Raw genomic sequence first — 71,835 nt, forward strand, 5'->3', positions numbered from 1 at the left:
TCTCTCTCTCTCTCTCTCTCTCTGTGTGTGTGTGTGTGTGAGAGAGAGAGAGATGATTATGGACAAAGTCATGTGCGCTCAGGGGTTCCTTTACTCTGCCATCATGAAACCATAAACCAAATTAAACACTTTCTTTTATAAGTTGCCTTGGTCATAGTGTGTTATCACAGCAATTTGGGCTGATGAGAAGGGGGACTTGATCGGGGGAGGGGGACTTAATGGGGGGAGGGGGAGGGAAATGGGAGGCAGTGGCGGGGAGGAGGCAGAAATCTTTAATAAATAAATAAATTTAAAAAAATCACAAAGAAAAAATACTAACTGGACAGTCTTGTCACAAACTGCATGACAGTGTTTCAAGCAAAAAAAATATTAAATTTCACTATATAATTTATTCCCTAACAAAAAAGAAATTACACTTACAACTTACAAAGAGTTATATAATAAACAACTGTATTCTTATCCTTAAAAAAAAAAAAAGAAAAGAAAAGTAACCAAGATGCTGGCTAAGACTATGTCCCAGGCTGGAAGCTGAATCTCCAGCTCTCTCTACCTGCACTTGATCTTACTGTCCAGGACCATGCAGAGTACAAAGGTACATAGTTCTCTGCTGAGCCTAGCAACCAGGGACTGCCAGGGTGAAAGATAACCCAACTCTTCAGAAAGAGGAAACGGTGTGAGGGTCTCAGTTGAACCTTCCATAGCGGTAGCCACCTTTAAAGCCATCTATCCCTTACTCAGATAGATCCACAACCACCTGGCAAACAATCCCTGCACTCTTTGGACACATTCTCACCTGCCTGTCATCTTCCTTTGCTTGAGCTCCAGGTCATATGCACAGCACCCATTGACATCTGCACGATAGCAGATGGTAAATATAAACCTTGTGCTTGTACCTTAGTTTTGTATGGAGATGTATGTATATTAAGATCTAATTATCAGTTCCTCATTCAAAACTGTTGGGTACTCAGCTCTAAACAGGATGTTCTAGCACACCTTTCCATAAGTCTCAGTGATTGTTTTGGAAGAGGTGACAGAGACAGTAAGAGCCAGGGATAGTGGAGAGTCGCAGAGAAACTACGCTTTCTGGACACGACAAGGCCATTCCACTCACTAACTAGCGACAGCAGTGGCTACATGCATGAGATTAAGCTAGCCGAAATCCAACACAGATCAGGGAGGAACTCGTTACGTATTACCCTTGGCTGAGGAGTGCCTAGCAGCTGATGGTTGCTGTGGAGGGAGAGTCGGTTTCTTTCAGGGTAGAGCCCCCAAAAGGCTCCACACGTTCCACAAGATGGGCCTACACCCCTGCGCATACTGTAGTACTTAGTAGAACTCAGAGAGTATTTTTAAAAATGAAGTTGGTATATGGTACTTCAAAAGTTGGTGGTGAGGGAATGAGGTGGATTTAGTCAGAATACATGTCCATATATGAAATTCTTAGACAATAAATACATAAATATGTTGAGCACTGTGTCCTTGGAACACACATGACTCAAAAGACAAGGGTTCCCAGGAGTTTCCATCCCAGAGGATCCTAACACAGCAGAATTTAATTGAAAAGCCCTCAGTACTGCGGGGCATTTAAACAGTTCCTTTTGTGTGGACCCCTGTACCAGAACCCTAACATAATGAGCAAGCACAGATTAAAGCTATATTGTCTCCTGATCAACATGTTATAAAATGGACCCAGCCCCTAGAGCACAGGGAGTTTCAGGTGCCACCTGGCTCCTCCTGGCCAAGAACTGGCCACAGTGGGAATATTTTTTGTGATGGTCTGCAAGAATACATAGTAGATGACAACTGATATGGTCAACCCATCAGACAAGATATTGTCTGATGGAGGATGAATTCATAAACAAGTGAATCCATTGCCTATGGATACAAATTGATTCTGCCTGTAGTTTCCTCGTGTGACACCATGATCTCACCCATAAAATAGCCATAGGATTCGTCCCACTGCTGTTGACAACACGCTCCTCATTTATTGGGCACCTTTGTTCCAGTGATCGGCAGAGGGATGACTTCTGTGTGCTTCTGGTTAGTAAAATATGCCTTTATAGTCTAGCCATTGTTCCATAAAATGGTGAGAAACTTAGAAGCCTGTTTTCCATCTTTAGCTAGCTGACAAGGCAATAAAGTACAATAAATCTGAGTCATCAACCAGCGTGTCCTGGGATGACTCATAGGGAGAACTGTGACAATAGCAGCCCCTGTGGTTCTGTTCTAGTGTGTTGAGTGACCAAGATGCCCGGGACTAATGCCCACCTACCAGGCCCTTCCCAGCTTCCATATTATTTTTCATTATCACCCATAGCAGCATTTTATACTTTTGTAAACACTTCTTTGTTACTGCCTTTGAAATTTCCTGCTTCATGGAAATGTCTACTGGAAACTATGGGCCTGTAGGCCGAAGATGGATGCCCCAATGGTACAGAGGAACTTTGGGTGACTGTCCAGGCAGTGAGATGTCTCTGTCATTTCTAGAGTTTGAAAGTTGCTTATTTCTTGTTTGCTTAGGTAATATTGTATCTTTCTGGAGTCCTGATGGAGTTAAAGAATAGTTAGTTATAGTTATAGTTTTCCTTAGTTATGATAAAGATTATTGTAATTTTTACTTGATAACTGTTTTGTTATATGTAATTTTGCTATGTTAAGTTAAAGCCTTCCCTTTTTTTTGTTTAAACAGAAAAAGGGGAAATGATGGAGGAAGGTCATTGGTTAAAAAATAAAGAAACTGCCTTGGCCCATTTTATTGGTTAGAACATAGGTGGGTGGAGTAAACAGAACAGAATGCTGGGAGGAAGAGGAAGTGAGCTCAGAGAGGCTATGCTCCCTTCTCCCAGGCAGACACGATTCAGCTCCAACCCAGAATGGACCTAGGCTAGAATCTTCCCGGTAAGCACACCTTGGGGTGCTACACAGATTATTAGAAATGGGCTAGTCCAGGTGTGAGAGTTAGCCAAGAAAAGGCTAGATATAATGGGCCAAGCGGTGTTTAAAAGAATACAGTGTCTGTGTAATTATTTCGGGGCATAAGCTAGCAGGCGGCCGGGGTGCTGGGGACGCAGCCCCGCCGCTCCTATTACAACATGGGGCACTGATGACATTCATCCCAACACATCAGCGGCATTCATCGTCACACAGATGCAGCTGAGAGCAGGGCACCGACTTGATCTAACGTGAGTGCAGCTGCAGTCAATGCTTGTTGAGTTTCCTTCCCTGCAGCGAGGTCTGTAGGGAGTGACGGAGGGCCAGCTAGAGAGAGATGCCATGGAGAGGGATAAAGACCTGGACCCTGCCTGACTAAGAATGCCCCGGGCCTGTCCCCCTTCAATCAGAGGGCATCCGCATGCCGTATCAGGAGAACCAATGGGAATGCATTCTCTCCTTTCTAGCGCAGAAGGAATATGGGTATTGTTATGGTTAACAATGATTGTCAACTTGGTTAGACCACAATCACCTAGAAGACAAACCTCTGAACATGCCTGTGAGGGAGGGTCTAGATTAAGTAAACTGGGGGAGGAAGGCATACCTAGAATATGGCTGAGATACCATTCCCTGGGCTAGTATTCCAGACTGAATGAAAATGAGACAGTGAGAGGCACACTGGTGGTCGCCTCTCTGCTTTCTGACTATGAATGCAATATGGCCAGCTGCCTCAACTCCCAACTGTCTTGACTTCCTTGTCATGAAGGACTGTATTCCTGGACCTGAAATCCAAATTCTTTTTTTTTTTTTGTGAGCTAATAAGTTTATTGGGGTTACTAACGGCATGAGTTGGGGGTTGCAGGGTGTGGGTGACCCCCAAGCACTGCATTATCAAAAAGCCTTAGCTTTCATTGGTGCTGAGTCAGGAAAGCTGTACCCCTGAGCTTCTCACTTACCCTCCCCACCCTAGGCGCTCCCTCCTGAGGGAGTGGGTGGAACCGCAGGAGACACTTGGGGTCCTTCCTGCTCCTTCTACGTCCCTAAAGCCCAGGTACCACTTGTTTGGCTTGTGTCATTATTGTGGCTGTGGACCCAGGTATTCTGTAGCCAGCATAACAACCTCTGCCCCACGATGGCCACGGTCACGTTACTTGGGGAACATATCTGGACCACAGCTGGGAGTTCTCTGCAGGTGGAGGGATACCAGAGAGGAGCGTGGCTTCTTGGCAGGGCAGGGCTGCTGCTCGGTGTGGCTGTGGAGGTAGGGGCAGGGCACAGTGGGTGCCGAAGAGCAGACTGGCAGAGCCTGAGATGTCTGGATCCTCCAGTGCCTAGCATGGGAGTCAGGGACACTGGGTGATCAAAGCAGAGGTCAATGAAGCTCCACTAGGTGGGTAAATTCTTATATTGCTTTTGTTAGTTATTTTGTCATGACAATGAGACAGGTCACTAATACAAGAACCAAGAAGTTTCAAGCCCAAAGGGGTCTGGCCAATTATGCTTGGGGCTTATCTGAGTCCAAGAGATTGATGATCTAACAGTAAAAAGCATCATGCCCAAGACTGAGGGCAGCATAGCTATGCTCTTTGAGATCCTGAGGCTAGAATCAGGCCCAGGGATCCCCCATCTACTGACAATCACTGGCACATATAGGCATCCCCTGCTCGTAGAAGTATCACCCGAATTCTGCCTGTCTTCACATGGTACTCAACATATAGGTCTGTGCCCAAATTGTCCCTGTTTATGAGGTCATCAGCCATGAGGAAAGGGCTGACCCTATTCCAGCAAATCCAAGTTCTAACTAGGTACGTCTATGATAGTCCTGCTTGCAGGAATATCACATTCTGAGGCCCTGGGATTCAAGACTTCAGCCTAGGAATTTGTAGGAAAGCAACTGTGCCTACAGTCAAGCCTAGGTCGGGATCCCTCCTGTGATCTGCAAGGGCCACTGTAGAGATTGCACTTCCTGAGGAGCCTGTCCTCTGAAGCCAGAGGACTTCTTGATGCCCCGTGGTCACTGGGTCATTTATAGTTCCTAAATACTCACTGACCTCTGTACGAACAGAGGCTCATCTCTCTTCCATGGTCATGTGGCTTCCTGTGTCCTACAGAGGAGCTGATGTATCCTCTGTGGAGCTGGCCTGGCATGTCTGGGGGAAGAGTGAATAAGGTGGGGGCAATCCATGCCCAGGCAGGAGCAGGGTAGAAAGCTGAATTTCTGTTGTTCTCCAGTTTCTTTCTGCATTGGATAGGAAGGATGCAGGCTGCTGGGTGTTGGTGTCCCATGCATCCCAGTGAGAATGAATGCACCTGCATGCCAAGACACTGGGGTGGATTGGTATATCAAGGATGCTGGATTTCAGGGTGACAGGTGTTCTCAATTATATTTATTGTTACAGCATTTGTGCATGTGTGGGTGCGCATGTGTGTACGTGAGTGCGTGTGTGTGCACATGCATGTTACATACCGTGGTGAGGCCACAGAGCAAAGTCGGGTATCTTCTTCCAACATTTAACCCAACTGATTCGTGGTTATGATTTTGTGTACATATTGTACTGCGTATGTAGGTATATTCATCTATATGTGCACATATGGAGGGCATTAGTGGCTTCTCTGGTGGCAAGGCACAAAAAGGAGGTCTGAGCAGATTCTGGTTAGTGACAAATTGCCCTAGTGACTTCATTCTTAACCTGTCCACACTTGCCATCTGACTGACTATATCTTAGAAAGGAACCGCTCAGAGACTCGGCTATATGACTGTCCTCCTGAGAGCAGGGTTCATGGCCAAGGCACAGTGCCAGCCTCCCTCCTTGCCAACTGGTGCCTTGCACAGAGGCAGAGTTGGTAGCAAATAAATCCATACCCTATGGGGAAATTTAATAGCGAAATGTGAGGTGACCCGGGGTTGTTGGCTAAGGCCTCATTCAGTCCCCAGAAGATATATGCTGGAAACAAGGGTGTTCTGAGTGACAGCGGAATAAAGGGCCTCTGAAGAGTGCTGGGGTGGTCTCTTAAAGGCCACTGGCCAGAGGAGCTCCCGCAGCAAGTGGCCTGATTTATACACAAGTATAACACTCTCGGTAACCAACACGGAGTTTTGCTTCTTTCAGTGCTACATCCAGTTTCCCCCCATAATGACTCCCTTCTGCTTGCTTTCCCGGCTTGAGAATATGTCAACTATGCAAACAGAAATATGATAGCATCAGCAGCTAAGAATCAGTGTAGCAATGTCTTGTTGGTTTACAACAAACTTCAAATGCACATCAACACTTCCTCTCCAATCTGGACTTCAAGAAACCAGACTCCCGGGACATTCCAGCTGTATGTATCTGTACAAAACACATTTATTGAGGTCCAAGCACTGCTATCCCAGCCCTTTGGGTATGCATCCTTCAATCTGGATCTCTGCTGGCCAGCCCGAGTATCTGTTCTTGGATTGATCCGAGTGGTTGATCTAAGTGAGGGGAAGAAAAGAGTGCCATTTATCCACTAAGCTCATCAAAAACTACTGTGTCTGTGTCTATTCTGAGCAAAGTCATGTGAACAGAAGTCTCATAGTGACATCTTCTCAAACCGAGGTTAAGGTTAGAATTCTTCTCGGTGTCCCCACCCCTTCTTTCTTCCATGCATTCTTTGTCATTTCTTCTTTACTTACTTCCTGGCTTCCCTCCTTCCATCCCTTCCTTTCCTTTTGTCAGTTTCTTGGGATATAAAGGAGTTTTATTCTACAGTCCAGGTTAGCCTGGAACTCACAGTGATCCTCCTGCCTCTGCCTTCTAAGTACTGAGATTATAGGTCTGAACCACAACACCCCAGCCTCAGTGTGTCTCTCAAGTATATTTTTAATGCAGCTCTAGAACTTTCCCAAAGGATGAGGCCCTTCTGCAGTCTACCGCAGGGCTTAGCAGAGTGTCTAAGAGCCTGTAAGAAGCAGCTACTGAAATATGAACTGGGCTGCAGATTCTATTTCATTGTGGATCCACTTAAATGTGCATTTGGAGAGTGTTGCTGTAGGGACAGCACATCGGTATACCTGTCACTGGTGGGACCAGGACTATGGACTCCAGATTTCACACATGCAGTTTTCAGAGTGCATTAGTGCTTGTTGCTCAGCAAGTATGCGTTCGCACTGGAACAGGCTTTATGACTCTATATTTTCAATTCCTCACAGCCTAGCGCCTTTTCTCACACCACATCATTACAGAGATGTAATTCACATACCATGAAACTCACCTGCTGAAGTTGAGTTTCAGCAACTCAAACGTTTTTCAGCACATTCCCAGTGTGCAACTGTCACTATGATCAATAAATCATTCTCATCACTGGAATGAGAGTCACATCTCTGTCGCCGTCCTGCTGTCCTTCCCCACCCCAAGCACCCGCTAACCTACTTCCTGACCCTTTGGATCTGCTTATTCTAGAAATTCTGTATCGCAATGGAATCATACGATACATAATTTTTTATTTTTGTGTTACTCGCCATAACATTTTCAGGAAAATTGCTTATGTCAGAATTTCAGTTCTGCACATGGCTGAAGAGCACTTCCCTCTATGGCTACTCATGTTGACACTGACCTCTTGCTGGGAGGAAGAGCACTGTATGTAAAGCTGTGCCCTAGTTTCTGAGTGAAGGCTTTCACACTTGGAAGTACCCTTCAAGAAGCTTGCTAGGCCGTCTCTTTCATTTGGAAGAAACTGCCGGAATGTTCCTCAAGGAGTTTCCATCATTTTGCATCTTTCCCAGCCTTGTGAGAATTCTAATTTTTCTACACTCCCTTCAACACTCACCTGTCTTGCTGAAAGTTATGATTACAACCGCCACAGTGAGCTTGAGGCTCCATCTCACCATGATCTGATGCCTCGGGTTACTAAGCATCTTTCCTCACGTGTATTACCAGTCCGTGTGCACATACTCTTTGAAGAAGCATCTCTTCCAAGGTTTTGGCCATTTTTCAATTGGGTTATCTTTTTAATGATTAACTTGTAAGAGTTCTTTATATACTTTGGACTCAAGTCTGTTGTTTGCAAACATGTTCTCTTAAAATTGTTCTGTGGGTCTTCTCCTCAATTTATTGTTGTTGTTTGAGAGGACCAGGCTGGCCTTGAACTCACAGGTAGCCAAGGATGGCCTTATACTCCTGACTGTCCTACCTCCACCTCCCACTGACATGACAGGCGTGTGCCACCCTGCCTCGCTTCTTTCTTTCTTCATTTGTCCTTTGGAACAGAAAACTTTGTATTTTGAAACTGAACATTTATCTTTCCTTTTGTGGAACTCTGCACTTCTCCGGAAGTACCTGCTAAGCTCAGGATGACAAGACAGAGATTTCTGTTCATTTTGCTGTCCTGCTGAGAGACCTTGACAGTTTTATCTCTGCCACGTTTAGGTGGTTTCTCAGTCCTGCATTGTTGTATATCGCTGTGCTGGGGATCCAAATCCATTTTCTCCCTATGTGATATTTGGTTTTCCCTGAACACTTTATCGACGAAACTATTTACCCCTGAGGAGCTGGTCTTGGCTCACTAGGTAAAATCATCTGGTCAGGTATGAGGAAACCCTAGCTCTCCTCACCCAATCTACATCTGTCCTCTGAGTGCCATGCTGTTCTGATGACTGCCGCTTTGGAATAGGTTTTGAAATTAGGAGCCTACTTTGGTGTGTCTTTATCCCCTTTAAACTGATGAGGATCAGAGGCACAGAGAGGTGAAGAAGCTTGCCAAAGGCCACACAGCTCAAGGAGATATCTATCTGTGCTATGGGTCATTTGGGGTGAAGGGAATCCTGAGTCCACATTCTCAAAGTGGGCACCAGGTTTCAAGGCAAGCAAGGTGCTTCCCCCCCCCCCCCCCAGCTGCTGTTATCAAAGGATGGACTGACAGGAAAACCACAGCCTGTTCAAAACCATGTGTCCCCAACAAACCTAGCCCTGAGGCCCACCTTGTCCCTCGTCTCATGCCTGTCTCCCCTCAACCCCTGTGGGTCTAGGGAGCTGCCTGGCAGAGTTTTCTCCCTTTTAAGGTGATTGTGAGGCCTCTACTGCCTACAGGACTTCAGACACAGCAGGGTAAGAAGTGTCTTCTCTGCGGGGTAAGAAGCTGTCTTTCTGTGTGCAGGCTAATGGAGTCACAGTGAAAACACACGTTAACCGGCCATGGCCCCTAGGTTCCTCAGTTTCATAGCAGGGGCTATCCAAGAAGTTCCAAGATCTCTGAAGCTAGTAACAGTGGCCTGGATGTCACCCCCTCCTCCCAGGAGAGGCCATGCTCCAAAAGGAGGCCCAGCTGATCCTGGTTGTCACTATCATGATTCCAGGCAGTGGGAGCAAAGCCTCAAGCTGAATCAGATGTGACCTGGTGTGACCATGGAGATAGGTGGAGCTCTGCCTTCTTAGAATCCTAGCCTTATCAGAGCTGTTAGCCTTCGTGGTTCAGTCCATATCCTTCTCTGCAGATGAGATCAGGTGCGTTCAGGGTGGTATGGCCATAGACTTCAGACTCACTTATGTCTATTAAAAACGGTCAGTGTGATGGTTCCCAGAGGCATCGACCTCACAAGCTACAGCTGACTCCTCTAAGGAAGGCAACCAGTCAAAGTCTTCCTGTCCAGGGCCAATACTATTTGCCACCTACTGTATTGCAAGTAGTTCATATATAACACCTCAGGCAATCCCCTCAGCCCCCATCCATTGTGTGATTGCAATCTCCAGAGGAGAGACTAAAGAAGGCTAGCCTCCTGCCCAAACAGAACAGTCACCACCAGTAACTGAAACCAATGTGCAGTCTGTAGTGGAAACCAGAAGATGAGATAGAACTAAAGGGAGTGCTCTGTGTGGGAGTGACCGCTGAAGGGACACCCTTCACGCACCAGAGCCCTGTCTGAGAAGAAATGGGGAAAGACACTCACTTTTTCTCTCTCGATTTCTGGAGGGAGCTCAAAACCCTTTGCTGCAACAAACACCCAGCTTGACCTGAATTTCATGTTCTTGATTTCTTTGCTTCCAAGAGCTTCTATAACATCCTTTGCTTGGGCCTTTAATCTGGGGCAAAAGAGAAAGCATGAGAAGGCCTGCTGTGGAAGGGTTTGTGTGTGTAAGTGTGTAAGTGTTATGTGAGGGAGTGTATATGTAAGTATATGTATGGATATGTAAGTGTAGGTGTGAGTGACTGTGAGTGTGTATGTATGAGTGAGAGTATATGTGTATAAGTATGTGTGAGTGAAAGAGTTGTGGGGGGAGGCTATCTGGCTGTTGTCTGAATGTCCTGGTTGTGTCCCAATGCTTGTCTTGGAAGTGAAACTGGCCTGACTCCCTACAGCCCAGGTTTCACCTCTAGGACAACATGTACCAGTGAACCATGTGACCCTACTAGTGGTCACATGGCCACATCCGGGAGCCTTTTGCACTTCACTTGGAGCCCAGTAACATTACAGTTGTGAAAGATTTACAATGTTTCACTTTTCTGTCATATCCTCCCACTCAGCCAGCATCATTCCCATCCCTGTGGCTCTCCTGCTTCCACACAGTAAGGCCAGAACACGTAGCTGGAAGATGAAAGCAAATAGCAAAAGTTTCCTTTTCCATGCTCCAATAGGTTATCTGAGAGAGCAGGGGAATGGTGCAGAAGGAGAGGGACGAGAGGCCTGGGTGCTCCTAAACAAGTTCACTTCCTAAGCAAGGAGTTCTACATCTATACATGTTCTCTGAACTAGTGGCATGCACTTGGAGAGTGAATGGCTTACATAAGTACTCCTAGTGAAAATTGTGTGTGTGTGTGCACATAGGCACTGAGTGTGAGCATGTGAATGAGAGTGTTTGCACAGCATGTGTATGTGCACACGCATGAATAAAAATGTGTCCTACTGCGGATGTGGGAGTGGTTTCTGGCATTTGTCATGGCCATTGCATCCCTTGGACCCAGGGGCCTTTGCCCTCCTCCTGACTGGCTGTCTTGTCACATGGGAATAACTGCATCCACTCACCGGGAGCTCCCATCATCATGGGTCACCATGAACAGCAGGGACTTTGAAGGGGCGCTCTGAATGAACTTAGCCATTGGCTCAGAGTTATCTGTAGGATCAAAGTCAGACAGTAGTTCAGGATCTTTTCAGAGGATGAGGTTCCCATCCTGGCTGTGGAATTCCTTCCCCCTCTGCAATCACCCACTCTCAATCCCCTGCTTCCAAGACTTGTCTCAGGGGCACAGTCATGTCTGGCTGCTTCCTCAGGAATGATATTAGGGGTTCCATGGGAAGCTAACTTGGAGAAGACCTGGGGACATCAACAACTTGCAACAGATACTCAGGGTATAGCAAACATAAATCCAAAGATAGAAACAAGGCAATCCATACAGAGTGGAAAGGCCTGAGTAAATTAAACCCTGAAGCTGTAGTTAGCCAAACCTCCCACCAACCCCAGCTTTTGCAAGCACCCAGCAACCACCTCTGCTATTAGAGACAAGAGGTCAGTCCCCAAAACTGATGTCCTGGAGCATGGCGCTCAGAAATGCAACAGAATCTACAGTCAATAAAAGCAGGCCAAAAGAAAAAAAAAAAAAAAAAACCCTCTCTGTTTCTGTTTCTCTATGGGGTCTACAAAGTTTAGTCTTAATTTTAATCAGACAAGTTTTCTTACCACCTTCATACATGTCAAAGAACTTTGTTGCTATCACCTTCCCAGTCTCATCTGAAAACAGAAGAAATGGTTTTAGGGGAAAGCTCATGGGACCAGGGTTCACTGGCAGTCCTAGCACCAAGTGACTCTGGGAGAAATAGGACCAGAGTGGTCCTCAGCCTAGAAAGGGGCTGTGTGGTTGCATGATTCTTCTGAATCCTGGCCAGAGTGACTCATCCATGTGCCAACCTGCAGCAAAACAGGCTGTCCTTTCCACGGGCTGCAGGCCACCTTTCCCGTGGTAAGAGCAAGGTCAGAGTACGTACACAGAGATAGCGCCCTTGAGCTTGGCCTGAAATCACCGCCACGAGGTGGCACTCTGAACCAGGTTTGCTTAATTCTGTATCCTGGGAACCTTTATGTCAAATAGATCCTTGGTAGGCAGAGGATTGGGAAGTGGCTGTGGCAAGGCTGTCTGTGAGACATCCAGGCTTTAGTGACCAACCCTCATAAATTCATTTACGTCACCAGACTAGACCTATAGACTCCTTATCCAGCCCATCTGCTCCTTCCTTATTTGGGGTGAATAAAAGTTTCTTTTACTTCTCCCAGGGAAGCTTGCAGCAATAGGCTGGTCTCCAAGGAGTGCCTCCATCAGGGAGGAGGTGCCTGCCCACTTCTCTAGGACTCTGTTCTGTGTCAGTCTCGGGAGCTCAATGCTCCTCTTCTTCCCCATCAGAAGACCCCAGACCTTTCCACTTCCCACTCTGTGTCCTGAGGGGCTATCTGACCAGAGGAGGCTGATGCACCTGCACAGGTTCCTATGGCCCACAGCAATCATATAGTACTGGTCAGTATTGTTACCCTTTACCCGGTCCCCAGGAGCCAAAAGCAAAGGGAACCAGGTCCGGCGTCTGTGTGGATCTAAGCTTCACTGTGTCCTCTCCACCTGCCCTTCCTCAATTGCAAAATCTCTTTTAAATTCGGTTTTTGGTTCTTTTGTTGTTGGACCATAAATGGCTTGTAAAGTAAGAGTTTTAAATAATTATATCATTTTAGAATTCATTACAGTGTAGACATAGATATGAGCAAACATGTTGAAAAACCATGGTATTGACCTGGGGAAATGGCTTAGTGGATAAATGCTTGTCTTGCAAGCATGACTGATGTGGGATTCCCCTCTGTATGCTATAAATACCATTGGTTAATGAAGAAACTGTCTTAGGCCTTGGGATAGAGTGGAGCTAAGTGGGGAAAACTAAACTGAATGCTGGGAGAAAGAAGAGTGAAGTCAGGGAGAAGCCATGTAGTCCCCACTGAAGACAGACGCCGGAACATTACCCAGTAAGCCACAGCCATGTGATGATATAAGATTAATGAAGATGGGTTAGTTTAGGATATGAGTTAGCCAGATATGCCCTAGAGTCACTGGCCAAGCAGTGTTTTAAATAATATAGTTTCTGTGTGATTATTTTGGGGCTGAGCAGTCAGGAACAAACAATTGGCTCACCTACAGCACATGAGGAACTGAGTCCAAATTCCAAGAACTCATGTAAAGCTGTCACAGACCTGTGTATCGTGTGGAGATGGGGTAGAGAATCATGGGCCAGCTAGTTTGGTGTGCACAGTGACAAAACAGAGACCCAAAGAGGAGATCTCAAAGAAAGGGTGAGGTAAGGGTTTAATATCTGAGGTTGTTCTCTAACCTCTACATACACTGTGACACTCATGTGCCCACACTCATATGAGTGTGGATGCATTTATGTCACACACACACTGACTTTTAAAAGAAGAAACATCAGGTCTCTATGGAAATCCTATTACATACACACACACAAACACACACAGACTTTTAAAAGAGAAAGATCAGGTCTTTGTGGAAATCATATTCTCTCTCTCTCTCTCTCTCTCTCTCACACACACACACACACACACACTGACTTTTAAAAGAAGAAACATCAGGTCTCTGTGGAAATCATATTCTCTCTCTCTCTCTCTCTCTCTCTCTCACACACACACACACACACACACACACACACACTGACTTTTAAAAGAAGAAACATCAGGATGGAAATCCTAACACACACACACACACACACAGAGAGAGAGAGAGAGAGAGAGAGAGAGAGAGAGAGAGAGAGAGAGACTTTTAAAAGAAGAAACATCAAGATCTCTATATGGAAATCCTATCACACACATACACACACACTGACTTTTAAAACAAGAAACATCAAGGTCTCTGTGGAAATCCTATTTCAGGCTTTGAGGGAATTTCTGAGAAACATGTGCCACTTACAGTTGACAACAGCAATATTTATCCCTCTTGCCACGTTCCCCGTCTTCTCTCCTAACAGCCTAAAAAGAGAGTGAGAGTCAGTCAAAGAGCTCCTACACAAGCTGGGAGAGAAGTCCTCTCTCAACAGCAGCCCTGGTCAACAGGCCTTCTGTGCTCAGGACATCCGTGACCCTCTCCGGAGTGCTCCCCCAAACTATTCCACCTTTGCTCCACACACCTGCAGGATTCAGATCCAGTTCCTGGGTGCCTTTAAGCTGCACTTTATCTTATAATCCAGACAGGAAGGCTATTCACCACTTCTTCCCTCTTTAGCCCCCGAGAGGTCATGCCTGGTCTCACAGACTTGAGGGAGGATGGCAGCTCCATTCCAAGCTGGGATTCCTCAAGTCTCTGCTTCCTTCTCCCTTGAGAACCACAGGCTTTGCCTGCATCACCCACCAAGTAGAATCCAGAATATCCACCTAAGAAGCACTTTATATTGCATCATTTCATTTTTGCTTTTCTTTTTAAGATATTTTTATTTTAATAGGTGTATAGTACACACATGTGCAGTGGTTGAGGGTGTCAGAAGATGGTCTAGGATACCCTGGAGCTGGAGTTAAAGGTAGTTATGAGCAGCCGGATGCTAGTATGGTATGTCTGCATGTATCCGTATGTATGCACATGTTCATTAGTCTTGTATGTGTGTGGTATATGTACAAGTTGTATTGTGCATATTTCTGCACGTATGCATACATGCATTGTATCTCTTCGCACATGTGCAGGTGTCCACATGTGTTGTGTGTTTACAATCATGTGCATATTCTGGACCTTTGCCGAGATTAGCATCAATGACTCAGTATAATCATAAGAAGAATCTGGAGCTAGCCTTTCATGTCAGAGCTATACGGTGGGCAACAGGCGCTTTAATATTCTGCCTCAGCCATGTTTAACTGAAGGCCTGGAGAAACCACGAGGCCTTGTGCTTTCTCAGTGTTAGATAGAGAACAGTCCACAAGTGCCCAAAAAGAGGCAAGGAAGGACTTCCATTCTCAATAGTAAAATACTAGGTAGCCATAACCCCCACAGGAAACAGGAGATGAGGAGGAAAACATTTCATAAAGATTTGCTGGGAGGTGGTAGTGGCATATGCCTTGAATTCCAGCAGAGGCAGGTGGATCTCTGTGTATTCAAGGCCAGCTTGGTCTACAAAGTGAGTTCAAGGACAACCAGGGCTGGTACCCAGAGAAACCCTGTTTTGTACTGCAGAGGTAAGTCTAACATTGAAGGAGAGCTTTGCCATTGCAGGAACACTCACAGCTCAGCAGAACCTGGAGAAGACAAGAGCACTTTTGACAACCATGAGGGCCTTAGGGACAAAAGTCTGAAGGCAATTTGAGGGCCACATCAAATCTCTCAGAGCTTTACTTCATTCGAGTCACAAAGGGTTGAAGAAAGAAGACAAAAACTAAAATTTGTGGCCATTAGCCAAGATATTGTTGAACTAGGTAACCAAGAAAATGATGATATTTAAAATGTGTTCGAGTCACCCTGATCTGCCAATAGCTCCAGGTCCTGGGAACAGCAAATGAGAAAAGAAGATGGAAATTCCCACCTTGCTGGGCTTCAGCTGTGACTAAGGAATGCCCCTGCCAGTTCCTGTGTTAGGAGTTTGGTCCCAGCATGGTGATGCTGACATGCTGGAGGAGGACCAACTATCCTCAGATGATCAAGCATTCTTCAAGTATATTATTTCCCTCAAATAACAATTTATTGTAAAAGGGCAAACCTGGTTGCTGTCTGCCTCTAGCTTGCTTCTGATAATGCAATCTCTGTGTCTATTCTAGCTATTGTGAAGCCACTGGCTAGGAGGCAGGGCCATGTTCTTGGCCCTCCTGAGTTATGAGACAGAATTCTTTTCTACACAAGTCATCCACCTTCTGGTATTCACTATGTGATGGAAAACTGATTAATGTGTGTCTCTTGCTGCTATTTTTAAAGAAATTCTCAGATGTACTGCCTAGCACACTGTCAGAAGAAGCTTGACACATGAAGAATGAAGTCAACAAAAGTAAGAGCCAAAGGATCCAGCAGAACACAGCAGATAACACTGGCACACTCACAGGCTCCAGTCAGCTAGCCAACTGAACTTCAAGATAACAGCACTTAATACTTGCAAAAAGGGTGGAAAAAAACAGAAATTTTCAATCAGAAGTCAAAAAAAAATTGGCAGGCTCACTTGGGAAAAAGAAAGATCTTAAAAACTAAGACATGATAATGTAAAACCAGTAGTCAGTGGTTGGGTTTTCAGAGAGATTAGACACAGTAAAAGAGACCAGTGGTAAAATGAAACCATTCTGTGCATAGTAAAGCACAGAGAGAGATATGTGACAAACAGAAAGGAGTCTGTGGGCTGCTGTGGGACAATGTTCTTGTACACTGTAAAGATCTGTCACTAGTATTTGGCTTAATAAAACACTGACTGATCAGTAGTCAGGCAGGAAGTATCGGCGGAGCAACCAGAGTAGGAGAATTCTGGGAAGAGGAAAGGCAGAGATGCAGTCACCAGCCAGAAGCAGAGGAAGCAAGATGAGAATGTCTCATTGAGAAAAGGTACCAAGCCACGTGACTAAACATAGATAAGAATTATGGGCTAATTTAAGTTGTAAGAGCTAGTTAATAATAAGCCTGAACAATAGGCCAAACAGTTTATAATTAATATAAAAGCCTCTGTGTGTTTTGGGGACTGGGTGGGACAGAAACTTCCATCTACAGTGGGATATCAGGAATAAAGGAATAAGGTTCAACAAAAAGCAGGAAGCCAGCTGAGCAGCTGCATTCACTGCTCTCTGACTGACAGAATGGGACGTGCTGCTCGGGGACCCTGCTCCTATGACTTCCTGCCATAGTGCACCGTGCCCTCAAACTGTGCACCGTGCCCTCAAACTGTGCACCAACATAAATCCTTTCTTATGTGAGTTGCTTTTGTTCAAGTATTTCATCACAGCAATGGGTGAGAGAAACAGGAAATTTATCCAACACAATGAAGGATTTTGAAGTACACTTATTTAAGAAGCCCCAAAACATCTAAATAAGACAAAGCAGGACACACCAGGGTACAAATGCTGAGGCCAGAGATAAGTAAAAATGTCTTCAAAGCAATCTGGAAAGCACTGAGCACATCAGGTCTGAGGTTCCACCTTGCACCCTACGAAAGGAAGGAACTATCTCTCTAGAGATGTGCAGGCTTCATCTGTGAAGATGAGCTACCTGGCTACTGAGCAGACTCGGACCCTGTCCAGAAGGGCGACTTGTAGAGTCCGGTGCATCCACTAAGTAACTGTATTTGTAGCTAAAGTCTTTTCACAAAGCAAAGTCCAAGCCTGGAGGCTTCCCTGGTGAATTACATGGAACTACCATCAAAAGAGATCATAAAAATCCTACAAAGAACACAAACAGCCCTCAGAGACACCCACTACCCTTCCCGGGGGACACAGTGGGTATCTTTATTCCCACACCTGGTTTTCCGCCTTGTCAGAGGTTAGGAACATCAAGTGCAGCCTCAGAGGGAAGAGAGGGGACACAGCCAAGCAGACACTCTTCCTCTTACGTACGGTACTTACAGCTCATCCTCAAAGCAGATCTTGGCATACTTGTCTCGGCCACCACCACTGAGCAGTCGGTAGGCATAGGTGTCAGGAGGGCACGGGGCCCAGTGGTCACATTTTTGCCTTTTGGGGGCTGGGGCTGTAAAGACAAGAACAGGATAATCTCAGAGGCGATTGCTGAGTGACCACCAGTGCCAACAGCTCTGTTCCAGGACCAACTCCCAGTGTGGTAGGGGAAATTCTAGAAGCAAAGTTGGCAGCTGTGTTTAGGTCCTGAGAATGTGCTTCAGGATGCATGGCTGATGTAACGTGGTTTTGTCTTCTGGTAACAGCCTGGGATAGTGAGCGCGGGTACCCATTTCAGAGGTTTTAGGATTGCAGCCCTTAGCTGCTAACTCACAACACAATTAACACTGAGTGCTAGGATTAAAGGTGTGTGCTACCACACTGGCTAAAACAAATTTTCAATCTGTTAAAAATGTTTAAAATGCTTTTTGAAAACATGATGGTGAAATGAGAAATAAGGAATTTCAGAAGCTGTGGAAACACATAGAAGTTAAACAACAAGGTCATGAGCTATCAGGGGATCAAAGAAAAAAATCTAAAGTGTCTTAGTAGGACATTATGACTCCAGTAACATCAGAACTTGGAAGGCTGAGGCAAGAGAATTGCTGTGAGTTACAAGACGGCCTGTGCTGTGGATTGTGACTTCTTCAATCAATCAATCAATTAATCAATCAATCAATCAAAAGAAAAAGATACTAAAATGTATGGAATCCAGCAAAAGTAATTTAAAAAGAGACGTTTACAGCAATAAACACATCAGAGAATAGGAACACTCTCTGGTAAACACCCTTACACTCACATCAGAGAACCATAAAAAGGAGAAAAAACTAAGCTTGAGGCAGGAGAAGGAGGGAAATAAGACACATCTGAGAAGAAGTGTGTAAGATAGAGAAGACCAGGGAGTGGCAGAAAGATCAATGGAGTAAACACTCATTTTATGAAAGAAAATCAGCAAAATTGGCATGACCAACACTAGATTTAGAGAGAGAGAGAGAGAGAGAGAGAGAGAGAGAGAGAGAGAGAGAGATTCAAATAAGAGCATGTGTGAAGGAAGAGAATTCTAATGCCACAGGACAGAGAGCTGTTCCCCAGATGAACAATCCTCCTACCCAAACTGGGAGGTCCTAGAAGAACACCATACATTCTCACAACCTGCCAAGACAAAATCATGAAGAAACAGAGAACCAAACAGACCAGTTACAAAAAGAGGCTGAATCAATAATTAAAAGTCCATCATCAAACACAAGCCCAGGGCCAGATGGTACCACCCCGATTTCTACCAGACATTTAAAGATGACCCAGTACATCAATCCTCTCAAACTGTTCAAAAACCTGAAAAGGGGGTGCTTCCAAACCCATTATAGGAGGCCAGCATTATCCTGACACCAAAGCCAGACAAGGACACTGCCGGGAAATGAAACTACAAGTCAAATTCTTTGATGACCATAGGCACAAACATACTTCCCAAAATACTGATCTATCAAACACAGCAGGACAATGAAGGGTCACTCATCATAACAAAAAATCTTTCCTCAGTTTGCAAAGACAGTTCAACACATGCAGATCAATCAGCGTGAGACCACGCAGATGGAATGAAGGGCCATGACTTCACTGGGGTATCAGTAGAAAAGGGGAGGGGAAAACAAGATAAAATTTCACCCTTTTTAATGATGAAACTCTCGATGGATTAAATATGGAAGGGCTCAACACAGTGAGGGCTGTATTGGTGCTGAGAGTTGGAACTGGAAGTTTTTCTCTGAAACTAGGAACAAGTGAAGGTACTCTGTCTCACCACATCTATTGAACATAATGCTGGAAGCTCCTGCCAGAGAAGTTATGAAAGGAAAAAACGTTGAGAGGCATCAAAATAAGACAGGAAATTAGGTAGTCTGTGTGCTGTGGGCATGATCCAATAGAGAGTACCTGAAATAGAGAGTACATGAAAAAAAACAGTTAAAACTGACAAATTCAGGCAACCTTCAGGACACAAGACACACACACACACACACACACACACACACACACACCAGAACAAACAATACTACTATTTCTGTGTGCTAACAATAAACTACCCAAAAGAAACTGAGGAAACAATCTATAATGACTACAAAGCAATCAAATAGCTGGGAACAAATGCAACCGAGGAAGTAAATGCCCTGTGTGTTGCAAACTGTAAAACAGAAATAGAAGACAACTGTAAGTAGTATCACATTGTCTATTTGTGAGTTATAATAATGAATAATATGAAAATATTCATACTTCCAAAAGTGATCCACAGATTCAAAATCCCAATGTCACTCTTCACAGAAACATAGTGTGTATGGAGGGCTGGCAAGATGGCTCAGTGGGCATGGGTGCCTACTGTCAAACTCAATGACCTGGGCTCAGTTCCTGGAAACAAATGGTAAACGGTGAGAACTGACTCCCTTGAGTTTTTCTCTGCCCTCCACACAAGGGCTGCTGTGGCACACAGGCTCATACGTGCACAGTCAATCAGTAAAATTTAAGGGGAAAAAAGAAGTTTTATATGGAACCACAGAAGATCCTTAGCAGCCACAGCAATCTAGAAATAGTATGCTACCTGATTTTAAATTGTATTACAAAGCATTGGCAATCAAAACAACAAACATATGAATCAGTGGGACAGAAGGGAGAGCACAGAAACAAACCCCCACATTCAATCTTTCAGATTTTGCCAGGGATGCATTGACACAAAGAGGGCAAATAGCACTGACTGGCCTTATGTCAACTTGGCACACAAACTAGAATTTCCTGAAAGGAGGGACCCTCAGTTGAAACAATGCCTCCATAAGATCTGGCTGCAGGATATTTTATTAAGTAGTGATCGATGGGTGAGGGCCCAGCCCATTGTAGGAGTGATTATCTTTGGGCTGGTGGTCTTGCGTTCTCTAAGAAAGCAGGCTGAGCAAACCCTGAGGAGCAAGCCAGTAAGCAGCACCCCTCCAAGGCCTCTGCATCAGCTCCTGCCTCCAGGATCCTGCCCTGCTTGAGTACCCATTCTGACTCCCTTTAAGGATGAACAGCAATATGTAAGTGCAAGCCAAATAAACGCTTTCCTCCCAAACTTGCTTTTTGGTTTTGGGTTTTTTTTTTTTCCGCAGTAATAGAAACTCTAAGACAGAGACCATTTAATAAACGGTGTTACAAACTAGACCTTTTCATAGAGATGGATAAAGCCAAGTCATCTACACAGATTGAGTCCCAGGACAGCCAGGGCTACACAGAGAAAACTTGTCTCGAAAACAAGCAAGCAATCAAACAAACAAACAAACAAACAAAAAACAGAGCAAAGAAAGAGACAAGCAACAGAACAGAAAATAATTCTGGTTAAAGTCCAAAGTACATTCAGAACTCCAGCAGTTCAGAGACAAATTTTAAACCAAATTTAAAAACAGGCAAAGGGGTAGACAAGATGAGACCCAAATCCCATTCCTGCACCTTCCTGGGAGTTTCTAATGGTGATGATGTCAGTGTATTAATGAGAACCTTCACTTCTGTGTTCACTTGCAGCTTACGTACAGCATGAAATGTGGTGTGTGTATACAGCAAACACTATTCAGTCTTAAAAAGGAAGGCAGTTCGTTCACCTTGGGAAAATTGGGGGACATCCTGCCAAATGAAATAAGCCAAGCATAGAAAGACAATTACCACCAAACCTCACTCATTGTGGAATATAAAGAAGTTAAACTCAAAGACAGAGCCGAATAGTGGGAACCAGAGACTGGGCAGGTTAAAGAGTGTGGGAGGGAGATTGGAACGGCTTTGTTAAGAATATGTGTTAGCAGCCTACAAACCACAATCCCAGAGAACTTAGACAACAATGAGGACACTAAGAGAGGCTCACATAGATCTAATCTACATGGGAAGTAGAAAAAGACAAGATCTCCTGAGTAAATTGGGAGCATGGGGACCTTGGGGAGGGTTGAGCAGGGAGGGGAGAGGCAGGGAGGGAAGCAGAGAAAAATGTAGAGCTCAATAAAAATCCGGAGGGGGAGAGGAGTGGGGGGAGGGGGAGAGGAGAGGGAGGTGGGGGAAAAGGGAGACGGGGAGGGAAATGGGAGGCGGGGAGGAGGCGGAAATTTTTTTTTCAATAAAAAATAAAAAAAATCAATTAAAAAAACAAAGGAGAGAAAAAGAGAGACAAAGAATATGTGTTAGATGAGATCTGGGCTTGTTTGATCGAGAGATTTGCCATGAGACATAGTTAATAACACATTGAATTATATACTTTGAAACTGAAGAAGCCACCTTCAAATGAAAACAACTTGTAGCCAAAAGCCTTGCTGCTGAGTGTCAGTCAGAGTACACACAGATTTGATTCTTCGTTTTAAAGTTAATCAGTCTATTGAAAGGAGCCATTCAGGCCAGCACGAGAGCCCAGCAGGAAAGGCACTGGGTGCCAACTCCCCAGAACCTGTATGATGGAAAGAGGGAACCAATTCTCGTTGTCCGCTGACCCCCACACCTGTGCTATAGCAAGCAGACACACGTGTGTGCATGAGGGTTATAATTCTTTTAAAAATTAGGAACCATGATAGAGTGAATGGCTTTATCCATGGAAGAACCTGCTGAAACAGGTTCAGGGAGCTGTATGATGTCCAGCGTGCTCTTGTGTCCCTGATGGACAAGACCCCCAATTTGGCTTCTTGGAACCACAGTCCTCTGTCCCCAAAAAGAAAAAAATGGCAGAGATGGCTTCCTCTCCTTCAGACTTGTCTGGGCTGCTCTTTGCTTCGCCTGTCTCCTCGGCCCAGTTCAGCCCTACGCCAGCATCCCCTGCGATGTCTTTTTCCTGTATTTTGTTAACTTTAGCGTACGGTTTCCTTTTTACAAAACTTCTCCAGAGAAGAAGAGATTTTGAGCTGGTATCCAGTCATCTCAGCACCCCCACAGTGGGCAGTGCTGGTGGCTGCTCTGTCAACATCTGTTAGAGGCATGAACATCTGGTAGGCTGATCTGTGTGTACATGAGTTCAAAGACAAGAGACTCTGCCTACCCTGGGAACCCTGGGTGGAGGTGGGGTGCAGGTCAGCACACAGGATAAGCTGGGGTGCCCAGCACTGTAAAAGAACAAGGGGAATGACAGGAGATCTTGGGAGCAAGGACAGCACTTTGGTCAGTTTCTAATTCCCTTCCGACAGATTCTGATTATTTAGACCCAAAAAGTCCCATAAATTTTCTTGAGGAGGAATCTTTACTATTCTACCTCTACAACTATTTCCTTCTGGACTTTTCCATGTACGCAAAAGGCATCTGCAAAGTTGGAATATGGATTAAACATAGTGCTCAATGTACTTAGTGTGGTCCTTGCCAAGCTCTAGACAGTCCACTTCAAATCGACTATTCAAACTCTTAATACAAAAGGTTCCGCATATACAATATCTTTCCCACATTTCTAGATAATCTTAACACTCCACAGCATGTTTAACAATTTAAAAACTGTGTGTGCTGCATAGCTGTGGGTGTGGGAGTAAACACACCCACACGTGCACAAGCAGAGGCCGGTGGAGGGTGCCAGGTGTCTCCTGCTCTTTCCCTCATTCCTTGAAGACAGGGTCTCACACAGGACCAGAAGCTTGATGCTATGGCAGAACTAGGTGGCCAATGAGATTCCGAATTCGCCTGTCTGCAATGGTGGGGCTACAGACAGCTCAGCTGTGCTCAGTTTTCAATGTGGGTGAACTCAGTTCCTCATGTTTGCATAGCAAAGTACCTTACCCCTGAGTCATGTTCCCAGTTTCTACTTAACAAAACAAAACAAAAGTTTAATAATGATACTCGTTCCTTGGATATTCGCCTGAAAATATATTGAACAAAACTTCTTTCTTCCTTCCTTTCTATTTATTTGTTTATTTAGTTAGTTAGTTTTCTTCAACACAGGGTTTCTCTGTGTAACAGCTCTGGCTGTCCTGAAACTCACTTTATAGACCAGACTGGCCTTGGACTTTCACAGAGATCTGCCTGCCTCTACCTCCTGAGTGCTGGAATTAAAGGCATGCACTACCACTGCCCAGATACTATCTTTAGATGCAAAAACGCACATTGTTTAAAAGTGGGCGCTTCCCAGTTTCCAGGTCTGCAAACATTTACAGTTATAAAATCAGTTTAGAGAAATGACTCCTCGGATGAGAACATTCTTTCCCTTTAGCACTCTGACTTCAGTAGGTGTGACAGTTTCCCTAGGGACAATGCTGTGCCTAGCATACCTGGCCCGTGGATCAGGAGACAAACCCCTCTCCTTCTCCTGGCCCTCCTGACAGCCTTCAGCCAGAGTGCTGTTTACAGAGTCTCCTCCACCGGCTGTCAAGTGGGCATGAGCTCTATGAACACTACGTATACCCACAAATACTCCGTTGTTACCCTGCAGGGGGAACCTCCGACCTTAATGGTTGTTTAAAGAGAAGTCCTGTGGACATCACACACTGTCAGGTCCCAAACGACAAGCACTTAGGACAATAATAGTGTGACCAATTGGTAGAGAAGGAAGCAAAGGAAAACACAAAAGATAGTTTAAGATGGTTATAAATCCAGCAAATATAAGCAAGCAAATTGAATCTGCTGGCCCTGTAGAGACCTCCCAGAAGTGAGGAAGGCAGCAGCAGCCTGATTGTTGCAGGAGCTTGGCTCTCTAAGCCCCCAAACATTCAGAAAGCAGCGAGAAGTTAAATTAGACAGCAGACCTCGGAGTAACAGGCAGAGAGCAAGAAGGCAAACATTTCTTTCCCCTAAATGTAGGGAAAAAAAATGTGTAAGATAATCAGTACGTTCTGCAATTTAACTATGGCTGCAAGGCTGTCAGCAAACACATTAAATAACAGTTTTCACATATAAAGATACATGTGAGTCATAGGAGTCAAGTCAAGGTTTCTCTGTGTAGCCCTGGTTGGTCTGGAACTTGATATGTAGACCAGGCTGATCTTGAATTCATGAAGATCTATCTGCCCCTCAGTCTCTCTGAGGATTAAAAGCATGGACCCTTCTTCCACACCTTTAAAATTTATCTTTAGAATACATTTTGCATTGTCAACATAGCAGCAAACCCCTCTCAAGTCCATTTACTTCAGATTTATTAAAAATTTTAAAACACATTGTGAGACTGGAAGGCCGGCTGGATGAGCCCCATCCCCCACCCCTATTTTGTGAGTCCACCTTCCATAGTCCTCTGGGGACTCTGGCTCCATAGCACCAACAGCCCAAGTGATGGTCCCGAGAAACATTTGGGCTCTATCCGATCGTGTGACAGTTTCCCAAGCAGGGTGATCGATTCTGAGCTGGCAGGAAACAGCTCCTTTCCCAGATGCTCACTGCCAAAAGCGCATATACCTGTCAAGACAGCCATGGGCTGGGCTCCGGCTGGACTTTTCCTTGTTCCTTGTTCCTCCTCTGCCTGCCAGTCAAAGGGGTTGGGGCTCTGGGACAGGGTGGGATGAGCAGCCTCACAAAGAAACAAGACCCTGCCTGCTCAAAATACCAGTTACAGACTCAGCAGAGCTCCCCAGTGTATAAATCACAGGGTGTCTGTCCCTAGCCTTCTTCTGTGAGACAAAGGGGTGAGAAACAAACAGGCAGACAGTGGCTTGAAGATTGACCACAGCCCTGGAGCTGCTCACTGGCGGCTGACACCCATGACTAGGCGTGCCTTCTACTAAGAGATTTAAAACGCCAGCTTGGGGTGGAGATTCAATGATCTCTTGCTTTCAGATCCATTAATCACTAAAAGTGTATTTTTACCGGTTTATAAACAGACCATTTTCTGAGTTAAGCTTTTGCTTTAACAATTTCATACATGTATAAGATGTATTCTGATTATTCTCTTTTTACAATCTTCGAGTGAAGTTTAATATTTGAAATTTCCCTGATGGTAGGTAGGTCACCATCTATAGGAGACAGGTCCCATGCCTGGGGTAAGAAACTGGAGCAGGATCTCGTGCGTGGCTAGGGGCTGTACTCTTGCCTGGCTTGTATCTCATATTGGTACTGCTTCATATGGATGCATGCAGGTAAACATTCTATAAGGCAGACCTTTGGTTTTCTTCAGAGTCCTTACGCATGCATGCGGCAGAGGTTACCAATGTATCACATAGGTGAGTATTTGTTTTCTCGCAGGGCCTAGGAGTGAGTGGGAAACCAGTATTTTTTTGTTGTTGTTATTGTTTTGTTTTTCATTAGTATATTCAGCATATGAGTGTAGTCTTCCACGCATTTCCTAGGAGCAGAGAAGAGCACTATATGGATGGAGAAGGGTACCTGCTTCTCAGTGCAGGACCCACAGCTCCCTCCCACCTGTTGCTGTCCCACAAGGTCACCAAGGACTTCACATAGCTCAGTGCTCCCAATGAACCCTCCTCCTTCCCAAGACAGCTGAGAGCTGAAGTCCAAAGGGACGAGCGGAGGCTGAGGTCCCTGGCCCACATGACCGCTGCTTATTCTAAGACCCAGTGGCTCCAGCCTGCCTCCCAGAAGGAAATACTACTTCCAAAACTCCAGACAAGCCTATGGAAAAAATTTTTCATTCCACAAATCATCTCTGAGGCCAAGTTAACCACAATAAATACAGGTTCTTGGACTCAACCCTAGATCCATGAACTTTCAGATTTCCTGGTGTGCACTCCAAGAATCTGTCTTTCAAATCCCGGATCTGGGTGCTGTGGTTTCCTTCACCCTGGAATAAGGGTGATAACCCTGAGGGTTTAAGAGGCATACTAGAAAGTCACGGGGTGGTGAGATTCTTTCAGTGTGTGGCAGAGACACCAACATTTGGGCTACATGGTAGCAGCTTTCCTGCAACAGCCATCACTGCACTGCTTCCCAGGAGACTATGCAGTCAGAACTGGACACCAAACATGTTCTGTTACGTCAGCCAGTGGTAAATGTGGACACAGTGGAAGTCAGAGGACGATGTTCTCTGGGGTTGGGAGGAGAATGGGGTTGGGAGCCCATCCATAGGCAGCACCACTGTAGCCTTTAAGGTTTTGTATGGGTCAGAACATGAGGAGGGAGAGATGGGGCGAGGAGCTTCAGCAACAGCAGCCACAGCCAGGAGTCCTAGACGGGACACCACAAGCAGGGTACTCCGGCAAGGAAATAAGGAAAGAAGTCTGGGAAGTGGGGCTCTGTCGTGTCTCTGAGGTCCTCCAGGACTCAGCATCTGAGGTGGTACCCGGATAAAGGCGACAGAACGTGCAGGAAGACCATTAGCTCTGGAGCTGCCTCCCTTGGCATCCGCTGCCCCACCTGTAAGGCCTAGATACAGGTACTTTCACCGAGAATCTGAATACCTACTATATGCATACCTGGAAAGTGCCAACGGGGTAAGAAGTTTTGCTTCCTTGTTTTCACATTCACACAGCACTCAAAGTATCAGTTTATTAATCTAACAAAACACGAAATGTTTTCACATGAGTTTCTTAGCACTAAAGCCTTTATCATCATAAAAGGGGCACAGCAGTATCCAGGCAGGTGCTGGAGCAGTAGCTGAGAGCTACTTCCTGGTTCATAGAAAGAGCCAGGGAGAGGCAGCCTTGATCTCACAGGCTCAGCAAGCTGAGAACCAAGGGACAGAGGAAACTTCCCCAGGTGTGCCTGGTGCGGGGCCTCCCTCAGGGGCACAGAGCAGGGGCTAGAGAGGGATTGGACCAAGGTGGAGCCCCGAACTAAAAAACGCTGGTAAAATGGCGGTGTCGCTTTCTGTGAAGTGCTAGTTGAAATTCTTGTTGAAGATATCCAGACAGGATTCTGTCTGGACAAAAGCAGCTCCAGGAGCAGGCCTGAGCCAGAGACTTCTGCCAGAGCAGGTCCAAGGTAGCGACCTCCATGGGAGCAGGAGCAGGCCCAACACAGTGACCTCTTCATAGGAGCAGGCCTGAGCCATGCCCGTGCATGCAGGCCCAAGGCAGTGAACTCAGTGGAAGAAGCACCAAGCAAACAACCTCTTGTGAGAGGAGGCCCAAACAACCCTAGGATTGTAGAGCAGCCCCTGGGAGTGCTGAGCAACCTCCGGGAATGACCTCTGGGTGATGGAGGAAGGTCATTGGTTAAAAAATAAAGAAACTGCTTGGCCCTCATAGGTTAAAACATAGGTGGGAGGAGTAAACAGAACAGAATGCTGGGAGGAAGACGAAGTGAGCTCAGAGGCCATGCTCTGCTCTCTGAGGCACACGCGATGAAGCTCCAACTCAGGATGGACGTAGGCTAGAATCTTCCCGGTAAGCGCACCTTGGGGTGCTACACACATTATTAGAAATGGGCTAGTCCAGGTGCGAGAGTTAGCCGAGAAGATGCTAGATATAATGGGCCAAGCAGTGTTTAAAAGAATACAGTTTGTGTGTTGTTATTTTGGGCCATAAGCTAGTCAGGCAACTGGGAGCTGGGGTGGCAGGAACACAGCCTGTAGCTCCCACTACATCTGGGGTGACTGGAACCATGGCCCTGACTGCACCTCAAGGACCCTCAGAGTCTTGGATCCACTGGCACCTGGAAGACAGCTCACCAGAGGCACAGCACCAGCTACACCAATCAGAGGAAAAGATGGGAAGACAGGTAAAAAATACATCCAACACCACAAAGAGCAACACGACACCAATAAAAATGAGTGGCCCTACAACAGCAAGACTTGAACAACCAAGTAGAGATGAAGCAAAAGAAAATGACATAAAATAACTTTAGTAGAATGTTTGAGGCCCTTAAAGAAGAAATGAAAAGGTCCCTCAAAGAAAAGGAGGAAAAGACAAACAAAAAAAATGGAAGACATCAACAAATCCCTTAAAGAATATAAAGAAAAAAGCAATCAAACAGATGAAAGAAACTATTCAAGACTTGAATACCAAAACAGACAAAACAGAGACTATAAAGAAAACACAAACCAGGGGACTTATAGAAACAGAAATGATGAGAAAACGCGCAGGAACCACAAATGCAAGCATAAACAGCAGAATACAAGAGATGGAAGAGAAACTCTCAAGTGCTGAAGATATAATAGAGAAAATAGACTCATCAGTCAAAGAAAACATTAAATCTAACAAAAGCTTAACACAAAATATCCAGGAAATATGGGATACCATGAAAAGGTCAAATCTTAGAAAAATAGAAGAAGGAGAAGTTCAACTCAAAGACACAGAATATTTATTTAACAAAATCATATTCAACCTAAAGAAAGATATGCATAGCAAGATATAAGAAGCTTACAGAACGCCAAATAGACTGGATCAAAAAAAGTCCCCTCACCACATGATAATCAAAATACCTAAACATACAGAATAAAGAAAGAATATTAAGATCGGCAAAGAAAAAAAGGCCAAGTAACATATAAAGGTAAAATTACACCAGACTTCTCACTGGAAACAATGAAAGTCAGAGAGTCCTGGTCAAGCATTATGCAGACATTAAGAGACCACAGATGCCAGCCCAAACTACTATTCAATCACCATAGATGGACAAAACAAGATATTCTATGACAGAACCAGATGTAACCAATTCCTAGCCACAAACCCAGCACTACACAAAGTATTAGAAGGAAAACTCCAACCCAAGGAAGTTGACCACATCCACAAAAACACAGACAATAGATGATCTCACAGCAGCAAATCCCAAAGAAGGGAAAACACACACAATAACATCACCACCAACAAAAACTAAATTAACAGGAGATAACAATCACTGGTCATTAATATCCCTTAATATAAATGGACTCAAATCACCTATAAAGAGACACAGACTAACAGATTGAATGTGAAAACAGAATCTATCCTTCTGCTGCATACAAGAAACTAACCTCAACCTCAAAGACAGATATTGCCTCAGAATAAAGGGATGGGAAAAAAATTTTCCAATTAAATGGACCCAAGAAGCAATCTGGTGTAGCTACCAATCAAAAGAGACAGAGAAGGACACTGCGAATTAGTCACAGGAAAAATCCATCAAGAAGAAATCTCAATACTGAACATCTATGCCCCAAATATAAGGGCACCCTCATATGTAAAAGAAACATTTCTAAAGCTTAAATCATAAATTAAACCCTACACATTAATAGTGAGAGACTTCAATACTCTACTCCCACCACTGGACAGGTCAGTCAGACAGAAAAATTAACAGAGAAATAAGAGAACTAACAGACGTTATGACTTAAATGGACTTAAAATATATCTATAGAATATTCCATCCAAACATAAAAAATATACCTTCTTCTCAGCACCTCATGGAGCCTTCTCAAAAACTGACACATACTAAGTAACAAAAAGCCTCATGTATCTTATCGAATCACCATGGCTTAAAACTAGAATGCAACAGCAACACTAATTCCAGAAAGCCCACAAACACATGGAAATTAAACAAGGCTCACCTGAATCATAAATGGGTCAAGGAAGGAATTAAAGACTTCCTAAAATTCGAGGAAAAAATAAAATAGGATAGTGAAAGCAACGTGAACAAATATATCACCACACCCAACATCAAGCTATACCATAGAACCACGCTCTTAAAAACAGCATGGTCCTAGAACAGGGTCAATGGAATCGAACTGAGGACCCAGATATTAGTTTAGACTTACACAGCCACCCAAGTTTCTACAAAGATGCCAAAATATACATTAGAGAAAAGGCAGCATTTTCAACAAATAGTGCTGGGAAATTTGTATTTAACATGCAGAAAAATGAAATTAGACCCTCACCTCTCACCCTGCACAAAACTCAACTCCAAATAATCAAGGACCCCAACATCAGACCTGCTGTGAAACTGCCATACTGAGTAAAATCTCCTCTTTGCCTTTTATTATCACTTTTTTTATTAAAAATTTCCACCTCCCTCCATTTCCCTCCCCCACTCCTCCTCCATCTCCCTCTCCAGTCCAAAGAGCAGTCAGGGTTCCCTGCCCTGTGGGAAGTCCAAGGTCCTCCCCGCTCCATCCTGGTCTAGGAAGGTGAACATCCAAACTGGCTAGGTTCCCACAAAGCCAGTACATGTAGTAGGATAAAAACCCAGTGCCATTGTCCTTGGCTTCTCAGTCAGTCCTCCTTGTCTGCCACATTCAGAGAGTCTGGTTTGATCACATGCTCATTATTCCCAGTCCAGCTGGCCTTGGTGAGCTCCCATTAGATCAGCCCCACCGTCTCAATGGGTGAACTGAACAGAGAATTCTCAACAGAAGAAGTTCAAATGGCCAAAAGACACTTAAGGTCATGCTCAGCCTCCTTAGCAATCAGGGAAATGCAAATCAACAACTTTAAGATACCATCTTACACCTGTCAGAACAGCTAAAATCAAAACACACTAATGATAGCCTTTGCTGGAGAGGATGTGGAGTAAGGGGAACACTCAGCCATTGCTGGTGGGAATGCAAACTTGTGCAACCACTTTGGAAATCAGTGTGGCGGTTTCTTTTATTATCACTTTTATTGTCTCCTTAACTAGTGTCTTGGGGAGAGGCAGTCAAGTCTAGCTCTTGAGGCTGCCAGAACCCAGGTTTCTAATTGTAATAGCCTAGAGTCATAAGAACATCTTACACAATACACTCTCACCATAATGGCTTCATATTGCTAAAGCCTTGCAGCTACTGGCTACCATCAGACTGTGCAATGTGCATTTGGCTTCCACCTCTGCCCTGCAGCATTTTCAACCTTTCACTCAGTGACTTTTGCATTATAACCAGCCCAGGATGGTTGCTTACTGCTTTTCAGAGCAAAAGTATTACCTATGAGCACCCCTGTCCTCAACCAGCCAGAAGCCCTCCTGCGTCGAACGTAGGTGTGTGTAGAAATGTTCCTGGCCGTTCTTTTACACTACAAGTATTTGCAGTGTATCTCACAGAGGTCTGGTGCTGGCCTCAGATGAAAAGTGCAAAGGGTCACCCAAAAGCTCAGTAATAAAATTAGCAACCACTTAAACAAATTCTTTCAAACTAAATTAAAAGCAAAACAAATTGTAATGAATATTTTTAAATATGCAAAAGGGCTAAATGAAGACAAGCAGAGCCCCTATACTGAGCAGGAGTCCCCAGTTTTTAGACCATCTCCTGATGGTATCTGCAAGCTAAGGCTGGGGCTCCAAAGAAATCTCAGCAAGGCATACTTCTGGGGCCTCTGGTCAGGTTTATAAAACAAGTTAGTCTCAGTCTACCTGAAAAGCTATCAGAAGCAGGAAGAGCCAACATTTAAAGACACCCCCAGTGCCCTCAAGTTTTACTTATGGTGGATATTACTCTCTGTGTCCTGTAGATCCCAGCAGGCCTTCTCTGGACCCTGTGTCTTGCATGGTTGCTCTGCCCACCTATGGGTTCCCCTCACTTTCATCCATCCAATTCTGGTCTGAAGTCCTTCTCAGCTCTCTCGAATATCTAGCACATGGTCATATAGTCTCAAGATGGGAATAAGAGGAGGCTGGTCTCCAAAATATATAAAGAACTCAAGAAACTAGACCATAAAAGGCTAATCAACCCAATTATAAAATGGGGCACTGAGCTGAACAGAGAATTCTCATCAGAAGAAGTTCAAATGGCCAAAAGACACCTAAGGTCATGCTCAACTTCCTTAGCGATCAGGGAAATGCAAATCAAGACAACTTTAAGATACCATCTTACACCTGTCAGAATGGCTAAAATCAAAAACACCAATGATAGCCTATGCTGGAGAGGTTGTGGAGAAAGGGGTACACTTATCCATTGCTGGTGGGAATGCAAACTTGTACAACCACTCTGGAAAGCAGTGTGGCGGTTTCTCAGAAAATTTGGGATCAACCTACCCANAAATTTGGGATCAACCTACCCCTCAACCCAGCAATACCACTCTTGGGAATATACCCAAGAGATGCCCTATCATACAACAAAAGTATATGCTTAACTATGTTCATAGCAGCATTGTTTGTAATAGCCAGAACCTGGAAACAACCTAGATGCCCTTCAATGGAAGAATGGATGAAGAAAGTATGGAATATATACAGATTAGAGTACTACTCAGCAGTAAAAAACAAGGACTTCTTGAAGTTTGCATGCAAATGGACGGAAATAGAAAACACTATCCTGAGTGAGGTAAGCCAGACCCAAAAAGAGAAACATGGGATGTACTCATTCATATTTGGTTTCTAACCATAAACAAAGAACATTGAGCCTATAATTCGTGATCCTAGAGAAGCTAAATAAGAAGGTGACCCCCCCGAAAAAAAACATATAGTCATCCTCCTGGATATTAACCTTCATCAGGCGATGAAAAGAGACAGAGACAGAGTCCCACATTGGAGCACCGGACTACAACCCCAAGGTCCAAATCAGGAGCAGAAGGAGAGAGAGCACGAGCAAGGAACTCAGGACCGCGAGGGGTGCACCCTCACACTGAGACAATGGGGATGTTCTTTTGGGAACTCACTAAGGCCAGCTGGACTGGGTCTAAATAAGCATGGGATAAAACCAGACTCGCTGATCATAGTGGACAATGAGGACTGCTGAGAAGTCAAGAACAATGGCACTGGGTTTTGATCCTACTGCACGTACTGGCTTTGTGGGAGCCTAGGCTGTTTGGATGTTCACCTTACTAGACCTGAAAGGAAGTGGGAGGTCCTTGGATTCCCCACAGGGCAGGGAACCCAGTCTGCTCTTCGGCTGATGAGGGAGGGGGAGTTAACTGGGGGAGGGGGAGGGATATGGGAGACGGTTGCGGGGAGGAGGCAGAAATCTTTAGTAAATTAATTAATTAATTAATTAATTAAAAAAAAAGAGGAGGCTGGTTAATAAACACCAAATTCATCTGTCATCAAGAACAAGTACAAGGGACCTTCACCAGGGCCTTCCAAAGATGCTGTTTCTAGCCAGAGTACAGAACTAGTGTTTCTGTGACCTTCTCTTCAATGCCTTGTTTCCATACTTCTCAATTCTGGTCCCACTAGGTGAGGTCATTCCTGCTGGTCATCCCTGTACATGGAGGCTGAGTAACCTGCCTGAGTGATGGGTGAGAACCTACAGAATCCATGCAGGTCCAAAGACCTCAACTCCATCTTTGATCCCTTTCCTGCCTGTACAAGAGGAAAATTAAGGGGCCCTAGGAGGGTCATGGAAACGGTGAGGTCATTTCCTGAAATGTGCCCACGAGGAATGCTGGGAACACTACCACTGACCTAGCTACAAGGCCTGGCAGCATCAGCTATGCTTACCCTATACCAGCTTTGCCTGCGCTAATACCAGCATGATTTACCTCCCAAAATCTGTACCCAGAAGACCCCCATGTATTCAGGTTTCTCTCCCTAGGGGAGGCTCCACAGCAGGAACAGGCCAGCACACAGCCATCGTGACTACAACCATAATATTTGGGTTACTAATGTCTCCAGCACACCCCCATGGGATGGCAGAAGCTAAAATCACTCTGCTAAGAAGCCTTTGGTCAAGGCTTGCTTGCCAGGCCACATCTGCAAGGCAGGCTTGAAAGTACACGTAAAAGCAGAAGGAAATGAAGGAGACAACAAGCTTCTGAGGTTACTCCATGACCTCTGCCTGTGCGGCTCCCTCCACAACATGTACCCGGGAATTAGGTGAGGCACAGGCAAAGGCCATACAAAAATTGTACTGAAAACCAAAATGCCTAGTCAGAGCCAAGGCCAATGAAGGCCCTTTTGCTTTTTTTTTTTGGTTAAAAAAATGTATTTTTTTCCCCTCTGAGTAATATCCAAGGCCTGACTCTGCTTAACTTCTGCAACCAGACAAGACCAGGTATATTCAGAGCAGTACAGCCCTAGACAAAAATAAACCAATTGATCAGAAACAGCACCAACGATTCTTTTTAATCATTATCTAGTTTTGTGCAAATTAATTTTTAGGCTTTCTTTCCATGTTAAAAATACACGGCCTTCCAGATATAACAGCACACACATGTATCTTCCCAAGCCTGGGCACCTTAGAGAGGGCTTGTCTCAAAACAAAACAAAATCCAAACAGCATCTACATCCACTGAAATTTTTAAGGGGGGACACTTAGCTGCCCTGTGTCCCACTGGGTACCCAGAATCATTTTGGATGGCATTCATTCCTCTTAAAGCTTCTTTGTTCTTAAATGCTGTGGTGGTTTAAAAAAAAATGCCCCCAAAGGGAGTGGCACTATTAGAGGATGTGGTCTCACTGGAGGAAGTGTGGCACTATAAGGGTGAAATCGAAGATCTTTTGCTCAAGTTTCACTCAGGTGACAGTAGGTTAACTTCCTGTTGCCTGCTCCAGGACCACGTCATGTTTCCAGTCATGATGGTAATGGACTGAACCTCTGAAACTGTAAGTGAGCCACCCCAATTAAATGTTTTCTTTATAAGTATTGCTGTGGTCATGGTGTCTCTTCACAGCAAGAGAAACCCCCTAAGACAATTGCTGCGGTTTGACTTCCTTCCTCCGCAGACTCTCACAGCCAGAAGTGAAAGGAGAGCCGTGAAGGCCGGTGTGCTCAGAGAGACAGCTTTAATAACTGCCTGCCGAGTTCATGAATGGATTTTGACAACACTCTTTTTTGACGATTTTGATAATTTCCTTCCAAGATAACACACTTTTTTCCTGGCGTGAGTGTTGTAAATAAAACAGACATTGGGAAATAGCACCATGATTCAGTGGGGTGACATCAGCAAACTGGAAAGCAGGCTGCCAGCAGGTGCACCTGGACCGCAGCCTTGCCTCCCACTATGGACCCTGCACGTCTGTCCCAGGCTCCCAGGCTCTGGCATTCTGACCCAGATCATTAATAGACTAGTTATCTATGGTCTGAGCATACCTGCTCACAGCACTCGGTGATATACCTGACTCAGTCTTTACATGGGAGGTGCTTCTCGGCTATCCCTGACCAATTTTCCCAACTGTCATTTGTTTCTTGGCTCAGCCTTGTTCCAGCTTCTTCATCCTGAACTGTGACTTGTAAACAGCCTTGTCTTCCAGAAGAAAGTGTCTTAGAAGCCCACGTGTGTGTGTGTGTGTGTGTGGTGAGCCCGTGTGTGTGTGTGTGTGTGTGTGTGTGTGTGTGGTGAGCCTATGTGTGTGTGTGTGTATGCGCGTGTGTTGAGCCCACACGTGTGTGGGCGTGTGTGTACACATGGTATGAAAAGCTGAAGTTAGTGATGTCTATAATCATCTGCCTTAATCATTCTTCTTTTTTCTTTATTGTGGCAGAGTCACTCAATCAAATTCTGAAGATAGAAATGTGGCTAGTCTCCATAGGCCAATTTGCTCTTGAGATTCTCATCTCTGCAGATGCCACACCCACCCAGCATTTACATGGCTTCTAGGAATTCAAACTCTGACCTGCACTTGTTTGTCAAGTGCTTTAAATGCTGAGCCGTCTCTCTACCCACGCCCTCCCCCCCCACCCCATTTCTTTAGCACTCACCTTTGAGGACAGGTCTCTCTCCAATGCTCCGGATACTGTAGAGGGTGTTGGACAGGGGCACCTCAGGAATGAGCTCTGCAAGCAAGTACCCAGAATACCAGGCGCACAGGGAGGAGAAAATAAACACTAGAGCCTTGAAAATACCTGGAGAGAGATGACAGGAGTTCCAAGAGTGACAACCTATCACCATGGACAGCTGGGCATTCTCTTCCCTCCACAGCCTATCATCCCCACCCATTTCTGGTACCCAGACTTCTGGGAGGCAGTTCTGGTGGGAGAAAGTGAGCACGTGATGGTCCCATGGGCTCTGCAGTAAAAGGCAAGAACCACGGACAAGGAGTGTTTTCTAGAGTAAGTAGGCAGCTATACCGATGTTGCCCTGGATCTGAGTCTCCTCACAGGTCAGTAGAATGTGTGGTGATTAGTCCCGTGTGGGTCTGAGCAACAGACACCACTCAGGGCCTTTGAGAGACAGGCTCAGCCTTGAACTTGCTCCTGGGGTGGGAATAGAACCTCCAGAGGGTGGTCTTCGTTTTGCTGTTGTTTATTTCTCAATCATGGCATTTTTTCTGTTTAAAATTACATCAAGGGACACTGAGCATATGCAGCAGATGACAGGTGACTCTCATAAAGTTCCTCACCTGTCTTAGAGTCTCAGAGAGACCTGAGAGACACCCAAGGATCCTGATGGTAGGAGGTCCCCAAAGACCTTAGTATTCTGGGTTGCTATCAAAATCACCTGACCACAAGGAACTACAGATATGGAAGACATCACCCTCCTCCTTGGTGCCACAAGCCTGGTTCAGCCATGGAAATGAAAAGAGAAAGGGGGTATAGAAGAAGGAACACTGAAGAAAAGACAGAGCTAGGCAGGAAAGGGGCTGTGGAAGCTGGGGGAGACCACAAACTATAGGTTGTCAATTACAAGTACAGAGGAATCCCTGACTTGCCAGAGTATTTCCTCCCTGCTCAAAGCCCCAAAGAGAGGTTCTCTCACTGTGAGCTCGACAGCTAAGGACAGTGGTCAGGACAGCTCTTGGGCCCATGAAGATGAAACACGTGATCTGAGTGAGCCAAGTCTCACACATGTGTTATATGTAGTAACACTGTGTCCCCAGCTACTGGTGCTGTTTGGGAAGGTTATACAAACTTTGGAGGGGAACTTTGCTGGAGGAAGTATGTCAAAAGGGACAGGCTTTGAAATTCTCCTCTCTCTCTCTCCATGTCTCTGTCCCTTACGGAGTTCAGGAGCTTGACTGTGGTTCTGAAATCAGGGCCCAGCCTTTTCTCATATGGTAATAAAGTCATCAACTTGAATAAGCACCTTTAGTTCATTTGCAACACAGAGAAGCCCGGGGGTAAAGGCCAGCACTTGGCACCAGGAGGCTATAAGTTGGTATCAGTGTACTTTGTCCTCAGAGATAAGAGCTCTGTGCAAATGTGAGTGCATGTGCATATGTGTGCACATGTATGTTCCAGCCTCATCCTTACTATGAGACGCTCAGGGCCTCTGAAATCTGGCCATGTCACTGAAGAGTCGCCAGCCAATGCTACACGGAGGATCTTAGGGCTCACCTCTCTTTCATTCTCAGGGGCTGCCAATCACTGATACCCGAAGAACTGAACTGCTGTGGGTGTACCAAGCAGGGAAGCCAAATTTCTGTGCTGACGTTCTGTCAGGACCTCAAAATGAAGCAGGGTGTGATTGATGACTGATGACAGATTTTTTTTTTTTTGAGACAGGGTTTCTCTGTAGCTTTGGAGCCTGTCCTGGAACTAGCATGTGTAGACCAGGCTGGCGTCGAACCCAGAGATCAGCCTGCCTCTGCCTCCCGAGTGCTAGGATTAAAGGCGTGCGCCACCACTGCCACCCAGCCCAATGACAGAATCTTTAAAGAAACAGGTAAATTAAAATGAGGTCATCTGGAAGAACTCTGGCCCAACATGACTGTGTCTTTTGAAAGAAAGTGATTTGAAACAGACACACTTGCAGGGAGCGCTTTGGTCCTGCTAATGGGTTTTCTCCAATCTGAGGAAGGACAAGCTGTTTGTCCCTGGTGCTTGCCCACGTGCATCTAAGTGCCTGGCCACACCCATGCCTCTTAGACCTGGGAAGCTAAGAAGGCTGGGGCTGGAGTCATCTCTCAGTAGTCAGCTGGCTTTGGTGCCCACTGCCTCCCCCGACCCATACATTGAGGCTTTTAGGCAGGAAATGCCGCCACAACCCACCTTGCTAACACCCCAGTTGAGGGAGAAGGCACCCACCAGCAGGCCCCACAGAGACAGTATCATGGCAGCTTCCCAGGCCCAGTGAGAACAAATCTGCCTCTGGACAGATGAGCCCGTGACAAGGGCTACTCCAAGAACACTGCAAATCCTTAGCTCACCAAGATGGGAGTAACACAGCCCCTCCTCCAACATCACATTTCCTGGGGGAAGCCATGGATGGAAGGACCATATATGTCTTTGTGTGGGTCGGACAGAGCGACTGCAAGCTCTCAGCTTCCTCTCTATGTAGCCAGGAAAATGTATTTCCATCCTACTGTATAGAGATAGTGAAACCATTCTTCCCAAAGAACTAGAATAAAAGACAGTGCCCTGCATGAGGGATGGGCTCCATTTGCATTCACTTGTCAAGGACAGGGACGAGTCCTGAGAAACGTCATTGTGAGAAGATCACAGAAATCAGTCACACAGAGTAAGGGGTTGTGCTGTGACCGTACAATGTCACGCTGCCCTTGTTCACATGGGTGCACATAGGCACATGCACCTCCACCCACGGACACTCCAGGACACTGACTCTTCAAGTCAGTGCTGACAGTGAGGCAGAACCAGAAAAGAGGCCCGGTAAGAAGTCAACAAGGACAGTTCCCTTTCCTCAGCTTGCCGTGCGTGCACACACCTGCCGTGACTCCCTAGTGCTCTCCCTAGGGGAGCTGGCTTCTTCACAGGAGAATGAGAAGGGGATGACAGAAAAGGCAGGCTCTGAAAGACTCAGGGACTGAGGAAAACAGCGATCTTCCTCCTCACTTTACTACCTTCCCAAGTCTCTCAGCAACGTCGAGTATTCTTAGAAAAGTAAAAACAGGCCTGTGAGAGCGTGCCTGGGTGCTGTCAAGATCATCTCCCCTAGTAAGCCCTCAGCTTCACTGTGAGCAGACAACCCCTTCCCAGATGTTCTGGTTCTAGGGCCTTCCACTCCAGTAGGCTGGTTCCTAGGGACTAAGCCACTTTGCTGACCACCGCCTGTCCTCACCGGGTGTCTACTCTATAGGTAGGAGAGTACACAGAACCCCTCCCCGCTGGATAATAAGAAGAGATGGAGGAAGAGGTAAGTAAGCCCTCAGAGAAATCTCAGCTCCCATCCTGCACCCCTCTGGATTCTTGTTCCCACCAGGATCCCACAAGAAGTGGCGTAGGCAGAGAGCCTTCACCCTTCTGCCTTAGCTTGGCAGTTAGGAGGAGGAAGGGGTGCCGTCCCTTACCCCTAGGCAGGAACAAGTCTAGCTGCACTGGCACTCACCTGTAGCAACTGGACGCATCTTCCAGGAACTGCTCTCCTCCTACCTAGCGCTTGGCTGCAATTTCCAAAAGCCTGTGGAGGCTGACCTACCTGACTGGGCTGCCTGTAGATGGAACCGCCCTGTAGGCAGACAAGGGCAGGTCAATTTCCAGGAAATGGGAGGACCCGTGGACCAGGCAGGTTGAAGGTGCAGCTGGCAGGCTGTGTAGGTGCTACACAGCTGTCAGCACCCTGGAGCTCCAGGGTCACTTGAGAAGCAGGAGGCACTCCTTGTCCTGCTCGCCTGGGGCCGCAGACAACCGGAGGCCAGAGATGGGGTAATCAGAGAGATCACAGAAGGGTTTACAGCTAAGGGGAGACATGGTGCTCCCTAACCATCCCTGACCTTAAGGTACTATTTTACAAAGGGAAATGAAGTACAGTTTGGCTCAAGCCTTGTGAACACAGAGCTCCAGAGTGAAGCCCCCCCTGCTCTGAATTTCAAGGCTCTATACTGTTTCCAAAGCAGTCACACTGCCCACTTGCTGTGGGTATGGCCCACCATGGTGCCTAACCCCTACCTTCTCCTTTACTAATGGGATGTTTACTTTGGCGAAACGAGGTAAGAGAGAAGGTCCCCTAGGACATGTATATACAAGGACACGGGACTCACAGTGTCGGAGGATGGATAAAGGCTTCCTAGAAGGTTTCCCCACCCATCCACCTGAGTAGGCACAGTGCTTGTTTACTGCCCAGAGTATATGTTCATTCCAAATGCCCATCAGGTTTTCACAGAACTTTGGACTCATTCTAGTAAGGGTGGTCTCAAGTCACTAAGGGAAGGTAAGACTCCAACAGCAGATGGTCACCCCAGTCCAGCTGCTGTGGGAATTCTACGCCACCTCTCTTCTTCCTCTTCCAAGAAGCCCAAAGACTGGAGCCACACAACTCAGGGTGCCCTAGCATATGGGAACATCCCTCTACACTATTCTAGAAGAGAAAGAAGTTGTGTTGGCCATTACAATATGGTTAGTATTGAATGCCAAACTGAGAAGATCTAGATTCACCTAGGAGACAAATCTCTGGACATGTGTTTGAGGGGTTTTCCAGATTGGTTAATCAAAATAAGAGGACCCACCCTGGGAGTGGGTGGCATCATTCCATGGTCTAGAGTCCTGAACTGAAGAAAACAGAGAAAGTGTGCTGGGCACCAGCATTCATCTCCCTCTTAATCCCAACTGCAAATGTAACTGTCCTCACTCTCCTGCCACCAGGACTCCCCACCATGGTCGACTGTGAGCCAGAACAAACGCTTCTCTACTTTGCTCTTACTGCAAAAATGTTCCTGAGACTTTCTGTGTTGTCACACCCAAGGAGACAGAGGACACAGTCTGTTCACACCTGCAGCAGACCTCCCAAATCAGAGAGACCAAATGACAGGGACCTTCAGTCAGGCTTATTCCTGAAGACTCAAGTGTTGTCTCAGTCCCGGGCTGAGTATAATAGCTATATACTGCAGAACACACAGCGCTCTGTAGCACCAAAGCCAGCCTCCACCTCTGCCCATCAGCTTCATATGACAAACCTGCGCCTCTATCATCACCTCGGTTCCATCTACCAAGAATCTCACCTCCACCTTCGCCTCACTTGACTTCAGCGGTGGGACTTTTATCTATGGGATTGTCTTCATGCATTATAATTAAGGCTAAAAACACATAAAGGTAGCCTTCTTAGCCTTTCATTTTATTATTATGTGTACATGCCTACATGAGTTTATGTGTGTAGGAGCCCTCAGAGATCAGAAGAGGACTTGAATCTCTTGGAACTGGAGGTATAGATGGTTGTGAGCTGCCATGTGGGTACTGGGCACTAACCAGAGTCATCTGCAAGAGTAACTAGTGCCCTTACCTATTGAGCCATCTCTCCAACACCCTTATCCTTTACAACAGCTAAGTTTGTATTACTGATCTCCAGAAATTGTCATCTCTCAGAGTTAAAGCTATGCCTAGGAAAAAAAATCATCTCTCACTCTTGTGTCCCACTGTGTTCCTTCTCTCTTCTCGTTCCTCTCTTGCCTTCCTCCTCCTCCTCTTTTTTTCTCTGTCACCAAAGGGTATGTGATCCAAAATTGAGTCTTTGCTCCGTTAAGTTGATTCTCTCAGTGTTTTATTACAGGGATAAATACCCGACAAGCACAGCACTTGGGCCTATCATTACCTGTGTAAGAATCCTTTGCCCTCTAAGACTCTGAAGCTAAGTTGGAGGTGATTTCAATCGTTCTCAGCTGACCAGCTATGAAAAAACAAAAGGCTCTCCATGTCCTTGAATTTGTATTCCAGGAACATGCAGTGTGGTGAAAGGGCTGAGTCTATAGAACTCTTCCGAACTAGAGGGGAGTGCATTCATTTCTGTGGTCAAGAAGGGGGACACAGCCTAGACAGAGAATCCCAGTAAGAGGCAGAAGTAATTGTCTAGTTTCTAACCAGTGGGTTAAATGTCTCTTAGCACCAGGCACTGTTTCAACCCCGGAGACAGAGACATGGCATGTGGTGGTTTAAGACAAATGTCTCCTCTTAGTCTTTGGTTCCTGGTTGATGGTGCTGTTTGCAGAGCCTTAGGAAGTATAGCCTTGCTAGAGGGTGTATGTCCTTGGAGGCAGGTTTTCAGAGTGCCGTTTCCACTTTGCCTTCTTGTTCAAGTTTTCTTGCAGTTCAAGACCCACTTCCCAGCTAGGCCAGTACTGGAGACAAAGGTTAGCTTCTAACAATAGCCTCTATGGGGTTCTCTGCTTGCATTTCCTTAATAATTAACTGTCCCCCTATGTGGCTCTACTCTCTGCCTTGCATTCTTTCAGGGACAGTGAAAAGCAGCTGCATCTATCCCAGGCTTTTGCAAACTCTCTAAGATAACATTCTATTGTCCTATAACCAAAAGTCGTAAATGGAGCTCTCAGCGTCTGCGCCAGCTACCATGCCTACTGTCTGCTTCATCTGCTCTGCCATCATGGACTCTACCCCTCTTAAACTAGTCCAAATACACCCTTCCTTCCATGAGCTACCTTGGTCATAGTGTTTTATCATAGTAACAAAAAGTAACTAATAAAATGTGTGACGTAGAACTGTTTCAGTTCTTGCACTGTGACTGGGGACATTTATGTCCTACAGTTCCAAACAGTTAATGGATCTCTGTGTCATCACCTCCATAGCCAGGAGGAAGGCAAATTCAGTTGAACCGCATCAGCATTCAGAATGGGTATGGAAGGTGCCTGTGTGTGTGGTGACAGTCTTTAGGGAGGAAGGCACCCCCAACAGTGTTTTGTGAGAACACAAAAGCAAAAGCTGTGCTCTAGGAGAAATTTGAGCAGCACAGAAACTTAGAGTCTGCAGGAGGTTTTGTCCACAAGGGCTATGGAGCACAGGATCTCCTACCTTGGGGCACTAGACCTTGGTTACCCCTTCCTTTTGTATTTAGGCAGCTGGAGTACACTGAATCTCCTAGTAGTCCAGGGCTGGTTAGCAGGAAGTTGAGTCTACAAACTCTTGGTCCCTCACAGAGTGTACCAGGGCCCTGTGACACATCCCCTGTGTTCTCTCTGAAGACAAATCCAAGTCAGGGTTCGTCATTAGGTCCTCAGTAGAAAAGGAAAGTTCTACAAGCTTCTATTGACCCTGCTTGAGATGCTGAGTGATGGCCATAATTTCCCTCTCCACTCTTCCTTAAGGACCTCCTGTGAACTGGGACCCTGCACTGCTGAATGCAAACCTGGAATGTGGATTGCATGGTGTGTGAGACACAGAGAACACCCAATGTCAGCACCTGGGCTCAGATCCTCTGCTGCTGGCTCTTACTTAAAAAAAAATTTAAGTGTGTTTGTTTTTATGTGTGTGTGTGTGTATACACGTGTGTGTGTGCGGGCATATGTGTGCCATGGTACATGTACAGAGGTCAGAGGACACTCTTTATATTTTGGTTCTCACTTTCCTCCTTGAGACAGGGTTTCTCTGCAGTAATGTAAGCCAGGCTAACAAGCCTCAGACTTCTGGAGATTCTCCTGTCTCTGCCTGGGATCCAGTCTCAGGTCATTAGGGTTGTGGGGCAAGTACTGTTACCTGCTCAGCCATCTTCCCAACTCTAGGTCATTCTTTGGGCCTCGGGATCTGAAGCCAAGGATAAGTGCAAAACGGATGAACTGGACCTAGATATTTTCAATGTGCAGCCTTAGGTTAGCTGCTGACCACGTAATCCTGGATTCTGGTTACTGAGGACTGAGGAGTCCAAGTCCAGGAATATAGAAATATAAAATTGGAAACCCAAGCACATTTTGGGTGAATAAAAATCAAGCTGGCAGCCAGTGTTAACCTTTAACACTTTCTGCCTTAAGAACAGACATCCTGGAAGTCACTGTGTACAGAGATAAACTTTTCACAATTGTCTCCTCCCTCCCAGCTTCCCAACTAGACAGGTACTGGGGACAAAGGTTGGCTTCTAATCCTCCGCTTGTATTCCCTTAATTTTCAACTGTCCCCCTATAGGACTCTACTTTCTGCCTTGCATTCTTTCAGAGACAGTGAAAAGCAGCTGTGTCCACTGCAGGCTTTCACAAATGCTCTTAAGTTAACATCGTAATGTCCTATAACCAAATGCTGTAAAACTTAAAATGTAATGTGACTTTAAGCCTGACCACAAGGTTGTAAAAGCTCTTTGACCCACACCTGGTGCTTGATTTTATGATAAGAGGAGGCCCAAAACCAGCCACCATGGCCACAGCTGAGGGCACTGTATTAGTTAGGGTTTCCATGACACCATGACCAAAAGTAACTTGAGGAGGAAAGGGTTTATTTCACCTCACAGCTTATAAGCCCATCTCTGAGGGAAGACAGGACAGGGACTCGGGGCAGGAACCTGGAGGCAGGAGCAGATGCAGAGGCCATGGGGGAGTGTTGCTTACTGGTTTTCTCCTCATGGCTCAGAATGTTTCCTTACACAGTCCAGGAACACCTGCCCAGGGGTGGCACTGCCCGTAGTGGCCAGGGCCCTCCCACATCAATCACGAATTAAGAAAATATCCTAAGGCTTGCCTAAAGGAATCTTACAATGGCATTTTCTTAGCTGAGGATCCCTCCTCTCAGATGTCTTTAGCTTACGTCAAATAGACATAAAACCATCCAGCACAGGTACTATTTGGGGAGGAATGGAACCTTTGGGAGGGGCAGCCTTGCTTGGGGAACTCACTGGAAGATAGGAATGAGGGTTTATAGCCACACTCCACTTCTTCTTGCTCTCTGATTCATGTGTGTGAATAAAAATGTCATGAGCCGGCTTCCTGCTCCTACAGGCATGGATTCCTTTCCTGCCATTCTGGACTCAGTCCTCCAGAACCATAAACTGAAACAAACGCTTTCTTCTTCAAGTTGGTTTGAGTCATGGTATTTTATCACAGAAACAGGGAAGTGACCCACACGTTTGGCCCATCCAACAGAAAACATGTTTCTCAAAGGTACAAGAGTCTCAGGAAACAGAAAAATGCTTCTGGGAGCCTATAGGATTCCTAAAGTGCACAGTGATTGAGTCTGACACACAGGTAATCTAGTTGGCATAAGGCTGCTGGAACCTCTTGATGCAAGAAATACAAAGGAGAGAGGCTGACAGACTCAATCTCAATAGGCTGAGACCGCTTGATTGAGATGAAGGTTGAGCTCATTTAGAGGGACTAGAGGGCAAATGTGTGTGTGTGTGTGTGTGTGTGTGTGTGTGTGTGTGTGTGTGTGTAGTTTAACTGGAACCAGGGTGGGATGTTTCTGATACCCTGGCATATTGTTTCTGCAAGTGGAGCTGAATGAAGCATCAGGCTGGAGCCACGCAACTCGTTATGGCTAGGGGACATACCCAGTACAGCCTGACTCAGCTCCTCAGGATTGGGTCACTACAGACTCCAGAATCGCGTCAGCAGGCCAGGCACCTTCAGGTCCATGTCCTAACCTTTCTCCCTGTAGAGAGTGGTGCTCGCCAACAGGGGTTGCTCTGCCTAACGTCAAACCCCAGAAGGCCTCGTGTTAGCAGTTACAGAAGCTGCGACCAAACGCAACTCCCTTCTGAGCTGTAAAAGAATTCAAACCATCATGGGAGGAGAAAAGCAACTGAGAACTCCCCACAGGCCCCGCCCTCCACCCTCTCGGCAATGTCACCCGCGGCCACTCCAGTCCCAGATGTCACTGCCCATCTGTAACTGTCCCCAGTTGCTGCGACTCCACTTTACAGTGTAGGCTGCCTGTCTGCTGTCATTCTTCCCAAACAGCCACCACAGTGGCCTCGAATGAGAGCCTCTCATGCCAAAACGCAGTGCTTTCGAGGAAAGGCAGTTGGACATTGCCTGGAGGCGCTCACTCCCGCTCTGTGAAAGGTTCTGGAATTCTCTCCTGGGAGGTGGCCTTCCCTGGTCTGCCCTTGGGTTTCCAACAGGAGGACAGAGAAGAACCAAGGCCCCCCCCCCCCCCCGTACTTACCTTACCCGCGTTTGGGGCTCCTAAGAGTGAAGAGAGATTAGGGAACCCACAGAGTGAGACCCAGAAGGAGAGTCTGGCCCTGTCATAAGCATTCCCTGTGTGAGAAAGCCCCAGCAGTGCCCGGGGCCTCTGATGTAGCCTTCCCCTGACTCCCACCTTCCTCCTCCCCTGGAACCTTCGGTCCTCTCACCATGTTGATGGCTCCAGCCTCTACTGACCCGGGACAGCCTCGCCCCTGCCATGTGCCCAAGCCAGCCGGCTCCCCTGAGCTCTGCCAAGCTCCGCCCTGTGTTCCTGTTGCCCCACAGCGCCCCCTGTCCTTCCCCACTCTCTGCACCGTGCGCTGCCTCTTCCGCCTTGAGAACTGTGGGGCCTACACTGTGGGGATCCCTTGGTAAGGGGTCCTGCAACCTGCAAGGACCTATCCGGGTGGGCAGCCAGGTTCTCGGACAGGTTACTCAGGCCGGCAAAACTTCACCCTAACGGGGAAGCAGCCCTAGGGTATGAAAAGCCAGAAGAACGATCCTCCCCTGAATCTGGGGGCGTGCATTCTGTCTTCTGGGGGCCTGAAAGGTCCCTTCCAGTACTCTGGGAACCGCCGCCCACTTCTAAACGCTTTGCTACAGTCAGGCTCCACACCTCTTCTGATGTCCTGGGGCCCCTTATGTTTAGGAATCTAGGCTGAAGCACTTTTAAATTAATTTCCACATGCTTATGCTTCAGGGAAAGCACCCAGCATCCTGTCCTCTCACCCAAGCAGGACAGTACTTCGTGTCCTTGTTAAAAAAAGCAGCGCTTAAAAATAAAAAATAAAAAAATTTAAAAAAAAGCAGGGCTTAAAGATAACTTCCTGGCCACACTGGGTTTTGTGTTAGCAAAACTTTACACTGTAAGATTATAAGTAAGATTAAAAATCCTCTGACACTCCCTTTCAGACTCAAATAGTGGTGTGTGTGTTTGTGTGTGTGCGTGTGTGTATGTTCATGCATGCATGTGGAGGCCAGAGGCTGACATCCAATGTCTTCCTCTATTGCTTTTCTGAGACAAGGTGTAGACAGAAGTTTCCATCTTGTCCAGTCCCATAGCCACCCAATCCCAAATAAACACACAGAGGCTTCTATTGGTTATAAACTGTTTGGCCTATTGCTCAGGCTTATAACTAACTAGCTCTTGCAACTTAAAGTAGCCCATAATTTTTATCTATGTTTAACAGCATGGCTTGGTACCTTTTCTCAGTAAAGCATTCTCATCTTGCTTCTTCTGTGTCTGACTGGTGACTGCATCTCTGCCTTTTCTCTTCCTGGAATTCTGGTTGTCCCACCTATACTTCCTGTCTGACTACTGGCCAATCAGTGTTTTATTAAACCAATATGAGTGACAAATCTTTACAGTGTACAAGAGCATTATCCCACAGCAATAAGGTCTCTCTCTCACTGAACCCAGAGCTCACCATTGCTGGTCAGCAAACCTCTGAGATCTGCTTGCTTATCTACCCCCAGCACTGATTTCACAAAAGTGGCTTTAAATAGGTCCTATGGATCCTAACTCAGGAACTCATGGTTGTGCATCAAGGACTTCATTGTGTGAGGATTCAACTCAGGGTGACTCTAAAGTATAGGCAGAATGAGGCCCTGCTCAGTTATCATGCGGTGTTGACACCTTGCACACTGATGGGTCACTCTTTGCTGAGGAGCTTCTCTGTGCGCATGAGGCCGCCAAACAGCAATCCCATCTCTGTGCGCTTGATGGCCAGTGCCACTGCCTTGCTGTGAAACATGGTTCAGGTAGCAAATACTCCAGGTTGAGCACTCCTAAGGTTAACAATGGGAGTGGAAAGGAAAGAGCCTCCCTGAGTCTACAACAGGCAAGGGAAAGGCCTGAGATCAGCTCTGCCTGGCACTCCTAGAACAGTGGGTTGTTCTTTTGCACTTACCCTAGGATCCACTTTAACTAGATCCCTGGGAATGTATGTGCTAAGTGCCTGTTCTCCACCCGCATTCCAATAGTGTGTGTCATATGTCAGGGGAAAGGACCCTAGAAAGGCCTTTTGCTTTGTTTGGACTGGAGGACTCTTGATTCATGGAAGCTGAGCCTGGTAGCACTGGAAGCAGGATAGCCAGGGAGAGGTTTATGGAAACCTAAGTTAGGCATAGTTGGAGAGACTGAGGTAGGCAGGGAGGCTGATTGAGGGACACCTTAGTGTCTGTCCTCATAGGGAGCTAGGGTAATGAGCTAGCTGCTGTCACAGAGACGGCCCATGCTTAGGATATCATGCCCTCTGAACCGTGCAACTGACTTCCATGCCGGCTCTGCAGGGTAAGTGAAAGAAGAAAATCATAGACTGGCCACAGCTCTCAAACTTCAGGTGGGTTGTCTTCTGACACAGGGCAGGTAGGGACAGAGGCCAGGCATGGTGACTGCCTGCCACCTTGTTTTCTGGAGATAACACCAATGGAGTTTCCTCTGAGGTAGCCTTTGAGCAGAAGCTGGGGGAGCGGCGGTGGGAACCCTGTGGGAATAGGCTATAGCAATGTTAAGTGGGGATGGTGGGCATGGAGTATCTGCCTCTGCCCATCCCTTGCCTCCCAGAGCTCTCCTGTTTTCTGCCTTTCACATCTCCTCAGCATCACATAGCATGTCAAACGTTCCCTGGTCCCTTCTCACTGGTCTTAAGTTCCCTTTGGGTCTTTGGTTTAGAATGGCCAGGCCCCAGTCCAGGCTTGGGTCCACAAATATTTGTGGTGTGACTAAATGAGTTGGCAAACAGGCTAAGAATCCGGTTTCTTTTACCAGGAACCCAAGGGCCCGCCTCTTTTTTCTTCCCCTTCCTCTGATAGTTGATTTTGTGCCAACTTACCTGCTTTTCAAAGAGTGACTCTAAATCTACCTGATAAGTAGCCCCAGTGACCCTGTAGCTAGGGCTCCATTCTATTACCGGAATTCATCCTCTGCCAAAATATGCCTGGCTTGTTCTGGTCAGTGCCCCCATGGCACCACCCTCCGCTCTTGAAAATGATGCCTACAGCACCAACAAACACAAAATCTTGTAAAGAGAATAAGCAGATGCCTCCCAAATCACCAGGGGTTTTAACTGATCATTGTAATACAACCAGTGCCCACTGTGGATACCCTGCCTAGAAAAGCATCCAAGAAGGTACTGAACTGATGTCGCCTCCGAGGGATGCGCATGCGAGTGGGCTGAAGCCTCATGGGAAAGGACAGTGAAAGCAAGGGTCAAGCTAACTTATATGCTGAGCAGGTCCCCAATGCTACACTAACAATCTAAACAGAGATCAAGCATTGCACTGGTGCTGGGTGGTGTCTGAGGGGTCTGTTCTCTACCACCTTGTGCAAGTCATTTCCCAGCATGACTTAGAACTGGTTCTGGCTAAATGGTAGTGGTACCCTAATATCTTCCTTCTACACCACATCCACGTCATGCCAGACACTCTTACAACACCGGTGGGGCAATTTAGCAGCCCACAGCAGCTGGGCCAGGATAGTCTCATTCATTCAAGTTGCTCGGACCCTGGCTTGCTGGTGATGATAGGGCAGTAACTCCCAACCCTATGCACAGCACTAGACTCCAGGGAACAGGAAGACAGGAAGGTGGCAAATGTGTAGTGAGAGGTAGAGTCAGGTTAGCCTGTGATGCTTGAATTTGGGTCTTCTGTAGACCGAGGCTATTAAGGCAAGTGTTTATATAAGAGTGACACAGCCAGGGATGGAATCAAAGCAAAGGCAGGGAGAAAGCCAATTCAAGAATTCAAAAGATGGGTTATCAAAACAAGCTGTGTAAGAGTAGAAAGCTTTGAGTTGTTGAGGAAGCAGAAGAAATTAATAACCAATACAGAGCAAGGCATGAAGAGGTCAGAAAGACTCTGGTTCCAGCCTTTTGTGTAAAGGCAGAAGGCCATCCGTCCATCAAGGTAGACAATGAAGCAGACTCCAGGGAAGATGGGGAGAGATGATAGATAGGCTGTCCTGAAGGAAAGAAATATCCACCAAGTACCCAGACCACAGGCCATGTCAACCAGCCTATGCTACAGCAAGAAGATGACCTCCATTTCAATTGCTGCACACAGTAGCCATGATCAAAATCAGAATAAGAGGGAATTACTTCTTGAAAGGATCAGAAACCTGTATAAACGCCTTGGGGTCAAAGGAATTAAACAGGAAAATTAGAAAATGTTTTAAAAATGGTGAGGCATGACATGTCAGAATATATGAAATGCAATTAAATTAATGTTCACAACAACATAAGATAGGAGGGAAATTCCTTCCCATTTATAATAAGAATAAAAACTAGGGATGGGAGAGAAAGTGCTTGCTGCTTTTCCCGAGGACATTGAATTCTGTTCCTAGCACCCACATCAGGCAGCTTATAACTGACTTGAGTTCCAGAGGACCCAGCACTCCTCTTCTGGTGTCCGTGGGCAAAAGGTACACACTCCTCACATCTGGTCAACTGGTGAAATGACTTTTCTATAAACCAACTGGCGCTGTGGGACCATGGTCTGTATCCTGTCAATTATATCTTAAATAAATGCTGATTGGCCAGTAGCCAGGCAGGAAGTATAGGCAGGACAACCAGACAAGAAGTAGAGGTGGGTCAAGGAGAACAGGAGAATTCTGAGAAGAGGAAAGCCCATTCCTCTGCAGTTGTGACTCCGCCACAGAAGAAACAAGATGTGACTGCCTCGCTGAATAAGGTGCTGAGCCATGTGGCTAACATAGACAAGAACAATGGGCTAATATAAGTTATAAGAGTTAATAAGAAGCCTGAGATAATGGGCCAATCAGTTTATAACTAATGTAGACCTCTGTGTAATTTCTTTGGGACTTAACAATTGTGGGAACCAGGCAGGACAGAAAACTTCAGACAACAAACTGGCATATACTTGGCCAGCTGGGTAGCAGCAATGTCTCCAGACTGACAGTTTCAGCTATGCTAAGTCCAGTTGCGGCCCTCAGAATGGCAAGTTCTCATTGTGCATCTGGCCCAGTGGGCTCACTGTTTAAGAGAAAATGGTTCTAACGCTGTACACAATCAAACTTGGGGAGCTGGGTTCCCCCATGATGGCTTTGGTTTACTGGGCTTCAGCAGTTGGCTGAAGTAGGAAGGCCTGTGTTTCTGGGAATTTGTAGAAGTTGGCCAGAAGTAAAATAACAATAGGTTTTTGATGATCACTGATGTGAGACTCCCCTATGTATGCTGTGAGTATGTTCTATTGTCATAGGTTAATAAAGAAGCTGCTTTGGACCTAAACAGAGAACTCTCAACAGAGGAATCTAAAATAGCTGACAGACACTTAAGAAAATGTTCAACACCCTTAGCTATCAGAGAAATACAAATCAAAACAACTCTGAGATTCCATCTTACACTTGTCAGAATGGACAAGATCAAAATCACTGATGACAACTTATGCTGGACAGGATGTGGGTTAAACAGAACACTCCTTAATAGCTGGTGGTAGTGAAAACTGGTACAGCCCCTGTGGATATCAGTATGGCGATTTCTCAGAAGACTCAGCAATACCACTTTTGGGTATATACCCAAAGGACGCTCAATCTTACTACAAGGATGTGCTCAACTATGTTCACAGCAGCATTGTTTGTCACAGCCCAAACCTGGAAACAACATAAATGTCCCTCAGCACAGAACAAAGCAACTGGCAAGCTGCCAATATAAGCAGAACTGTCTTTAAAATTTCTTGCTTCGTAGAAAAGTCTGCCAGAAACTACAGGCCTGTAGACTGATGAGGGATGTCCCAATGTTACAGAAGAACTTTGGGTGAGTGTCCAAACAGCGAGATAACTCTATCAATTCTACAGTTTTGGAAGTTGCTTACAATAAACTTCCTGTTAATTAGGTAATATTATATCCTTCTGGAGTCTTTGATGGAGTTGAAGAAAGATAGACTAGATATAAAACTTAAGACTTACAAAGAGAGGATAGATGATAGAGTATTTTCCTTAATTTGCCGAATGTAAATGGACTAAATATTGTAACTATGATTTTTGGTTGATAACTGTTTTGCTTTATGTAATCTTTCTATGTTAAAGTTAAAACCTTCCTTTTTTTCTTTAGACAGAAAAGGGGAGGTGATATCAGATTTGGCGTGGGACAATGGTCTGTATTCTGTCAATTGTATTTTAAATAAACACTGATTGGCCAGTAGCTAGGCAGGAAGTATAGGTAGGACAACCAGACAGGAAGTAGAGGCAGGTCAAGGAGAACAGGAGAGTTCTGGGAAGAAGTAAGTCCTAGACTATACTGGTGACCCAGGCACAGAAGCAAGATGTGACTGCCTTGCTGAATAAGGTACTGAGACACTTGGCTAACACAGATAAGAATAATGGGTTAATATAAGTTATAAGAGTTAATAAGAAGCCTGAGCTAATGGGCCAATCAGTTTATGATTAATGTAGACCTCTGTGTGATTTCCTTGGGACTTAATGACTGGGGAAACTGGGCAGGACAGAAACCACAGCCAACAGGGATTCCCCACTGTATGCTGTAAATATGTTCTATTAACATTGATTAATAAAGAAGCTACTTTGGCCTGTGACAGGGTAGAATAGAGGTAGGCAGGAAAACTAAACTGAATGCAGGGAGAAAGAAGGCAGAGTCAAGGAGACAGATGCCCCAGAACCTTACCAATAAACCACGAGCCTCTTGGTAAAATATAAGATAATAGAAATGGGTTAATTTAAGATGTAAGAGCTAGCTAGACATACTCTTAAGCTATTGGCCAAGCAGTATTTCAATCAATATAGTTTCTGTGTAATTGTTCATAGTTGGGAGGAAAACAAACCAGCAGTCTTTGCCTACAGATCAGAACACACTTATATCCTCATGTATGTTTCCAGAGGACAGAGTGAGCTGTGTTAGTGGAGAAGAAGTTACATCTGGATATTAAAACATGGGGACCTTCCAACTCCATATTTTTTGGAGAATTTGTAGGGTGGCATCCCAAAAGCAGGGATTATACTTCTTTAGCTTAGTGCCTGTTGATGTGGTAGATGTAATGACCTAAAGTAACTTGAGAAGAAAGGGTTTATTTGGCTTACAGGTCCTGATCACAGTCACTGAGGGAAGGCAGGGCAGGAACTCAAGGCAGGAAAAATCCGTAAACAGGAGCTGAAGCAGAGGCAGTGGAGGAATGCTGCTTACTGGCTTTCTCTTCATGGCTTGCTCAGCTTACCCAATGATCCTGACCAAGATCTTTGTGGTCCTACTGATCACTGATGCATCATTGTGTCAACTCCAAACGTCCACACCAGGTAGTGTGATAAGTCATCAGAACGCTATCAAATTTATCCAGCCCCCCCCCCCCAGGTGACACCAGGCTTCTTTTTTTTCTTCTTCTTCCAGCATGGACTTTCTGGAGAAAATCCAATCTCTTGGAGTCCATTGTCTCACTGTCTCATGTTCCAAGGGAGGGGACACCAGTGTCTCTTTAAAGTGCTATGACCAAAAGAAAGTTGGAGAGAAAAGGATTTATTTGGTCTATATGTTATCAGAGTTTATTAGCACTGAAGGAAGTCAAGACAAGAGCACAAACAGGAAACCAAAGCAGTAACCAAGCAGGATTGCTGAATACTGGCTCATTTTTAGCTGGCTCATTTTTGTTTTTTTGTTGGCTTTTTGTTTTTGTTCTGTTTTGTTTGTTTTTGTTTTTCTGTAGCCTTGAAGCCTGTCCTGGAACTTTCCCTGTAGACCAGGCTGACCTCACACTCATAGAGATCCTCTGCCTCTGCCTCCCTCTGCCACCACCACCTGGTCTAACTGGCTTTCTTATTCAGTCCAGGCTCACTTGCCTAGGGATGGTACTCCCTAAGGTGGGCTAGCGTTACATCAATTATGAATCAAAAAAATATCTCACTGGGCAGTGGTGGTACATGGCTTTAATCACAGCAGTCAAGAGGCAGAGGCAAGTGGATCTCAGAGTTGGAAGCCAGGACCTGGTTTACAGAGCGAGTTCCAGAGTTACACAGAGAAATCCTATCTAAAAAACCTAAGAGAAACATGAGGAGAAGGAGGAGAAGAAGGAGAAGAGGGAGGAAGACATAAGCATAAGACATAAGCATCTAAGCAAGAAAATTCTTTTTTTTTTTTTTCTGTGTAGTTCTGGTTGTTCTAAACTCATTCTGTAGACCAGGCTGACCTCAAACTCAAAGATCCACCTGCCTCTGCCTCCCAAGTGCTGAGATTAAAATGTGGGACCCTCACCCCTTATTTTCAAAGGGGCAAGAAGAAATTTCCTAGCAGAATGTTTCCCCAGGAAGATAGTGGCCTTCCCCTCTCCCACTTAGGAGATTCCAAGCACAAGGTCACTTAGCTCAGCCCAGCCAGCCACCTGGTACAGGCTGATAAAGATGGCCTAACTCAAGAACAGGGGCCTTGCTCTAAGAACAAGGAAAAAGCTGACTTAACAAAATGGGAAGAAGCAAAAGTCCTTGTACCCGTGCCAAAGCATCTTCAAAGATTCTCTTTGTAGTTGTGCCTTTAAAAGCTCACCCCGCAGAGGAGATACAACTCCTCTCTACCTTGTTGTAACCGGGATGGAGATGAGTTCCACACATGTTTGTATTATGCTGATTAAACCTTGCTTATTACAGTCTGGGCCTCTCAGGTGGTCTCTCTCTGGGGATCGTGATCTGGGCACAACAAAAGGTATGTGCCATTGCTTCCAGCAGAAAAACAATTCTTCCTCAGTGACTTTAGATTATTTCATTTCTCTTGGGTTTTACTTTGTCTGCTCTACAGACACCTTCAACATGGTACTCCCACTACATCGTGAGACTCACCCAGGGACTGAGCACCCACAGGCCATTCGGAATACAACCAGGGTCCCTCTTTCTTCCTCAGTGTTTCTCCCTGAAGGGAACAATGATTTCAGTAGCCATGGGACTAAGGTCTGGGGGGAGGAAGCAGCCTTCCCTGAGCAGAGAAAAGACTTGCCAGCTCTCAGATCCATAATTCTCGGCCACCCAGTGTTGACAGAGGTTTCTATCTGCCCAGTTCTGCAGTCATTCCGTCCCAAGGAAACACACGGAGGCCTACATTAATTATAAACTGGTTGGCCTACTAGCTCAGGCTTCTTATTTATTAACTCTTAATTCTTGTCTGTGTTAGCCACGTGGCTTGGTACCTTTATCAGTGAGACATTCTCATCTTGCTTCCTCTGTGTCTGGGTGACAACTGCAAACTTAGCCTTTCCTTTTCCAAGAATTCTCCTCTTCTGGTCACCCTGATAAAATTCCCTAAATGGTTTTTATAAATGTTTGCTTACATTTAAAGGGGGATATGCTATGGATATGAATGTTTTGCACTGGTATGGACCTTATTCTACTGATACAAATTTTAGGCCAATTTTGATAGATACTGACACCTGGAATTCCAGAGGTTTACCAGTTGAACCCTTAAAGCCAAAGACCTGTGACGCTTAACCTTGAGACTAATGATCTAGGACTTTCAGACATGGAGGCTTATTTCTGCAGGTATTAATGGCAGGGGTTCACTATGCTGGGATCTCATGGTGGGGATTTACTGTTGTTTGTAAAAACATGGCTTATTCTCTGCGCATAGAGGCACACAGGCACCAGTACTGCTGCTCCTGAACTGCAATGTGGGAACTTTCAGCTCATTAATTGTGGGGGACGAAGGCCCATAGTCCACATTGTCTGGTCAGGGAATCTGAGCCACTTACAAGGCACAATTTGCACCTCCCACTCAGGAGGGGATTGCTTGGCTCTTTTGAACCAAAGCAAACACAGCACCACCTCAACAGGTGCCTGGCTGTGCTAATGTTGCTCTGCTCCTTCTATTGTAAATTAGGAGGTCACCTGGGGAAAAGGTGTTTTCAGTCTACAAGACAAAATACCCAGAGGCAAGATGTGACCTGAGTCATTCCTCCCTCCCCCTGACTAGGAAACAGAGTGCTAATGAAGTTTTTGCTATACTTCCCTCTAAGTTTACGTTGATGTAAAAGCTGTTTAGAAAATGAATGTGGGTGGTTTCAGGATTTGAATGATCACTGAAACTCCCACCCAATACTGTCAGGTGAATTGTGTCTTCATTCCTGTGCCTCCTCTCTGGTACAAGAAATGTTTTCTGTTGGTACTGGACCTCTACATAATTGTGCTGCAATGTGAGACTGATTGGTGAACCCCCAACAAACACAGAAGTGACCAGACATTCAGAGGAGAATGTGAGGAACCCGCGAAAAAACTGCACCACAGGTGGATAGGTAGGTGAGTAGGGAGTACTAGGAAATAGTAGTATTTAAAACAGCAAAAGAGAGAAGCGGGAAAAATTAAACCACGGGTAAAGCTGTATATAAATATAAATGTAGGACAAGTATTCAGTTATGTACGTTGATAGCAGAAACAAAGGCAGAGATAGAGTTTGTAAACACCACATTCCAGGCCCCTGCTTACCCACCACTGGCTTCTGGTTGCTCTGGGACTCGGAGAACCCAAGGTGAGGCTGTACCTTCCACTACAAGCAGCGTCATGGAGACGCGGCTTCCACCGCTGCTGAACAGATAGGAAAAGTGAAGGAAGTGCCGCGTTTCCACTAGTGATCACCTAAGTTACCACTGAGATAGTGACAGTTCACCGACCCACAGGCGCTGTAGCCAGCTGAGTCTAACGCGCCTGCGCCTGTGCAGTGGGGCCAGAAAGGCCAGCAGGAGACAAAGTTTAGTTACCTCTCATAAGCAGTGCCTAGAGTCGATCAATAGAACAGAAGAGAGGATTCAGAAATTCTACTAATTTTATTATTACAAGTTAAAGTAAAACGGAAAAGATAGTAAAAGTCGGCACAGGTACACCCGCCAAAGCTTGTGATTGCACGCTACAGTGTTAGAGCAGCCATGCTGGCAGACACCAGAGAGCCTGTAAATGTGCCAGCCGCCTCAAACACTGGTCTCTGATGGAATTTTTAAACTTAGAAAGCATGGGCTGTACCCAGGCAGAACAAATAATGAGGGACAGGCACTGCCTGATCCCTAGTACAGCAGGAAGGCCAAGCCAAACAGCGGATCAGGGGAGCATGTCCTGCCCCTGCGGCAGGTGGCCTGGCTCCAGCTATGAGCTGAAAGGCAAGTATGCAAAATAGGTAGCCCAGAGCAGGGCAGCTTCAGGTCAGCCTAGGGTCTGCAAAAACGTAAAGCAAGTTAAACATGATTTCTTTTTCCATTTCACATTTCTTACTTCTTTGTCAAAAATCTAGTGTTGGTAGGCATGTGGAGTGATAGATATCCAAGGACTTTGATTCAGTTTCTTTGGTCTTCATATCTGTTTTTATGCCAATATCAGGCGGTTTTCAGTACTGTGGCTCTGTAGTAGAGTTCGAAGTCAGAGATTGTAATGCATTTAGAAGTTCCTTCATGATACAGGATAGTTTAGGCTAGCCCAAGTTTTTGTTCCTCCACATGAAGTTAAGTATTGTTCTCTCGAGGTCTGTAAAAAATTTTGCAGTGATTTTGCATTGAATCTATAGATTGATTTTTGGTAAGATTGCCATTTGTTGTTATGTAAATCCTACCTACCCAAGAACATAGGAGGAGATTTTTTTTCCATTTTCTGGTGTCTTAATTTCTTTCTTCAAAGATCTGAAGTCCTAGTCATACAGGTTTTCCCACTTGTTTGGTTAGAGTTACTCCAAGATATTTTATGGTATTTGTAGCTATTGTAAAACGTGATGTTTCCCTGATTTCTATCTCAACTCATTTATCATCTGTATAAAAGAGGAGCATTCAGGTTGTTTCCAGAATCTCGCTATGACAAATAATTCTGCTATGAACACAGTTGAGCACATGTCCTTGTGGTATGATTCAGCATTCTTTGTGTCTATACCTAAAAGTGATATTGTTGAGTCTTAAGGGAGATTGTTGCCTAATTTCCTGAGAAATCGCCATACTGGTGTCCAAAGTGGCTGTGCCAGTTTGCACTCCCACCAGCTGTGGATGAGTTTTGCTTTACCCCACATTCTCTTCAGCATAAGTTCTCATCAGTGTTTTTCTATCTTAGCCCATCTTACCGGTGTAAAATGGAACCTCAGAGTTGTTTTGGCTTGCATTTCTCTTAAATGCATGACTAAACATGTTGAGCATTTCTCAGATGTCCTTCAGTCATTTTAGGTTCATTTTTTTGAGAATTCTCTGTTTAAGTCTGTATTCTACATTGTTTATTGGATCATTTGTTCTTTTGATGACCAATTTTTTGAGTTCCCTGTATGTCTTGGAATGGATTAGTAAAGATCTTCTCCTACTCTATAGACTGATGTTTTGTTCTGTTGACCATGTCCTTTGCTTTACAGAGCTTCTCAGTTTCAGGAGACCTCATTTATTAATAGTTTATCTCAGTGTCTGTACCAGTGTGGTTGTATTTGGGATGTGACAATGTATTCAAGTATACTTCCTACTTCCTCTTCTATGAGGATCAGTGTGGTTAGTTTTATGTTGAGGTCTTTGATCCATTTGGACTTGAGTTTTGTGCTTAGAGAAGAATATGGATCTACTTTTGTTCTTCTACATGTTGAGTTTTGTGCTTAGAGAAGAATATGGATCTACTTTTGTTCTTCTACATGTTGATGTCCAGTTATGCAAACATCATTTGTTAAATATGCCTTTTTTCCCCACTTTCCTATGAGCTAGGCATACTTGCAACTTAAAAGGAAGATAGTTTGCAAACTTTTAATTAGACATACAAACCTGACCCTGTATTGATTTTGGATCGAGGATGTGTTTGTGCTTTCTTCACAGAAAGCAAATACAGCTGGATGAGGTGACTGCACGCACAGAAAGGAAGTGGTAGTCCCGAAGACATCACAACTGCTAATCCCCCATAAAGGCTCCGAGTGAGAGGAGGTGGTGAGAAAAGCCCTGGTCCTGCCTTCCCTATCCCCACAGAGAGGAGTTCCTGATCCGCAGGACCGGCTGCCGCCACTCTGTGCTGCAGGATGCTGTTCTGTGCTGTGGGATGCTGAGCTGCTTCCAGACACTTGGGACCCACACAGCCACTGAGGCCCTGCCAAGACAACTACAACTTGCTTGCAGTCTGTATCCTGTTTGCTTTGGAGCCGGATTAGAAATGCAAACTGAAACATTTGACTGTTGTAATCCTTGGGACACAGAATTCGTTTGATTAAAATATTAGACCTGAGAACTAAGACCTAAACTTTCCCCTCAAGGAAAGAAAGACTCAAAATAAGGAGTGACTGAAGCCCCTCTCTTCAAATACAAAGAGGGCAGCCTAAGAGTTTGACTGCTGACTGGTACTTAATAGCAGCAATATTATTGGTCTCTTCCCTATCAGAAAAAGAAAAAAAAAACCTTTCTTGTCTTTTGTTTAGGATGGATTTAAGAGAATTGTGACATGTCAAATTGTTGATTTATTGTTAATTCCCATTCTGTAGTTGTGGTATTCACCTGGTAATGTTTGTAATTGCTTAAAGATGTTGAGAAGTTTGGCATGTCCTGTAAATGTTTGGATTTAATGCATTTGTTAAGAGTTGTAAATTAGGAGGTCATCTGGGGAAGAAGTATTTTCAGTCTACAGGACAAAATAGGCAAGATGTGACCTAAGTCATTCCCTCCCTCCCGCTGCTTCTTAGGAAACAGAAAGCTAATGAAGTTTTTGCTAAACTTTCCTCTCAGTTTATGTAGATATAAAAACTGTTTGGGAAATAAACACGGGTGATATCAGGATTTGAATGATCACTGAAACTCCCTCCCGATACTGTCATCTGAATTATGTTTTTAATATCCCCACGCCTCCCTCTGATATGAGAAATGTTTTATGTTGGGGTTAGACCCCAGTAATTAATACTTGGTGACTCACCCAACCTTTTAGTCTGGGCTAGTATTGTGATATCGGCTCTTTGAAGCCTCTTGTCCTCCATAGCCACAGCTGCCACAGTCTCTGTAGCTCAACCTGCAGAGTCTGCCGTCCAGGACTTTGAAGTTTTCAACTGCTCCTTAGATTTGCAACTCAGAGCTCCAGGTTTAGAGCCCTTAGCTCAAGATGACTCTAGAATACTTAGCTACCTCTTCATCTTGGGACTTAGGGTAACAGACCCTTGGGTCTTGGTGACTTTGGGACTCTTTGGCCTTCATTTCCTTGCTGTAAAGGCATTTGCTGGGCCTAAAGCCCTCGTGTCTTTCTAGCTATTCATGCAAACACCCTAGGTGTCTTAATGAAGACCACGCATAGGCAAAGAGAGAGCATGCTTGTAATGTTTTGTCTCTTTAAGAGACAAGCCACGCCCACTCCCTTCCTGCTTGCAGCCTTAGTCTCTTCCTCTCTTCAAGTCCCTCTCTCAAAGAGGCAGCTTCTGCCTCTCCCCACTTCTCCCCTTCCCCCCTTTTCTGGCTCTCTCTCTCTCTCTCTCTCTCTCTCCCTCTCTCCCTCTCCTCTTCTCCCCTTTTCCCTTTCCCTCCATAACCTACCTAATAAATGTCCAACTTTGCTCTGTATGATGTGCCTATCTGTCTGCCTCCCACCCACTGCTGCCCACATGGCTCCCTGGGGACCAGCCACCTTCCTGCCGTGTGGTCTCCTGCACAGTCCCTGCCTAGGACTGGCTGCTTTCGCTGCCCACTGCACGGGACTTGCATCATCTAGGGACCCACTGTCTGCCGCCGCTGGGACCCCTCAGCAAGCTGCTGGGGACTCACAGCCTGCTTGGGACTGACTGTTTTCGGGGAATCGCAGCAAACCCATTACAATGCTGAATAAGGCTTTTATTGGCCTAATGTTCCAGGTGTTCAGTATATAAGAGCAGGTTTCCTGGCTAACATAAAAAAGAGTACCAGGCAAGCTGCTTACATAGCTAGAAAGAAGGTGAGGTATACCCTTCTCCATCTGAAATGTCTACTATCATTGGACTGCTCCAAGTTTTGTCAATTGCTGGCCTTTTGTGAAGATCAAACATGGACCCCCCCCCCCCCAATAAGGGACAATCAGATCTTGCATTGCCACAACTACAAACTGGGGATGCACTCCTCCTGACTTAGGTTATAACAGCTGCAGGGGAAGTAGTGTCAATGAGAGCTCACAAAAGTTGTCTTTTCTGAAGTGGTCATGACTGGAGAAAGGTCTCCTGGGGCAGGAGTTGGGTCCCCAGAAGTAGGGGCTACAGAGCTCTTTGTAGCTGGTGTGCATTTTCCTTAAGACATCTGTGAGGTGTTCAAAGCTACTAGGCTGACATGAGGACATTCTGGACTGTCCCCAAAAAGGGCAACTTCCCTCTAAGAAGCAGCGTTCACAGAAAAAAAGATCTGTCTGGGGCCCATCAGAGAGTTACCTTTCTAAGAGTGTATACCACTTAAAGGAAAAGTAAACACTGGAGAGTGCTTACAGCGGGACCTGTACTCAGCCCTGACAGTCTCAATATTCTCATCATTGGCCCCTAACAAAACTCCCCATATAGGGATGAGTTTATAAACACGTCTCAGTTAGATAGCTCATCATGGGTTTTATAGAGGTACTCACAAATGGTAAAATGACTTTGGTGTCTCTGTGGATGATGGTTTCATGTGAACCATGTCTTCCTATGTGTGGCTCAGGATAAATCAAAACGTAACTACAGCTATGACTTCACCTCTAAGTCAAGAACTTCTCCGTCTTTCTATGGATGATATGCTTCCCTCCATGAGTTGATGAGATGTTAAGACATCAGGATAAGGAGTTCCCTGCCCACCCTGCCTGGTCCAAGGCTGGGTCTGTCAGGCATAGCCATCTCCCTCCTACTGAACCTGGCTCCTTGGAGACATGTGCTGATCAGGGAGCTGATACCAAATGTCAAATACAGAGCTAATCCTGGAGAGATGCTCACCCAGCTTGAGGCTGCTCACTCAGTGTCAGCTCTGTCTAGGAGGTGAGAAGGCCCTGCTACCCAAGAAAGCCTGAAAGTACACATCTTCCTCAACCCTGGGTCTGACTACAGGGTGACAACAAGAACCCATACACATATCACTCTTGCTGTGCAATTGGCTGAGAATCCTCACACTGATTCTTAGGTCTTAACTCTCCTTAGAGCCCCTGTCAAGCTGTCTTCCTATGGCATTAATATCTACTCAAATAAATCTCTTACTCCAAAAGACGATCTGCCTCAGTGTCTCTTGAACTCTAAATCTGAAGCTTTTCTTATAACAGTTTGGAGGGGAAAAAAAAAAACAGAAAAATTAATTCAAGTCTGCCTGGTGTGCTGTAGTTTGAAATGAGAGAATCTCTCCATAGTTCTTAGCATCTGAATATTCAGTCACCATTTGGTTGTACTGTTTGTGTAGTCTTGAAAGGTATGGTTTTGTTGAGGGAAGTATGTCACTGAGGACAGAATATAAGAGTTTGGAGACTCTGAACCACTTTAAATTCATTCTCTCCACTTCCTGCCCTCGGCTCCTATCCTACAGCTTGAATTGCCACGCCTTCAAGCCTTTATGCTTTCCCCACCATGATGGTGATGGGCTATCGTCCTTTGGGGGTGGTAAGCACAAATAAACCCTTTCTTCTATAAGTTGCATTGATCATGGTAGTGTATTACAACAATAAGAAATAACTAATATACCTGCCCATGAGTGGAGGAGCTTGTGAATCTGGGACAGTGTTCTGGAGTGAACACCTTGCCTCATGGAATCTGACAGGAACTAGGTCATGGCCCCAACGGCAAATCTTTGCTGTGTGTCAAATATCACCACTTCCCAGCTCAGATGTAACAGTGGCCATCACAATTTCTAAGCCTCCGTTTCCTCTGTTGCTTCAAACTCAGCAACCCCCCCCACACACATACTTTGCACTGAAGAAAAAACGGACTTAAATGGGACATTGGGTTATTCTCAGAGGCACCCTGTATGGTTATCACCCAAAGAACATTCTGCCAGGAGATATCATGAATATATTCATTAGTCCTCTGTATACAGAGCACCAAATCATACCAAACATCATCTTACTAACCCAAAGTAGCCAACAGTCCACCCTCAAGACTCCAACAGCAAAACAGATCTATGACCCACCAGCACACCAGCTTCCATCCTCCCCTACCCGTCTGTAGATCCTTGAAGGGTACTGGGCAAGTTCTTGCCCAAGGAAATCAGCTCCATTATAGAAACCATGGGTTCCTTGAAGGCTGTACACAGGAGCCTCCTCAGCTCTAAAGGTCTGATCTGTTGGAAGTCTTCCTAAGCCTCATGGCTTGAGATCACGGTGTTAATAAATCTCTCCACATTAGAAAGATGAGACAGGGCCACTAGAGGGAAGACAAAGATGTTCCCAGGTGTGGAGGGAGTTCCTTGCCAGGAAGCAGACACACCTGTCTCTCCCTAAGGATGAGATTTCCTTAGACCTCTAGACAAGATAACAGAAACCTCTCCTTCACTAGGCCAGGCTAGATGGTCCTGCCCTTTCTTGGTAGTCCTGTTATGCCCTAGAGCCCTCTAGTGCCAGGACTGAGTTCTGCACACAGCTTTCCTTCCTATCTTTCACCATGGAGAGCAAGGGTTTAAATAGAGTCTCCTTGAAAGCCCAACAGAGAGCACTGGACCCTACTGACCAGGCCTTTACTTTTCTCCATGACCATAGCATAGACGGACAACTGGACCTAATTTCTAAAAAGCTAAAGTCTTTACCCAGTACATTCTAGAGAAGCTGAAGGGGCATGAGCTCCATTGGCATGACAATCTCAGGCACAGGTTACGTCACAACGCCCCATATACCCAGTGTGCCCCCTCACAAGTATCACCCTACGCACTAGGACTCAGAGCTCTGTATGGCACACAGCAAGCACAGATCTGTGTGCAGATTCATGTATTCCCATCCAAAGGACTGTGGGCCGAAACTCACAGGTCATGGTTGCCTGACTCTGGACTCCTCTCCATATAAATAAACGTTCAACTACTGCTTTCACAGGATTTGTTTGATGAGGTTGAATGTCACTGGAGACCTCATTTGACATGTGCAGAGCGATACAGGGCAAGATAGGGCTAGCTCCTGGTATCACAGGTGGGCTTAACTAAGAAAGGGCTAGCCTCTGGTATCACAGGTAGGCTTAACAAAGGTTGTTCCTGATAGCCTGGAATTAGGACTAGCTACGGTGGCCTTAGTCTCCCTGAACTTCGGTGTTTGCCTGTAGATGACACAAACAGGGAGGGGGTGCCATCTGTGCTGGTGCCACCAGAGGGCAACCACAGCAAACCAGCTGGAAGGTCATAGCCAGCTTATCTTTGATACTAGACTCAGAGAAGGTCTCTCTTCACCAGTGTTCTTAAAGCAGAGGAATACATGCATCTGTCAGAGAATAACTAGTTCCAAAGAAGAGGGAAGCTGGGAATCCAGAGAGGCAATTTCATGTCCTTGTTGTTGTGGTTTAAGTAAAAATGCTACAGGTCCCTGAGTGGCTGCAGTAGGCAGTGGGCATGAGACCACGCTGCAGGTTCCCAAAGTGGCTGCAGGCAGCAGGCAGCGCGTCCTGAGAGCAGCCAGTCCCGGGCAGGGATGGCGCAGTTCCCCAAGTGGCTGCAGTGGGCCACAAGAGGCAGCGAGTCCCAGGCAGGGAGCCACATGGTGGATGAGAGACCTCAATGGGGCAGCCAGTCCCACAACTCTCAACCTCAAAACATCTTTGCCTTCACCTGGACTGATCCTGACACTCACCTCTCGATACATCCCACCTGGACTGTCCTTCCCCAGGGATTCTGGGACAGCCCACACCTGTTCTGATCTTCTCTCACTGTCTCTAACTCATACAGCGTGTGGATGATATTTTACTTTGCAATCCATCATGAGAGATCAGCAAAACTGATACCTCTGTTCTTTTAAATTTCCTGTCCAAGAGGGGCTATAGAATCTCACCTTCTAAGGCCCAACTATCTACCTCTCAGGTCATTTACTTGGGATTAAATAAAAGTTGCATTCTTACTCAACTCTCCTGTGCCCAAAACTCCATATACTCTCCCTCTTCCTCTTTTTCCTATATTCTTTACCAACTTCTCCATATCTCCAATGTCATGCTTAACTTTCCACTTAACCACTCTGCTGTTATTACAGGGACCATCGTTAAACATAGAGTTGGAGATACAAGGATTGTCAAAAGCCCAGGTGGTAAGAAACAACGAGTTTGCAGCCCCAATCTCCAAAAAACTCACAAAACAGACTTTAATATGACAGGGTTATCACTGACTGCAGCAGTGTCTCCTGGATGTTCAGGTAACACCATAATGCTAAAGAGAACAAGTGCCTTAAGATTTGTTTCAGGTAAAACATTAAGGAATCTAATAAATCCCCTTTCCAATAATTCTCCCTACACTTCCTTCCTCCTCTCCACCATCTTCCATTCCAACACTATATCATCATAATCATAAACTTTTAATATGTCTAAAATTTATTTTTTTTTCAAACATTTTTTCATAAGCTTCAGGGAGTCAATTGGACCTACCTAAATGGACCAGACTCACCCAGAATAAGTATCATTTAATTCTTCCCTTATCAGTCCTGGTCTCGGGAACCCCTGGGAAATTCCCTTCTCCACCCCAACCCCCCATCTTCCATCTTGGGACTCTCCTCCCTTAATCACTAGGATCTAAAATTTTCCCAGACATAATTCTCTGCCTTTCCAGCATCTTGCGAGGTCCAAGCTGCCAGCCAGTGAGTTCTACAGATCCCGAAAAAACACAAAAGTAATCAGCCACCCAGGACATGGTCAACCATCTCAACTCCCCGCCACCCACAAAATCAGCAACAAAGCCCACAAAGTCAGCATGAAGCAGTCATGAGAGACCTTATGACTCCCCATTCCCACCCATTAAGACCTCCAAGCCCCCAAATTTTTATAATAAACAAAAGGGTGGAATGTAATTATTCAGCCACAAATAAGGCTGCACTTCTGGGTTCTAGAGCCATGCATGTGCAGCCTTACTTGTGGCTAAATAATTACAGCTAAACCTTAAAATGAGCAAAGACAAGACTAGACAAATATTACTATGAGCCTTAGTAGACCTTAGGAAATTATAAATCTTGATTATCGAATATACCTTATTTATCAAGCATATGTTACTTAGCTAAATTTTCTAGAAGCTTGATATTTACTTGTAAGGGAGTAGGCAGAGTTAGCTCACTATATGGTTCTTAAGAGTTACTTTGTTTAAAGAAGCTGCCATTTTGTGTATTTACATCCTTCAAAGTTCATACAAAATTTCCCAAAGGGAAAGGCATAAAGGAACTCTCAACACATAATGAGAATCATTAAAAATTAAAGTAAAAAGGTGCTGGAGAATTGTGATCAGCAAAGTATGTATGTCTAACTACCTATGTCTTTGCTAACCATTGAACATGAAGCTTCTAAAAAAATTTGGATAAATAACAACATATGTTTGATAAATAATATATATTTGATAATCAAGATTTATAAATTCCAAAGGTCTACTCGGTTTCACAAAAGTATTTGTTTAGCTTATAATGGTACTGCATAAAGATCAGTAAAGTTGTCAATCTCTCTATGGACCGTATCTATGATTAAAATATCTAATATTTTGATATTAGAAGAGCTTTGGTTCAAAACCTGTTACTTTTTAAGAGTAAATCTAACAGGGGTGGAAAGTGAATGTAGTCCTATTATAAAACCTATTAAATTATTGTAAACTGTTATGGATAATGAAGACATGAAAATTAGTGATCAGTCACCTTATAAGTGATGAAATTCTTTAATGTGTTCAGAACTATACTTGTAGTCATTCCAAATACTAATGTAATTAATTACAGGAATAAGCCTCCTGTATTTGTTTTCAAAATCAAACCTAAAACAAGTAACTAGACTTAAACAGTTTGTCTAGTTTAGATACTTAATAGATAATTGTCCTCAAATGTGATTGGACACTGTGCTTTTATTTCCCAGCCACTCAGACCTGAATAATCACACAAAATTATATTAATATTATATTAATTGAAACACTGTTTGGCCCATGGTTCAGGCATATTTCTAGCCAGCTCTTACATCTTAAATTAACTGGCTTCTATTAGTCTAATTGTTGTCACATGGCTGTGGTGTTTTCTCATTTTCGACATGTCTTGTTTCCTCGGTGGATGATTTGCATCTCTTTGACTCTGCCTATTCTCTCTATATATCTCTGTTAGTATTTCCCACCTGGCTTTACTCTGCTAGGCCATTGGCCAAAAGAGCTTTATTCATCAACCAATAAAAATAACACCTATACAGAAGGACATCCCACATCCCTCAACTGTCTCAGAGATCTGGTGACTGTTGCATTTAAAATGCTCAGTAATAAAGCTTTTCATGATAGAGAGAAATGCTAGCTCCTAGCCGCAACCCTAATCTCCTCCAATAAAGATGAAAGGTCACAGAACTCCACCTGGAGTTTTTTTGTTTTGTTTGTTTTTGTTTTTTTTTTTAATGTGGCAAAGTTGGCCACCAGATGCAAAACTGCCCTTCACTTCTCCTATAGTCTCTGTCCAGACTGTGGACAAACAGGAGAGTAGGGAATTGATTGCCTTGTTTAGACCAGACCAGCCAGGTCTCCCAGGTTCCTACTCCACAGAAACGTCTGTCAGATCTTCTGTGCCTGACCCTGCCCTGGGACCTCTGCTCCCAATGACCACAGAGGAACCCAGGGTGATTTTCCAGGGAGCAAGTAAGTCTGCCATTTTTAATAGATCCGGAATCTGCTTGGCCTTTGCTTCCCACTTACTCCGGTGGAATTTATGCTTCTCAGATCTGGGGCGGTGCTGATTAGGTTAATGATAGTTTCATCAGTTTGACAGCAGCGACCAAGGCTTCCGCTGTTCCTTCAGTTCTCTTCGTGTGTAGAAATCAGGCCTCACTTCCCTAGCGCTATTACTAGGTCTAGACAGTTTACCTCGACACCAGACTCAGAAAAGAGATAAATTCACAAAACAGATTTCAAAGTAACTTTTTTTCCAATTCATTTATTAAAGGAACTCACTTTACCATGAATGGACCGCTCTCAATAATCAACCAGCTGTATCTTGTGGTGAACAACTATATAGAAAATGTTATAAAGTGTATGGAAGGTGTGAGGATGTGAAGCTTAAGTTAGATTTCTTCTCATTTTCCTGATGATATTGACTGACTGACTATAGCTTTAACAGCAGCAAGTTTACCAACTCCTCCCCCAAGGCTACAACTGCTTTCTCTTTATTTATAAACCTCAGGCTTCAGACCTCACTGTCCTAGAGCTACTAGGTCTCCAGCAGTGGAAGACAAACAGTTGACCTTGCTCCCAGACTCTGAAAGGAGATAATCTCACAGATGTTTTTAACCCAGAATCATTTTTGGGTTGCCAAGCTTTAACTATGACTCAAAGGTATGAGCCCATTGCCTTTTCTGTACTGTGGATTTCAGTACAGATTATAAACAATGGTAATGTTAATATATCTAAAAATATTTATTTATTTATTTATTTATTTTTAAGACAAGGGTTCTCTGTATAACAACTCTGGCTGTCCTGCAACTTGCTCTATAGACAAGGTTGGCTTTGAACTCACAGAGATCCAGCTGCCTCTGGAACATTGGGATTAAAGGTATACACCACCACTGCCTAACTAAAACATTTTTGTAAACTTAAAAAATAAATTCTTATAAGTTTCAGAGAACTGTCTTGAATCCACCTCTCATAGGTCAGATAGACTCCAGGTAAGTGCTCCTAAATTCTCTGACCCCTCTATTTCCCCCAAACTCCTTAATTGTACCTCCTCTCTCTAAGCTATCTGTACTAGAAGATATCATATCAACTACAGAATTTCCCAGCATCTTGCCAGTTTAGGGTGTTGCTTCAGAATCTGCATCCTAGAGGCTCTGAGGTGGCTAGCCCTAAGTGGTTCAGTCTCACAGACTATGCCAACTCAGCCTGTGCTTCTCTAGCCCTAGAAGGTCCCACAGAGCCTGGACAGTGAGTAAAACAGCCTTCTCTTCCTGGCCTTGGCCAACATTCCAGGTTTCTTGGGTCTCCAACAATGACACCCCAATGACAACATACAATAATAATAGAAAAGATTACATCACCTGCTTATCATTTATTTATTTTTATTTTTTTAAAGAGCTGTGATGTTAGGTATCAAACCCAGAACAAATGACTATTTGAAGTGCCCATTAACATGTCAAAGTGGGCACTGGCCCCCAGGTTCTTTCTCTCAGCAACCCTCAGTCTTTACCTATTACAGGGCCTTCCTGGTTGGCCTACCCTGCCCCCTACCCTGAACTCTCTGACTACAACTAAAGAACTTGATCATTTATAAAGATGAGTATTTACTTTTGTTTCTGAACAGTCTACAATACGTTAGCAGCTCACATAAGTCTATGAAATGACATCACATTCCTGTCAGGTTTAGCCTTAAAAATAATGATTTTTAATTACCCTTCTAGTATCAAAATAAAACCTTTTAACAAATGATAATGGGTTCAGTAAAGAAACCAAACTAGCCATTCTGTGGGTAAAAATGGAACAAGGCTGGGTTACCATTCTGTTAAGGCTGTCTTTTGGGAAGGCAAGGAAAAGTGACAAGGGAAGGATCCCTGTGTGAAATGGGAGAAGGAAAAAGGGGGCTCGTGAGTTGGGGTACGGCCCATGAGCAGGAACTGAGGGAGTACAGAGGCCAGCACCCTTTAACAGGTCATGGGGGCCTCTGTCCAAATGCCCAACTCTGGGGAAAAGAACTCTCCTGGGAGACCAGGCATTCCATTATAGAATATATATATCGTATTTATCACCTATATGCTCCTGTTTATATAAGTTCTCTAGAAGCTTGGTGTTGAACACTTGGCAAAGACAAAGAATGCAAGGGTCTTGTAGATAAATAGCCCTTTGTTGGAAAGACACCTGGTGTCCTTTTAGAGAACCGAAACTTAAATTCAGCTGTAAAAAGCGAGAGAGCTTAACCCCTTCATTCCTAGGCATGGAGAAGAGAGTTCATTGTAGATAAAGGGAGAGCATGCTCAGAGACAGGGACATCTGGAAGAGTCCAGAGTGAACACGCTCCTGAGCCATGTGAGGACAGGAGTATGGAAGAAAGGAGAGGAACCGATGACCAAGAAAGGTGAACTGGACCAAGAGACTGGCCAAAGAACTGGTATAGCTAAAACAGCTGGGTTATATAGGGACCAGAGGAGCCAGGAGAAGGATAACCCGGCTAGTCTGTTATTGTTTGTTAAAAGGTTTTATTTTGATACTAGAATGAAGGGCCCAAAAATGTAGATTCCAGAAATGGGAATGTAGAAATAAAGAAATATAAAGTTGTAAGCCTAGGAGAATGAGAGCAGACTGTCAGCAGCTTTCTCAGGATTAACTAGTAACAGTGGGTTACTCCGCTTTACAACCCATAGCTCTGTTTACAAGGTCAAAGCATCTCTCTGCAAACTGAGAGCTAACCTACGGATACGAGCTGAGCCAACTTTTAGGAAATAGATGTGTAACCTCTGGATTACAAATTAACCCTGTAAGTCCCAAGTCCCCATCTGGCTTTCCGGTTCCCCCTCAGGGCCACCCGAGAGTTCAGGAATCCCATTAGACCTGGATGTTTTTATATTTTTTAATTTGGCTTGTTGTGATTTGGCTTGATTGGGATTTTTGTGTCGGCAGAGAGCTCGCGTTAGGAAAATTCCTAACAATCCCTGCTGTGTGAAACTGGCAGCATCGTAGGGGAGAGCACAGGGCTTCAGTAAACACCACGTGGAAGTACCAAGAAAGACAATCAATTAAGCACAAACATTAATTTAACTGGAAAACTCTGTTAATGGAGATTGTAAAGTAAAGCAATCTGTATCTGAGTTTTACCATGAGATTGTAAAGCTTCCTCTATTTGGACCTAATGCTTGGTGCCCCTACTATAAAAAAGGTGGGGTCAGAAACTGGCCTTTGCCCCAGCCTTACAAAATCCATCTCTGGCTGTGGTCTCAGCTAGCTGATAAGCTTTTTGTGCCCCATGGAGATTTATTTTATTTTATTTTTTCCTGGATTCTGGTTTCTGGAATAAAATTTGCTTCTGGTTTATTAGACTTCTGTGGTCTCTCCCCATCTTTGCACAACCACCACTGGACCCAACATAGAAGACCTTCAATTCAAAATCATTATTTTTAAGGCTAAAGCTGACAGGAATGTAATGTCAAGCTCTAGACTTACGAGAGCTGCTAACGTACTGTAGACTGTTTAGGAACACAAGTAAATAGTCATCCTTATAAATAATAAAGTTCTTTAATTGTGGTCATGCTAAGTATTGATGTAATTAATTACAGGGATAAGCCTTACTTGGTCCCCTGTATATATCTTCAGAGTTGAGCTTAGAGCAAGTACCTAAAAGCAAAGTATGTCTATACCTAATAGACAGACAACCCTCAAATGCTCATAGATCTACAGAACATGGCATTTAAAATGTTTAATTAAAAGGCTTTTTGTGAGATGGGAGCAGAAAATATGTGTAACTCAATAAAAACAATTTTAAAAAAATCAAAAAACAAAAAAGTTTTTTTTTTTTTTTTGTAATAGAGAGACATGCCAGCTCCTGACAGCACCCCTATTTTCTCCAAAAAAGATGGATGGGAACAGAAGAACCTCTACCTGGAACTTGCTTCGAACGTGGCAATGCTTTTCACCTCTGCAAAGACCCTCTTCAGATGGACAAACTGGGCACTGGAGAACCAACTGCCTAGAGTTGCCTAAGCAAAGGTAGACTGGTCCTCCTACAAGTCCCCACTCCACAGTAAGTCTGTCGGACCTTCTGGGGCCTGGCAAACCTAGGCCTCCCAGCTGAAAACTGATGCTGCCCTGAGACCTCTGCCCTCAATGACTATGGAGGATCTTGTCATGGGTGGCTGTCTAGGTAGCCAGCAAAGTAAATCTCTTTCATTTTAATCACTAACTCAGGTAAAATTTATCCTTCTCAGAACTCCCATGCTGTTTGACGACTAGGCTAGAGGTAGCTTTGTCAATCTAACAGTAGCAACCAGGGCTTCAG

The 71,835-nt window shown here is 45.1% G+C and overlaps 1 protein-coding gene and 1 long non-coding RNA gene across 4 annotated transcripts; one reads left to right on the forward strand and one right to left on the reverse strand.

Annotated features, from left to right (window-relative positions):
* Positions 1-6,251: 6,251 nt before the first annotated feature.
* On the reverse strand, positions 6,252-56,480 carry Fam3b (FAM3 metabolism regulating signaling molecule B). Of its 3 annotated transcripts, none has more exons than XM_050162041.1 (8): positions 56,297-56,480; positions 35,842-35,985; positions 17,439-17,562; positions 13,837-13,895; positions 11,565-11,612; positions 10,910-10,997; positions 9,836-9,968; positions 6,252-6,385 (listed from the first exon to the last, which is right to left on the reverse strand). In XM_050162041.1, exons 1-8 carry the CDS (start codon positions 56,367-56,369, stop codon positions 6,296-6,298), a joined length of 759 nt encoding a protein of 252 aa, XP_050017998.1. In that variant the 5' UTR covers positions 56,370-56,480; the 3' UTR covers positions 6,252-6,295. The 3 variants fall into 3 exon arrangements, with proteins under 3 accessions (XP_050017998.1, XP_050017997.1, XP_050017999.1); XM_050162040.1 differs by having other exon boundaries at positions 11,562-11,612; positions 56,297-56,478; XM_050162042.1 differs by lacking the exon at positions 56,297-56,480 and adding an exon at positions 39,365-39,474 and having other exon boundaries at positions 11,562-11,612.
* LOC126513586 (uncharacterized) lies at positions 37,685-40,951 on the forward strand. Its single transcript, XR_007595388.1, has 3 exons — positions 37,685-37,744; positions 39,116-39,172; positions 40,618-40,951. It is a non-coding gene; the product is annotated as an uncharacterized lncRNA (long non-coding RNA).
* Positions 56,481-71,835: the final 15,355 nt, after the last annotated feature.

This window comes from Alexandromys fortis, unplaced genomic scaffold (assembly GCF_014885135.2).
Source record: "Alexandromys fortis isolate MF-2015 unplaced genomic scaffold, M_Fortis_MF-2015_v1.1 scaffold_128, whole genome shotgun sequence".
Classification (NCBI taxonomy): Eukaryota; Metazoa; Chordata; class Mammalia; order Rodentia; family Cricetidae; genus Alexandromys; species Alexandromys fortis.

Coding starts and splice junctions, on each gene's coding strand:
- Fam3b (XM_050162040.1), bottom strand. CDS start 56,369: ATGACGCTGCTTGTAGTGGAAGGTACAGCCTCACCTTGGGTTCTCCGA. Junction 35,986..56,296: donor AGAGCAACCAGAAGCCAGTG/GTGGGTAAGCAG, acceptor ATCTCTCTCCAG/GTATTTTCAAGGCTCTAGTG. Junction 9,969..10,909: donor CATGATGATGGGAGCTCCCG/GTGAGTGGATGC, acceptor CTTTTGCCCCAG/ATTAAAGGCCCAAGCAAAGG.